Raw genomic sequence first — 72,089 nt, forward strand, 5'->3', positions numbered from 1 at the left:
TGTTTGAATGATTTTGTCAAAAGCATGACAAAAATCCGTGTGGCCAATGCAGTTTGTGTGACATCTAGTCTTTCCATCACATTCACCATCTCATTTTAAGAAGTTATCCCAAAATCAGATAAATCCAAGACTTAAGTAGGACACACCACATGAAATAGTGGGATAGAAAGCTTAAACAAAAAATAATCCCTGGGGCCCACCATTATATTTATATGCCATCCAACCCATTCATAAGACAATTGCCAGAAAGGTGAAGGAAAAACACAAATATTATGCAGTCCCAAAACTTCCATGGGCTTAAGCTAGGTTTCAATGGTGGGTGTTTCCATCCCCTTTATTTCTTATGGTGTGGCCTACTCGAGTTGTGTATCTCCTTGATTTTCTATATCACTTTCTAACCTGATATGGAGAAGGTGATGGATAGAGAAGATGTAATGTGTTGGGTGCCATAACTTTTTGTTGAATGCTCTAACTGTAATAAGAGTAATTTATACTCTCAGTGCATGACCTGTGATACACAAAGTCTATAGAAATGGCATAATTACCTTACTAACTGCAATTAAATAAATTTTCAAACTTACTATTACTAAGACATACTCAAAATATCTAATTGATTAAATAATCCTAACCTCTGATTAGTGGACACTCATTTCTTGAAATAAGAACTATTTACACTAGGCCTTATGTAGTCCAAATTAGCAAATGAGAAGCCACTAAATGTCGGCATACTCATACGAAAGATGGGAGAGAAACATACTCATACCAAGAGAGACTACTAGTGCATATATATCGAAAAAACATATTATGCTAAAAGAGTAGGATGCTCAGAGTTGTACGCATGACCAGGACTAAAAAAGGCAATCTCATCTCTCGTATGACACATGACCGATGGACGTAATGAAAGCACGATCCTTAACATGTACATAAAGATTCTCTAAAAGACTTGCCATTTTTAGATTCTTTGTAACCAGTGTACGAACAGCATGATCTTCCCAAATTACCCTAAAAGAAAATTTTTCCTAGAGAACATCCAAGATTTTATCAAAAGCTATAAGAAAATTAGAGTGAACAGAGAAAAGCCATATGAAAGTCGAAACAAATCTTTATGATAGAGTAACACGATAAGGACTTTAGATTCGTGAATAGGATACAATGCTACCCAATCAAAAGACTCATGCATTAGTCGCAAAAGTTTATGCACAACTACCACATCTTGGAAGCTTATAAAAACACACTCGAAGAAGAGCTTCAGGCCCTCGCCAATACAAATTGATCGATTCTCTTTTCTGCTCTATGTTGTTTAAGCCTTTTGTCCTCTATGGATACTTCTTAGTTTAGCTTATAAGCTTAGTTCGTCCACTTCTATCCAACCATGCTATAGCAAGTATGGAGCCATTAGTTCTTAGTATAGTCTTGCTACTAGCCAGCACCTTGTTGTAGTACTCATGTACTAGTTTAAATATCCATACCTAGATGTAGAATCCTTGTATTATTGAGTCCTTACTTAGTATATTTCAGATCACATCTTATGAACTTAACACCATGAATTTCTGGTATTTTCCATAGCCATTATCACTAGTACAAACCGTCGTACATAATATTTTTTGTTAATTTTCTTTTTTTAGCCGATTGCACTACTCAAATACTCTAATTAATAAAATTAATCACCCAAACTTTATTTTTAATTATTTTCTTTATTACTTTATTGAGAAATATGATTGAAGCTATCACCATTGAAAGAAAAGTCAATGTCTTTAAGGCAAAAAGATCTCATTCAGAAGGACTAAGCCTCCCCTTCTAAAATCGCATGATCGTTATAACAATTAGTGGCTGAACAGTCAGGCCAATGTTTACGAATTTGGTCCTAATCCAGCTAGTTTGACACCTGCTATCACAAATATTCAGTTTGTTTCAAGCTGAAAATGAAATTGGGTCGTTCATTATACTTATGGCCACGTGTTTGGATTGAACAACAACACTATTTTCTAGCACACAGCCATGCGACACAGTGTGCTAAATTGTAGTTTCTTAGTAAAAACTATATGTGTCATGCCCCAAACTCAGAAACCGGGCTTACAAAATTCTCGATCGCCTAATCCGGGGTCTCATCAGGGCGCCTCCCTAGCCATGTAGGGCAGTTGTCACAGCCTGGAGTATCTGTTGTAACTGTGCGGCACTCACGGGTACGGTCAGATCCGCATCAGTCTCTGGTAGAGGAGTGGCATCCTTAGGCAGGGGAAGAGGAATCTCTGGTGGAGTGGGAGTCACACGTGGTAGAGAGGGAGTCACTCGGGTCACTCTCTTGGCAGCATGTCTTACAGGAAGGAACAAGGGCCTATTATCCTTAAACACTCTTGAATATACACATGATGGGGAGCTCTATTAGAAAGTCTCTAAGTTATTTGAACTCGGGGACCTAATTATTCTAAGTTCTCAACAATCATAGAGTATAGGGTAGCTATTAGTAGAAATATGATGCTATACTTAGGTATTCCCAAGTTGTGCTTTGATACCAACTTCTATGATGCTTTGAGTAAAATGTTGAGTATGCAACTCCTGCTTAATAAGTCCATATATCAGTACCATACATCTCTGGGATCATCACAGGAGTCTAGTACACTCTACGTCAGCTTGCTACCCCATCAAGCGCACAACTGGGTAAGTGGAAGAGACCTCACTATCCACCGACCAATATCGGCCCAGCTCGTCGATAGTGAACCCATTTATGAGCTGGTCAAACTCAACCTAACATTGCCTACTCCCTTAGGCGGGTAAGGCCACACCCTACCCAACCGACCACGGCACAGTAGGAGACACGACTTACTTGTATATGGCCCTCATGCACTCATATATATCCACTTAGTCTCAACGTTGGGGCGTCCCCTAGCCTCGGAGGTTTAGGGATTTTCACCCATGGACATCTATCACGCCCGTATACTAGAACCAAACATTTTCGATGTCCCATCTGGCCATCCACGACATGCCTATAGAGGCCATGATCCTAATGTCACTAGGGCGTACGGTAGTCATATCAAAACATACGAGATGCATGAGTCATACCATCCAATCATGCATCAAACCTGCACATGCCGCGTGCTCATGTGGGGCAACTCCGTCTCTCAGGGAGTCCCATAATCAATCAGCTCAATGTCACATGCTATGTTCAATCACTTCTCATAACAAGCATGCGGATGATGTATATGGGCATGTATCATGAAGCATACTAAGCATGATTATAATCATATACATCATAGTGGGCTGGTATAAGATGGCCCATGGCTCGTATAGGTGAATGGGTGATGTGCAATAATCACCTACACATAGTGGGCCTCACACATACAATGGGCCTTACACATATAATGGTCTTCATACATTCGATAGGTCTCTTACATCATAATTGGGTTTCATACAATTATAATGAGTCTTATACAATCACAATGGGCCTCATACAATCACAACAGGCCTCATGCAATCACACAATGGGCCTCATATAATCACAATGAGTCTCGTGCAATCACACAATGGGCCTCATATAATCACAATGGCCTCATACAATCACAATTAACCTTACAATAACCTTATATAATCATAATGCTATACATACTTAGTGCGTATACTAATATAGTTGTAATCAATAATCGGCCTATATATGGCAGGGTTCATAGAAGGACAACAGATCTAATCCACAACATGAGGATCGGTCCTCAACAGTGGATATACCAGATCTAATACCACAGATTCTTCTACCTATGGCCCGAGGTGATGATGCATCCCCCTCATAATAAGGATGGGTTTAAATGGCCTACTCATGCGCCTAAGAGTGGGCTTCCAGGTTTGGGTACTTCTACTAGCATTAATGAGGACCCAAAGAATTGGGATAGCCCAATAAGGCGAGGTGGATCATACTAATAATAATAGGGGCCCATTAGTTTGGGTTAGCCTACTAAGGAGAAATGAGAATGAGCTTAATATAATCACAATGGGCCCCATACCATCTCAATGGTTTTTATCATGATGTTATACTAGCACGTACTCATAGTCAGCATCGATAATCGGCCTATACACAAGGCGGGGTCCATAGATGGACAACAGATCCATAACATGAGGGTCAATAGGTATTCCAAATCTGATAGCACTAATCCTTCCGTCTACGATAATGATGAACTCTCCTTATATCAAGGTTGGGCCTAGGTGGCCTACCTATACCTAAGGATTTGGAACGGGCTTCCTTTACAATACTATCATATGGCCCACTAGATGCCTTAGGGGGCCCAAATAAGTCCTAGATGGACTCCAAGATTAAAAAGAAATAATCCTACAAGCCACTAATGGGGGCCGAACATTATAGGTTAGCCCAATATGAATAGATGGGTCATGCAAACATCAATGAGGCCTAATGATTTGGGTTAACCCACTTAAGAATGATGAGAATGGGCCTAACAAAGGCCTAAGGGAAGGTCACAATGTGGACATTTAACCATCATTGCCCATCAATGTGGACATTTAACCAACATTGCTCCTAAGTAGTGGCCCACATAGAGCCAAATATATAGCACATAAGGGCCTAATACACATCATAATGGACCTCATCACGTGAGCCATATATACATTACATTGGGTCTCATCACTTGGGCCATATGTACATCACATTGGGCCTCACCGTCTGGGCCTCATATACATCACATTGGGCCTCACCATCTGGGCCTCATATACATCACCATGGGCCTCAAATATATCAAGTGCACCTGATGGGGCAGCTCACGGTTTAACAAAAACAGATGGACATCGTGCCTACTATACACTCATCAAGGTGGGCCTTATGCATCACAAAGTGGGCCCCACCAAATGAAGAGCATGGATGTACAACACCTACATCATGAGGGGTCACACGTCCCAGAAAATGGACGGATAGCGTGGTTAAAACATACATCACAAGTGGGTTCCCACCGTCTAGCTCGCTGGACGGTGCAGATAAATCACATGCGTTACTGTGGTCCCACGTGGTGGGCCACACGTGTCATCAAGGTGGACCCCAAGCTAGGGATGGACGGCTGGATGGAACAGATACGTCTTGGTGCACCCCACACTATAGAAACAGATGGACAATGTTGAGACAAAACGCATACATCAAGGTGGGTCCCACCCCCACGCGTGCCACACATGTGGTGTGGGCCCTGCCTAAAACAGACGGACGTCTTGCGTATAAAACACATACATCATGGTAGCCCACAGAGCTTGCTGACGACAACCAGCAGTGGGACCCACTGTCCTAACATTGGACAGTGCGGATTTTTAATTCATACATCAAGGTGGGCTCACCCCACACGTGTGACATGTGTGGGTGGGTTGTAACGCCCTGACTTTTCAGGACTCGCATATACGATCCATTTCCTAAAAACTCGAGTGTTAACTTATAAAGAGCCAAAGTCCACATATATTGTTTTTTTTCTTTTATCAGAGTAAGCAGATGAGTGTACTATGGATAAATCAGACATAAAGGAGAGTTGCATTATCATTTAAATATGCAAGAAACTGCCTATAATGACTTATACAAACCAATGTTCCCATTTTTACAATACAAAATGAAATAATATTACATATGAAATAAAGTAAATTACAACAATCTTGGGATGTGAATCCTTAAGTAACCCTGTGAACAGCATCGACTTACTCTACACCTGCATCAACTATTACGGTTTGATAGCATCAATGGTTATCGCAGTGAGGAGCACCCTCTAAGATTGCACACCCATCATTCATAATCCAATACAGATCAGAAGTCATGAGGATAGATATATTAAACAGGGCAATTCATAATTATGATCACATACTGAAAAATTAAGCCGATCAACATAACTTCATCATAAGCATAATACAATAGCAATCGCAATGTGAGGGAATATGTCCAGATAATCAAATAATCAACCTTACAAACTCCATAAAATGGTTAGAAAATCAAGCTTTAAACCTCTACTTCACCCGAAAATCAAATCGTATGTGAACACCACAAGATGGCTAGGAAATCGCTAAGCGAACACCCGCTCCACCCGAAAATCATGGTACGACTGAACACCACAAGATGAAGAGAGAACAACATACTGACGTCTACTTCACCCGGAAATCATATCATACGTGAACACCGCAAGATAGCTAGGAAATCGCTAAGCGAACACCCGCTCCACCCAAAAATCATGGTATGACTGAACACCGCAAGATGAAGAGACAAGCAACATACAAACTCTAGACCACCCAGAAATCAAATCGTACATGAACACTGCAAGCTGGCTAGAAAATCGCTAAGAGAATACCCGCTCCACCCAAAAATCATGGTACGACTAAACACCGTAAGATGACTAGAAAACCAACATATAAACTCTAGACCACCCAAAAATCGTATCGTATGTAAATACCGCAAGATGGCTAGGAAATCGCCAAGCGAACATCTGCCCCACTCGGAAATCACAATACGACCGAATAGTACAAGATGGCTAGGAAACAATAAGATATGCGAATATAACCATCAAGCCACAAAAGGGCACCAACAACCCATCAAAGCTACGAAGGGAAAATAAACGATCCAAGCCACGTAGGATAAATATGTGGTCCAAGACATGTAAGGATGCACGATCAAAGTCACGTAAGTCAAATATGGACCACAAGATGGTGAGTTCATGACGGGTCTCATTCATTACATAACTCGATCACAAACGACAGACATACAGTTAATTTACAATGTATGACTAAAGATAGCATGTTATAATTAAATAGAGATGTCTACCATCTAACACAACAATTTAGCTTATTCAATAGTAAGGTAAGTAATTCAATTAGAGGAATCATGCCATCATCTATATCCAGATTGATGAAATTAAGTGGGAAGCTCAAAGGGTGAGTCCTCACCTTACATGTCGAGTCGTCCATTAGTGTCGCTAGGAAATGCATGTGTCATTAGAACCAAATCCTACCATACATTGTAAAATCGTATGGTCAGATGCAAGTTTTATATATTATTTAGGGTTAAGGTCTTAACCTAAGGTTTGGATTACCTAGGTTTTAGGGTCTTATCTTAAAGTTTACTTCGATGCTTGGATTCTAGGATTTGAATACTAAATTATTATTAATATTATTATATTATTATTGTACCGTGAGCTAAAGACTATTCATAATAAGAGTTTTAATCCATTCATATTAATAATGATGGTTCATAAGTTGATATTTAGATATACCAACAATATTTACTGTCCTTATAATGACTAATAATCTCTTAAATAATATAAGTAATAATAATAAAAATTTTACTAACAATAATATAACAAGTAATAATATTAATAACTGTATTAACAAGAATTATACTAACCTCATAAGAAAAATGGTAATATAGTCATAATGATGAATCTAGAACTGATAATAGGTGATATGGTCACATCATTTATGTTTAAACTATAGGCCTAGGGTTTAGGTTACTTAGGTTTAAAATTTTATCTTAGAGTCTAGGTTTGGCTAGATTTTGTGTAGTTAATTTTTAGTGCTAACTTAATAATTATAGAATATTTATTAACATTAGTGTTATAGTTAATATTAGTTAATAATCATTATGATGACACCAATTAGCACAATCCACTATCAATCACAATTATTACATTATAATATTAATTAAAATTAATAGTTGATAGCATTAAAATAACCCTAATCGTTGTAACGGATAGGAATACTAACTATATTATTGATAACTATGGAAATTAATAATGAAGCTGATTGATGAAAAGAGATGAAAAATCTCACCATTGTTGACCCAGTTCTGAACCGAGTTGACTTGGTTCAACAAACCTTCCTCTCCTCTTCTTCCTTTCTCTTTCCTTCCTTCTCCCTTTTCTTTCTCTTTTCTTTCTCTTTCCCTGTGTGTGTGTGGGCTGGAACTCTAGCAATGAACAGCCCGGTCCAACTCAGGTGAGTCGAGTTGACTCGACAGCCATCTCTCCCCCTCTCTTTTCTTCTTCTCCTCTCCTTTCTTTTCTTCCCTTCTACTCTCCCTTTCTTCCCACATGATGGGTTCCCAAACCAGCTCTGAGCACGCTGGAACATGGGACAACAAGTGGCAGAACTCGGACAGATCCAAGCACAGCGGATTGGGCCCGGTTTCTGCCTGAGTCGCGAGCACAACTCGGCCCGAACTTGGCTCGATTCGGGTTGTGAAACAAAGCACCCACCTTCCCTTTCCTCTTAATTTCTCCTTCTTTCCTTCCTGCTTCTTCCCTAAGAACAGCCAGCGACTCACTGGTGGTTTAATCAGTCCAGCGAGCCGGTGCACCCCAGAACTCGACTCGGTTCGAGCCGCTGCCAAACAGGGAAGCCTCTCCCTCTCTCTGATTCTCCTCTTTCCTTCTGTTTCTTCTTCCATTTCTTTTCTTTTCCACCTGCTGAAGGTCCTGCTGAAATATCCAGACATCCCGCAAGATTCGACCCGAACTGCGACTCAGTTGAGGACGTGGCAGCGTCAGAGAAGAAAGGTGTCGTTAATGGCAGTCTCTCTCTTGCTGCTTCTTTCTTCATTCCGCGAGCATAGGGCAGTTCCTAGGGGTACATTGGATCTTTATGATGCGGGAAACCAAAGGTTTGAGGGTTCTTACTTGATGGGTTCAAAGGAGGGAAGAAATAGTCATTTTTTTTTGGAAAAACGGGGAGTTGGTGCGGTCTCTCTCTTTCTTTGCAAAGAACCCTAGCTTCGTGGGGCTAGGATTGCTCTATAACGGACGTCTGAGATGGAGAATCCCTCCTCTCACGCAGTTTGCTGAGCTGGAAGGAAACAGCTTCCATTTTTGGAATTTTTGTGTTTTTGGGGCTTGTTTACACCCAGAATCGTGTGCGTGTAAAAGTGCCAAATCACTTGATACTTGGGGATTTTAGTCAGGGCTGAAGAACTCACACGATGGACGGTTTGGATTGTCCATTTGAGCAGTGTAAGTGGGCCGTTGATCACAAACACGGACGTCCGTCCGTCCGCTGTTTTCAAACAGAAAGAGAGGGAACTCTCTGTTTATGGAAAAGTTTGGTCAACCCGCCTTGACCGGTTCTCTTTGGGTTGGTGCACAGCGGGTGCACATCCCTGCTGTGCACGCACACTTGCGGTGGGGTCCACCATGATGTTTGTGATAAATCCACTTTGCCCATTCTACTTTTGAGGCCCCAAGCAGCGTCCTTGATCGAATATCAAGCAGATCTAACGCCTAGGTGGGGCCCACAACTTGATTTGGGTCCCGTTTATGGATTTCCCATTGATCTGTTGGTCGGATCAGTTCGAAATTGAGTGTCAACGGTTAAAAGAGTCCAAGGGTCAATTTAAGGCTTTCATCATGTATTATTAACCAATACTAATATTAATATGGATTTACTTGTAATTAAAATAATTAAAAACTCATACATATATATAAATATAATTTCTAATATTAACATGCTACTATATACATGTTATTAGTCACATATTCATTAATATAAAATTCCTAATATACAATATCATATTACACATATGTATGGATTGAAAATTGTACAATATCTTGTTTAAAATCACATTGTTAAATAATATACCATCTTATTAAGATGTCTAATAATTTTTGTATACATGTTTAATACTACGTTAACATTTATAATTCAATTATATATTGTAAAATTATTATCCACTACGTTTAGTTAATATAATATTATTTTCATAATATTTTATATACCTTAAATACATACGTATCACTCTATTACAATGTATTTTCATACATTATTTATTTGATAAATAAATTATCAAAATACATCCATAATCTTTTGATCCATGTTTGTGTAAAATTTATAATATAATAAATAAATAAGATAATATACTTATTATATTTCATTTTACTATTGGGTGGTTTGATATGTGGATAGAGATCACCTTCGACAGTCAGATTTAAATAAGGATGCACGTGAATATTCACTAAGTTAGGTTTGCATCCTACTAAGTTAGTTTATATAGTAACACTCGAGTACGGAAAAGTACGGGGTGGTACATGAGTCTCACGTCCTAAAAGGATGGACGGTCTAGATATAACCATACCTCATGGTGAGACCACAGAACTTGTTGACATCAATAGCAGGCATGTGCTGCTGGCTGTCCAGCAGATGGACGGCCCAGATGTAACATATGCACGAGGTGGGTCCACACATGTGGGACCCACCAGCAACTTTGAACAAGTCTGATATTTGTTTTTTCTCTTCAACTGGGCCTGTCTAGACGGATAAGCAACAAGCCTGTCTGCTGGACAATCCAGCAAGGTGGGCCCACAAGCGAATGGCGTGGATCTAAAATACATACTTCATGGTGGGGTCCATTCGGGTGGGCCACATGGCCTCATCATCACCAAAAGAAATGAAAGAGAGAGAGAGGAAGAGAGACGGCGTAGTGGAGGGACCCTGCCACTATGGGCCCCTCTTTGTTTACAACACATACATCAAAATGGGTCCCATCACAAGTGGACCCTCAAATGAAAAATCAACGGTGGATATCCTAAAATCACCCACCAATTTTCACTTCTTCTAGGCTCCTTGATCTCCTGAGCTCCTACGCTTCAACTTTGATGGAGGATGATGGAGATTGAAGGGCTAGGATGAGAGATGAGAGGGGTAGGATCTGGGCCACACTTGGCTCTCTTGGAAGAGCTTGGACGTCCTCTCCTTGGGAGTTGCTTGGAATGGAGTGAGAAATGAGAGAGAGGAGTAGTGTGTAAGAGATATGACATGAAAGCATGGGTCTCATTAACTTTTAGGATGAGAGGAATGGGCTAAACATGGGTTGCTTTGACTAGTTGGTGGGAGAGGTATGGGTGAGTGATGGGTTGTACTTGACTCGTGATTGATTGATTGATGTGATGGATGATAGAGGTTCTCTTGGGATTCATAATGTGTGGCGTTTTTCTTAAAATAAATGTGGGTCTACAACTCCTAGCTCTGGTATCGCATCGGAGTGTGAGACGCGGCGTTAGAACCACGACAATGACGCGGTCGCAATAGTACAAGTCTTGGGTCAAGTCGACTCGGGTTGACAGGATGCAACTCAGGGTCTTGCGTAAAAGCTATCTACGTCGCGGGTCGCCGAAATTCTACCGGGGGGATCGTGGGATCCTAAGGAACGGTATGGACTATGTTACGGGCCTTATAATATGGTTAATAAATCAAGATTAAAGGCTAGTGATCCCCCTCAGACTATGGAAGAACCACAAGATGAGGGACAACAAGAAAAACCAGTCGTCGTGGAAGTTAAATATTCTTCCCAAGTCAATGGTATGTTGGACGATGTTCGACGACTTTATAGACCCTCTACAACTTGCGAGGGGCCATGCAGTGGATGACTATTGGTACTGAAAAATACCATAAAGGGAAAATCGTGATTTAAAAATATTTTCTATTAGCCTTTAATGTTTTAACATTGTTTCAATATAATAAGAATTATGAGTTATTTATATTTGTGGAAAACCTTCACATTTAAACATTCAAATTTTCAAACTATATGAGTGTAGGGGGGAAGGTATGCTTTCTTATTTACACAAAATTAACTCAAGTAAATGAAAAAGTACATAAGTTAATAATCTATATGAGTGTAGGATTTGGTTGGAAATCTAAGTATAAGGCCGACACAGCCAACATGAACTTAAGATAAGGATAGCGTGGCCAAAAAGACCAGTGGCATGGCATAAAGTAAGAAGGCATATCTCAATATACTATTATGTCAATAACGCAACCTTCTAAGCCGGTAGTGTGACCGAAGATACATGGTTGAGATAACATGGCCCATTTAGTGCCACCAAGGTAGCTCGACTCGGTTAGCGTGGCCTAATGTAATGTTAGCGCAACTTTAGAAGTCTATAAATATCCCTAAGGAACCCTCATTTAGGACTTAGCCTCAAATCATTCAAAGCTCCCCTTGTGAAGGTTAGAGCGACATTCGCTAGCTAAAACTTAGGGAAAAGTTATACTAATCCGTTTGAGGTTAAAGCGTCTTTTCTTTTGCAGAATTTGGGGAAAAGACACACAAACCCCAGACCTGGAGAGGAAAGGTCATGGTAACGCCTGTCAGAGTCACACAAGCCTCCTTTATATTCCTTTTGCAGCTATGATGCTACCCTGACTTCATAAAGATCATGCTGACCCCTGTCAGGGCTGTGTTAACCCTTTAAAGGCTTCTGTATGCATATTTTATAACATTAATTACTCGTTTGCTCATTCTACTATCATACCATGCAATCACACATCAATAACCACTATTACTATGGTGATCCAAATAAACTACAAAGGGGTAGACACTTCCCATTCTCTAATTCAGTATGGATTTGTGGACATCCTTCCACATCTTATACAATGCTCTGGCACTATCCCAATGCATAAATAACACTCTCTCCGAGATCACTCCTATACATTGTGATCACTCCTTGTCCAGAGATTAATACATGACAAGCGTACTATTCACAACCCTAAGTGTAGGGTCGCGATGTAGTAATAATCTTGGTGAGATCGAGGTCGAATCCATAGGGACTATTCTTGTGTGTATTCTGAAAGCAACTAAAATTAGAAGTAAAATAAGATCTAAAACTATATATGAAATATTAAAGAGAGTAACTGTGAAAACTATCAATTCAATTGAGCGACATTGTCTCGACCAATTGGCGCATGGAAGATGTCAATCCATCGTAGAAGAAGTTCGTGATGCACCACGTTTCAAAACCATGTTGTGGGCATGAACTAACAAGATCCTTGATCGCTCCCAACATTGGAATAATGTTTCATCTTCCTTTTAGGAGAAGTTCATGACCGACTTTCTAAGGGTGTTTGTCTTATGGTATGGAAAAAATTTCTTTATGAACTCCCTTATCATGTCATTCCATCTACCAATAGATCGAGGATGTAGAGAATGCAACCACATCTTAGCTTTCTCTTTCAAAGAAAAAGGAAAGAGTTTTAGCCTGACCATGTCATCAGACACATTTGGAAAGTATAGAGTGACTACAATCTCGTCAAAATCTTTCAAGTGTAGGTACGGATTTTCATATTCAAGCCCATGAAATTTTGGAAGGAGTTGTATCACCCCAGGCTTGATATTCATGTGTCCCGAATTTTCTGAAAAAACCATGCATGAGGGTGTACTCATCCTTGTCAATTGTAAATAGTCTCGCAAAGTATGAGGCTGGGGTACTTGATGCACCTCATTCTCATCCTGGTCTTCCTCAACTCGAGTTTGAGGTTATCTTCCTGGTTGATTGACCGATTGATTAGCAACCATCACTTCAATTAACTCTGAAGATATCAAGTAGTGTCTAATCCTGTGATGGATAGATAACTGCTCAACCAATCCTCCTTCACTCAAAAGATGTCAAGTGTTACAACGGACCCACTTGGGCATGAAATACTCTCAGCCCTCAATTTCAGATTCCAACTTAAACCTAAAGAAAGAAGAAAATAGAAATCTAGAAATAGAAAGGGAGAGAATTAGAAAGAAGTTACCAAATTAGAAATTCCTAAATTAAGATCTTGCAGAGCAAAACAAAATAAGTTAGTTTTTAAAAACAGAAATTCTAAAATTAGAAATTTTCTAAAAATAAAAATAAAAAGATGAGTTAATTTCTAAAAACAAATTAGGAAAGTAAAATAGTTTCTAAAAAGGAAAGTTTCTAAAAACAAAAAATAGAAAGTTTCTAGAAAGAGAAAAAGTTAGTTTCTGCAATTAAATTAGGAAAATTTCTAAACCTAAAATTAGAAAGCCAAGTTAGTTTCTAAAATAAAACAGAAAAACCCTAATCTTAAAACTAGGAAAAAGAAAAACACAAATCTTAACCTAATTCCAAAACTATCTAATCTCAGAAAAACGCAACCGTTAATCCCCAACAGCGGCACCAAAAACTTGTCTTACAGTTCATCTTTTCATTCATTGTCAATTTTTCAGCTTTTGATTTTTCCATTGATGACTTTCAGGCTATGCCAACCTTTTTAAAGATCATTAATAGGTAGCCGGTTTTTACGACAACTGTTTTTTTAAGCTGGGTATTACTTTTTTTTTTCATTTGAACATGATAGACAAATTCCCCAGGTTAGTTCCTTCCATGCTTAATAATCACTAAGTTAATACTTCAATATCAAATTGAAGCTCTAATGTGAAAGCTAGATGTGACATGTGAAATCATGACTTAATCAATGTTTAAAACTTCTAATCATGAATTAATAATTCGAACTTAATTTTGGGATCTCCCAAGTGACTAAAATCTAAGAGGCATAAAGAATCAACATTGAGCATCTTATAATTCTAATTCATGGATTAACTTCAAAATCACTTGAATTCACAGAATTTCTAGAATTTTTCAAAATTTTTTTCACAATTTTGCTCAAAGAGTAAGGAAATAACTGATTAGCCTGTCTAATCCACACCCGCTAACTTAAAATCTACACTCTCCTCAATGTAAAAGAGATAAGCATGCAATGGATATGAGGCAACGAAAAGAAAATGAGTAATGATGGAAAGGTAGTACCTGAAGAAGGAAGTTTGAGGCTTTGTTACGGATCTCAGCATAAAATGGGTTAGCACACAGACTAAACAACTAAAATAAATTATCCTAGTCCTAAATCCTATGAAAGCAGTAAACCTAACTACACCTCTATCAAACTAGGAGATCAATCCTGGTAGACAGGATCGGTCAAAGGTATGACATGTCCTCTGAATCAAATTTCTCAACAAATGACTTTAAACAGTGTCCATTCACTTTGAAAGCATCGCCATTTATTGGATTTACTATCTCGATGGCCCCATGAGGATAAATATTAGTGACAGTGAAAGGGCCGGTCCAACGAGATCGGAGTTTACTTGGAAAAAGGTGTAACCGAGAATTGTACAAAATGATTTTTTAACCAGTTAAGAATGATTTATGAAGGATTTTCTTATCATGGAACACCTTCATTTTGTCCTTACAAATTCTTGAATCTCCGTAGAACCCCATTCTCGGCTCCCGCCGCTCATACCCAGGTTCCGATCTGGGATGCTACAAGGAGGATTTTCAACATCGGTTTGATTCGTAATAAGCATAACCAAAGGCATAACCCACAAACAACAACCAAGCACTTCATGTGTTTTTGTCTATAATCATATTGTTTTTAAGTACTTTGTGCATAAGGGAAATACAATGAAGATAGACCAAAACTCCAAAAGAAGATCAGCCACGCGTCCAAGCCTCAGCGCTGCTGCGAACCAACGTCACCTGCACGCAACGGTCGTGCATAAGCTTATAGAAAGCTTAGAGGGTGGTGAAAGTGTATGCTCGAGGTGATAATGTAGTTATGCAGTATCAGAGTAATGCGGAACATGCTGATGAATGCTAAGAATCCCATTAGCCGTACCAAGGCCATGCGGTGCAAAGAATGATGTCGGCCATACCAAGGCCATGCAATGCAAAATGCAAGTCAAGCATACAAATCCTCATCTAAGTCCACATGTCAATACGGCTCAAATCTGGAATATCACCGGGGTCTAGTACACTCCAAGCCAGATTGCCGCCCCATCGCGCGCAATAAGGTGAGTGGAAAAGACCTCACTATCCGCCTGCCAATATCGGGCTCGGCTCGTCAATAGCGGACCCATTCCTCGAGCTGGTCAGACTCAGCCTAGCATTGCCCCCTACTCTCGGGCGGGTAAGGCCGCACCCCCTTCCAACCGACCACGACACAGTGGAAAGCGCAACCGTCTGGTAATCGGCACCCAGCGCTCATGCACCCACTCGGTCTAGACGTTGGAGCAACCTCCTGGTACCATAAGGGTTTAGGGACTTTCACCTAGGGATATCTATCGCACCCCATGTAGAACAGTATTTCCGGTATCCAATCCTGCCAACCACGATACGTCTGTGGAGGCTACGGCCCTGATGTCGCTAGGGCGTACAGTAACTATACCACACAATGCGAATGCATGAATCACACTATTCAGTCATGCAGCAAATCCTGCGCATATCGTGCGCTCATGTAGGGCAACACCCCCCTGTACGGGAGCCCCTAAACAATCTGCCCGAAGGCCATGCTATGATCAGTCATTTCTCATATCAAGCATACGTATGATGCATATGATCATGAATCATGGAATTAAATATGTTATATGGGGTGGATGATGTTCATAATGAAGATGGGCCTAGACGGCCTACACACTACACATATGGGAAGATGGGCCTAGACGGCCTATACACTACACATATGGGAAGATGGGCCTAGACGGCCTATACACTACACATATGGGCCTAACAGTGGACCCAAGGGAAAGTCATAATGCGGACATTTAACCACACTACACTTACAATGTGGACGTCAAACCAACATTGCTCCCAAGGCACGACTGCCACAAATATCAGTTCATAAGCTATTTTGGGATCACACATTGCAATGGACCTTAGGTACATCCATTGGGCCCTTAAATACATCAAATTAGCCAAGTCATATGGGCCTTATATTCATTAAGTGAGCCACACCAATGGGCCTTATGTACATTGCACTGGGCTCTCACCCGGGGCTTCAGAACCTATCAAATAGGCCTAAGCTTATGGGCCTTACACGTGTCAAATGGGCCTCGACAGTTGGGCTCTATATGTACATCAAATGGGTCTACTCACCTGGGCCTTATATGTATCAAATGGGCCTCACCAATTGGGCCCCATGTGCACATCAAATGGGCCTCAACTCATTGGCCCCATTACATCAAATGGGCCTCGACCCATGGGCCCCTAATACATTGAATGGGCCTCGACCCATGGGCCTTTTATATACATCAAAGTGGGCCTCAACCATGGGTCACAAGTACTGAGGTGGGCCTCAATCACGGGCCTCAACATTAGTAAAAAAAAATATACATATAATATAGTATATAATATGTATATAGTATATAATATATATACATAATACATGTATATAATATTATATGAAATATAATATTATATATATATATATATCTATATATATACACACACACACACATCACAGTGGGCCCACACACTCATCACAGTGGGCCCACACACATCAAAGTGGCTCCACGTCCACCGTCCAGGCGGACGGTGGGAATGAAACACATACATCAATGTGGGCTCCATGTGGGGCCCACCATAGTGTTTATATCCCATCCGGACCGTTGATAAGGTCCAGCAGACCTAGATGAAGGGTGATAAAAAGTTTCACCTTGATCCAAGATTTCTGTGGGCTCAAAAAGGCTTCAAATAAGGCTACTATTTCCTGTTGGGTCTGGCAACCCCGTCTTGGTACTCGATCAAACTATCAATCATGCCATGTCTCCAAAGGTCATGTGCAAAACAACGGCCTTTATACATTGCTTCCTATTCCAGTCGTACCATGGGTGAAGATTTTTATGGACTTCATTTAGAGTCTTCCTAAGACTCATAAGGGAGCAGCTTCGATTTTATTTTATTTTATTGTGGTGGACCATGTTTCGAAGCTGGCTTACTTCATTCCATAAAAAAGGATGATGGACGCTATGCATATCGCCAACATATTTTTCATAGAAATTGTGTGACTTCACGAGGTTTCTAACCATGATTCGAAGTTTGTGGGTCACTTCTAATGTACTTTATGGAAGCAGTTGGAGACTAAGCTGCAATTCTCTGATGCTTATCATCGTCAAACAAGACAACCAAACCTAAGAACAAGAGCCTTGATAACTTCTTGAGGAGTAAAAGATATTTATGTTTTCCCATTTAAACGTCCAGCGTCCAGGGACGCTGGACGGTCTTTGCAATTTGAGGTGGGCCTGTTCAGGTGGGCCACCACTGATGAACGGCGTGGGTATTATACTTATAAGGTGGGCCCCACTCAAATAAAATGCTTACTACATGGTGGGGTCCATTCAAGTAGCCATACAACCTTACCATCATACAACAAAATAAAAAAAATAAAAATAAAATAAAATAAAAATAAAATAAAAAGGGAGAGGGATAGAGAGTGAGACCGTGTGATGGAGGGACCCCGGCACTATGGGCCCTCCCTTGCACTAAATCATACATCAAGTGGATCCCATTACATGTGGGGTCCATGGAATTGAAATCCAACGGTGGAGATCCTTTCTCCACTAAAACAAATGGTCTAGATGACCTTAAATATGCAAGAAAGTAGACATCATGATGGGGTCCATGGAGAATGGCCCCATCATGGAATGATCATGATGATCCAAGTGGGCCATTGGCCACATCATAGGGTCCAAAGCGAGATCCAAACCATTGATCGGTTGGCCTCACTTGGCCCATCTTAAAAACATCAAAAACTATCCTATCCAAACACCCACCGCTTGATCTTCTTGCTCCCTTGGCTTCCTTAGCTCCTTGTGCTACCCTTTGATGGAGGAAGATGGGAAATGGATGGTTGAGATGAGAGATGAAGGGGTGGGAAAGGTGGACCTCACAAATGAAGTTTTCTCACCATGGGGAACTCATGGTGCTCTCTCTTGGATTTGGATTTTTTTTTTTGAAAAAAAGAATAAGAGAGATAGTTGTAAAGGGAGGGAGAGAGAGAGAAAGAGATGGGTGATGGAGTGATGGGGGATGGTTTGGGTTGAAAATGGTAAAAAGAGGTATGGTTGTTGTTGAAATTTGGAAAAGAGGAGTGGTGAGGTGGAAAGAATGGTGGACTTTTGAAAAAGGTGGGGATGGGTTGATGTACTTGAGGTATGGGATGCTTTAATGGTTGATTGATGAGACTAATTGTAGAGATTCCCTCGAAATCCGCAACGCGCGGTGTTTCTTCGGAATAAACGCTGATCGGCATCTTCTTGCCTGGGTATCGGTTCGGTGCGCAAGTCACGGCGTTGGAACCGTGGCGACGACGCGGTCGCTATGATATAACTTTCGGACCAAGCCGACGTCGGTGCGCGGGACCTGGCTTAGGATCGTGCGCAAACACCGAATACGGTGCGAAGGTTGCCGGAATTTGACCGGAAGGACCGCGGAAGCCTACGGAACGGTACGGTCTAGGATACGGGACTTACAACCATACTCTGCAAGCCAGTCCATATCATGGAACACCTTCATCTTGTCCTTGTAAATTCTCAAATTCTTGTAAGCATAGCATCATTCCAAATTTCCTCAAGTTCATTTAACTCAAGTTTGCGTAACGAGCCAGCATTGTCCATATTAAAGTTCAGATTTTTGATAGCCTAGTAGGCTTTATGTTCCAACTCCATAGGTAAGTGACAATCTTTCCCATAAATGAGTCTAAAGGAAGACATTCCAATAGGGGTCTTAAAGGCAGTATGGTAAGCCCATAAAGCATCGGTCAAGCGAATTGACCAATCTTTATGGTCGAGATTAACCATTTTCTCTAGAATGTGTTTAATTTTCATGTTGAAATTTTTAGCTTGCCCACTTGTCTGTGGATGGTATGGAGTGCTCACTTTGTGAGAAATGCCATATTTCTTAATTAAATTCTCAAATGGCCTATTACAAAAGTGTAAACCTCCATCACTAATGATGGTTTGAGGCATTCCAAACTGGAAAAAGATGTTTTCTTTTAAAAATCTAATGACTGTTCAATGGTCATTGTTCCGGCACGGGACCGCTTCAGCCCATTTAGTGACATAGTCTACTGCTAGTAGAATGTATAACTTCCCAAAGGATTGGGGGAATGGTCCCATGAAATTGATGCCCCAGCAATCAAATGCTTTAATGATTAGGCATCATATTTTGATGGGACAATGCTCCCAATTTCTGACAACGCTCACAATCTTTGTAAAACTCATGAATATCTCTAAACATAGTGAGCCGGTAAAAGCCGCACTACAGAATTTTGGTCGTGATCTTTTTAGTAGGAAAGTAAATACCACAGGCCTGAGAGTGACAGAAAGATATGACACTTTAATGTTCATTGTCAGGCACACATCTCCTTAGAATTTGGTTTGAGCAATATTTAAACAAGTATGGATCGTCCCAGAAGAACTTATGTATCTCGGTGAAGAACTTTTTCGTATCTTGTGCAGTCTAATGTGTCGGTGTGAAACCTGTGGCAAGATAATTAGCAATATCAGCAAACCAAGGTAATTGGGAGAGTTTAAACAATTGTTCATCAAGGAACATGTCATTTGTGGGTGCCGTCTTAAGGGAATTAGGAAGATGAAGCCTCGAAAGATGGTCAACCAATATGTTCAACACCCCGTTTTTATCTTTTATTTCTAAATCAAATTCTTAGAGTAGAAGGATCTATCTTATCAAGCAGGGTTTGTGGTCATTCTTATAAAGAATATACTTTAATGTCGCATGATCAATGTAGATTATGATCTTGGATTCAATCAAGTAGGACCTAAATTTGTCCAAAGCGAATACTACCGTTAAGAGTTCCTTCTTTGTAGTAGAATAGTTCACTTGGGCAGAATTTAGAGTTCTACTTGCATAGTGAATAACGTAAGGCTTCTTTTCTTTTCTTTGACCTAACACCACCCAAGAGTATAGTCGGATGCGTCACACATGATTTCAAAAGGGATCTGCCAATCGGGTAGCTGCATGATAAGTGTAGTTGTTAACATGCCCTTGAGCTTAGTGAACAATTATTGGCATTGCTCAGTCCACTCGTATGATACATCTTTTTGAAGTAAATTGCATAAAGGATGAGAGAGGTGACTAAAGTCCTTTATGAATTGTTTGTAAAAACCAGCGTGTCCTAAGAAGGATCATATGTCACATATGCTCTTGGGTGGAGGTAGGTTGGAGATAAGATCGATTTTAGCCTTATCTACCTCAATTCCCTTGGACAAAATTATAAGTCCAACAACTATTCCCTTAGGAACCATGAAATGACACTTCTTCCAATTCAGTACCAAAATCTTTTCCTCACATCGCTTCAGCACATTTTTCAAATTATCTAAGCATTCGCTGAAGGATGGACCAAAAACTGAGAAATCATCCATGAAGACCTCTAAATATTGCCCCACCATATCAGAAAAAATACTCAACATATATCGTTGAAAGTTGGTGGGGGCATTACACAATCTAAATGTTATCCTTTGGTAAGCAAATGTGCCAAAAGGACATGTGAAGCTATCTCAATCTAATTGTAGCCCGAATATCTGTTAAGGAAATGGTAATAGGAATGACCAGCTAGCCTTTCCAAAATTTGATCAATGAAGGGAAAAGGAAAGTGGTCCTTCCTCGTAATAGTATTCAACTTTCTATAGTCAATGCACATTCTCCAACCAATAGTGACTCTAATTGGCACGAGTTCATTGTCAGCATTAGCTACGATGGTGATTTAGAAATCACCTGAGTTGGACTCACCCATTGACTATCGGATATAGGGTATATAATACCCATATCCAATAGCTTAAAAACCTCAACCTTAACCACTTTCTTCATGTTTAAATTTAATCTATATTGTGGTTGCCTAGAGGTCTTCGTATTATCCTTTAGATAAATGCGATAAGTACAAATCGAAAGATCAATTCCCTTGAGGTCCGTAATCGACTATCTAAGGGCTCTCTTATGCTCAATAAGAGTAGAAATGAGCATACTCTCTTATTCTTAATCAAGGTAGGAAGAAATCACCACCGGGTATATCTTATCTTGACCTAAGTAGACATATTTGAAATCAAAGGGCGAAAGTTTTAGGTCAAGCTTCGGTGTCTTGAGGTTAGACGGTAGAGACACTACATTAGTTTGGGACAATTTTTCGAATTGTGGCCTACACCGGTTAACTTCAAGTACCGACACAGTATCTAGCATAGTCCCCATCTCCCTAATCATGTCATCATCAAAATCATGAGAGTGTACCATACACATCTCTAGAGGGTCAGAGGATAAGGTCAAGAGTGTTCTATCTTCCACGAAAGAGTCAATGAAGTTAATATCGTGGAGATCATCATCATCCTCTAACTATTTGCTTGTATTGAAAAAGATATTCAACTTAAATGTCATATTTTCGAAAGACAAACTCATGAATTCCTGCAATTAATGATCACATTTGATGTGATAAGGAATGGGAGACCAAGAATGACAGGTATTTGAGTGCTCATGTCCATGATAGATTGAGTATCCAGGACGATAAAATCTACTGGATAGTAGAATTTGTCAACCTGGACCAACACATCCTCAATTATCCCTCTCGGTACTTGAACTAAGCGATCGAAAAGTTTTAACGTGGTCCGGGTGGGTTTTAATTCACATAGACCCAGTTGCTCGTAGACCGAGTATGTGATCTGATTCACGCTCGCTCCTAAGTCGAGAAGTGCGTGCTCAATCTGGTAGTTCCCAATTATTCAAGTGATGGTTGGGCTACCGAGATCTTTCTACTTTTGTGGCACATCTTGCTTCAGGATGACACTCACTTTTTTCAGTTAAAAAGATCTTCTTTTAAATATTCTGTCATCTTTTGGTCGTGCATAAGTCTTTTAAAAATTTAGCATATGAAGGTATTTGCTTCACAGCATCTAGTAGAGGAATATTGACCTTCACTTGCTTAAGCACCTTTAGAATGTCCTGAGAGTTAGATAAAGGTTGTGGTGCTATAAACCGTTGGGGAAATGGGGCAATCGGTTTCCCTTGAGGTTTCGATTCTAATTCTTGTGGGACATGGCTAGATTTATCATTGTTATCCTCTTTCGAGTTTTTAGGCTTTTTAGCCCTAACCGGAATGGTTTTGTCAATGGTCTTCCTACTCCTAAGAGTGGTGATAGATTTAGCTTGCTCCATCTGATTTAAAGAGCTCGGGTCACTAACTTTATATTGCAGTTTTGGATTGAGAAGAGTTTGAGGTGGAAGGCTCCCCTTGTTCCTAATCGCACTTTTAATCTCAAGTCCTTGTATGGCCTTTGTGAGGTCATGAAAGACTTGTAGCATACCCTGATTGAAAAGCTCTTGATTTTGAAAATGCTTTAAAATCAGATCCTCTTGAGGTTTCCCTTGATGTGGAATTTGATTAGGGAATACTTGAGGTGTAGCAGTTTTTCTATTTCTTCAACTAAAGTTTGGATGATTTCTCTAGCTGAGATTGTACGTATTGGAGGTGGGCCCACTGAAAGGTCTTTTATAATTATTCACGGCATTGGATTACTCATTCAGTACCTCTCGAAAGGTGGGTATTGTTGGACAATTTTCAGTTGTGTGAATGTTGTAAGCAAAAATACCGCAAACAATTTCCTTAGCCTTATCCTTCTTTAATTTCATGGCCTCAAGTTTTCTAGTGAGATTAGGCACTTTAGCATTAATATAATCATCCTCTTTCAGGAGATACATTCCTCCTCTCTCCTTCAATTGAGTCGGCCTGGACATGGTGCTTGATTTTGGAGAGATGTCCCATGATTGTGTGTTTTCAACAAGCTTATCAAAGTAGTCCCACACATTATTGACAATTTTATTCATGAATTCCCCATTGCACATTGTCTCGACTAATTGGCACATGGAAGATGTCAGTCCATCTTAGAAGAAGTTCGTGATGTGCCACGTTTCAAAACCGTGTTGTGGGCATGAACTGACAAGATCCTTGAACCGCTCCCAACGTTAGAAGAATGTTTCATCTTCCTTTTGGGCGAAGTTCATGATCGACTTTCTAAGGGTGTTCGTCTTATCGTATGAGAAAATTTTCTTTATGAACTCCCTTGTCATGCCATTCCATCTACCAATAGATTGAGGATGCAGTGAATGTGACCACATCTTAGCTTTCTCTTTCAAAGAAAAAGGAAAGAGTTTCAGCCTGACCGTGTCATTCGGACACGTTTGGAAAGTATATAGTGGCTATAATCTTGTCAAACTCTTTTAAGTGTATGTACAGATTTTCGAATTCAAGCCCATAAAATTTTAGAAGGAGTTGGATTACCCCTGGCTTGATATCCATGTGTCCTATATTTTCTGGAAAAACCATGCATGAGGGTGTACTCACCCCCGCCGGTTGTAAATAGTCTCGCAAAGTATGAGGCGGGGGTGCTTGATGCACCTGATTCTCATCCTTGACTTCCTCAACCCGAGGTTGAGGTTGTCTTCTCGGTTGATTGGCAGCCATCAGTTCAATTGACTATGAGGATCTCGAGTGGTGTTTAATCCTGTGATGGATAGATAACCCCTCAACCAATCCTCCTTCACTCAAAAGATGTCAAGTGTTGTCACGGATCCACTTGGGCATTAAACACTCTCACCCTCAATTTCAGATCCAACCTAAACCTAAAGAAAGAACAAAATAAAAATTTAGAAATTGAAAGGGAGAGAATTAGAAAGAAGTTGCCAAATTAGAAATTCCTAAATTAAGATCCTGCAGAACAAAACAAAACAAGTCAATTTCTAAAAATAGAAATTCTAAAATTAGAAAGTTTCTAAAAACAAAAATAGAAAGATGAGTTAGTTTCTAAAAACAAATTAGAAAAGTAAACTTTCTAAAAAAGAAAGTTTCTAAAAATAGAAAATAGAAAGTTTCTAGAAAGAGAAAAAGTTAGTTTTTAAAATCAAATTAGTAAAATTTTTAAACCTAGAATTAGAAAGTTAAGTTAGTTTCTAAAATAAAACAAAAAAATCCTAATTATAAAACTAGAAAATAGAAAAACACAAATCTTAACCTAATTCCAAAATTAGCTAATCTCTAAAAAATGCAATTGTTAATCCCCGGCAACAACGCCAAAAACAAGTTCACAACCCCAAGTGTAGGGCCGCGATGTAATAATAATCTCGGTGACATCGATGTCGAATCCACAGGGACTATTCTTGCCTGTATTATGAAAGCAACTAAAATTAAAAGTAGAATAAGATCTAAAACTAAATCTGAAAGATTAAATACAGTAATTGTGAGTGATTGTGAAAATTATCAATTCAAAGTGGGAACTAGGGTGCCAAGGATCCACTTATAGGTACTCAGGATGCTACCTTGCTTGATTCAAGGATCACAATTGGAATTGGAGTCCTATCCTATCCAATTGGAAAAGAGAGATAATCAAATCTCTAAACATCTTATGAATCTAGTCTCAACGGATGAGAGTTATGAGGTTTAGAAGTGATTCCATTACCTAACCATGCCCAGGAGACAATGATAAACAATAGGATATACCAATCTCACAATCAAACATAAGAGAATTGGGAAGATTAGGAATGATTCCATCACTCGACCATGCCCATGGGACAATGGTGAACAACAGGATTTCCTAACTTCTCAATCTCAAAACAGGAAAAGGAGATACTCAAAGCTATCGCAGATCCATTATAATTTAAGTCACAATAAACCATTAAAACTAAAAGTATTCCTTAATAAAGAACTAGAATCCATGAGGTTCAATAAAAACATGAATCAAAGCAAAGAAAATATCTCAATCACGCTACAAGCTTCACCCTTTAGCCCTAGGTAAAGGATTTAGCCAGCCATAGACATGATTGGAATCAAAACCCTAAAAGAAAGCATTAAAAACAAACTAGGAAAGGAGAAAAACTATTGAAAGGCTTTTCCACCCCTTAGCTCAGCTCCTTGAAACCCTTGTTATCATAAAAATCGCATGGAAACCCCTATTTATAGCCTTTCATCCGCAAAATCGCAAAACTGCTTCAAATTTACGCACTCCGTGTAAAATCTGCATAACCCTCGACTGGTCGAGGGTCACATTCGACTAGTTGTAGAGTACCTTTGACTGGTCAACATAAATCAAATTTTTTTTTTCAGCTCTATGTTGTTTATCCATTTTGTCCTCCATGTATACTTATTAGTTTGGCTTCATAGCATAGCTCATCCACGTCTCTCCCTCATGAGGCATTAGTTCTTAGCTTAGTTTCAATATGGTGTAGCGTATTGCTGTAGTACGCACATAAAAGTAGTTTAAATATGTACGACGTAGTCGTCAGATCCCCAGATTATTGAGTCTTTACTTGGTACATCTCTGATCACATCTTGTAAATCTCATTTCACAATCATCTGGTATTTTTCACGGCCATTCTCACTAGCACAGACTGTCATAAGTAATTTTTTCTGCTTATTTTCATTCTGCTGATTGTACTACTCCAGTACTCTAATTAATAAAATCGTGACTCAGCCTTTACTTTTAATTTTTCTTTTTTATATTGCTTTATTAAGAAACATGATCTAAACTATCACCGTTGAATGCAAAATCTTTGTCTTCAAGGTAAAAGGATTTCACTAAGGACTAATCCTCCCCTTTTAAAAAATGCCCAATTACTATAATAATAGGTGGTTGAACGGTCAAGCTAATTTTCACAGATATGGTCATAATTGGACTAGTTTGCCATAAGGTCACAAACATTTAATTTGATTTGAATCACATACAACTCTGGCACACTCAATAACTAATCTAATCACATACGTTTAACTGAAATCTGGCCGTTCTTCATATGTGTCGTCATGTGTCCAAATTGAACACACAACAGGAACATTGGATATCTTTGAATTTTAACCGTCAAATAAATGTCCACGAATCAGATGTTCAGATGATGAAGTAGGAGAATTTTTGGTTCATGGTACATCTAATTTTGAAAACATAATTTTAATTGTTCAATTTGAACTAATTACATGCCACGTATATAAATTTTAAGTAATGTTTGAGTGGTCCGTGTCTCATCCATCACAGTGCCGAGTATCAAAATTTTTTCAAAGGAGCTTGAATGAGAAGAGGAGAGATTTGCTAATTCCACAAGGGGTAGCCAAACACACCCACACAAGTCCCACGTGAAAATATGAAGCACGTTTTTGAGATCTGAGCTTTCCAAGGTTGGAATTAATGCTTAGAAAATCACACAATTTTCACTCTTTGGGTGGGCAATAACGTGCGGCGGTTGTTAATTTTATTTATAGCCATTCAATAGTTTTGATATTCCTTGGCTCACCGGAGTTGTTGAGTGGACTGATTTTTACGTCAAAGATCTAAACGGTACAGCTCACCTAATGGAAAGCTAAGATCTCACACATGTCGTGTTGCGGCCACATGGCCCCATGCACGTGTCTGGAATTAACAAACTCAGAATGCTTATGGCATATTTGTCGGCATGACAGCAGCTCAGCTCCATCCGACGGATGGTATTTCACCCGCCTTTCGAATACAGTAGGGCCATCTACATGGAGTTCTTGCCTCGAGAGGAAGCAGATTGCATGGTGACCAAATGCCACGTCGGACGTGCGGGCGTTTGATTCGGCGACAAGAGTGGCTCCACACAAAACATGTTTTAAAGGGGGATCAGATTAGCTGTTACCCGGGTAAAAGCTTAGTAGGTTTACCCTTACCGTGTCGGGCCCACCTTGATGAATGTTTCATATCCATACATCAATGCTGTCCATCCGTTTTTTCAGCCCATTTAAGGATGGACGACGTTATCCCAAAACTTATGTATATCCAAATCTCTAGTGGAACACACGATTGGAAAAGGTGGTGAATAACCATTAAAAGCTTTTTTAGTCCACAAAAGTTTTGCATCAAGCTAATCTATTATTTTCCATTCTTCTAGTTTTGTTTGACTTTATCAATAGGTTGGATGGAAAATAAACATTATGGATGTACTTACACTGGTGCTGGAAAGTTTTTAATGGTGAGCATAGTGAGGGTTCAATCATCACTGTTTCTTGTGGTGTGGTCCACCTGAGATTTGGATATACTTAATTTTTGGGACTATCCTAAAATGTGATGGAAAATTGGATGGATGGAAGATATACAACATATCCTCAAAGTGTGCCCTATGGTAACGGTAACACCCACTAACCGGTTACCCGCGTAACATTCAATTCGTGCTTGCTTGAAAGGACGCGCTGACATAGCTAGACGATGCTCTGAGTCCCAACCATTATATATATAGTCCCAGTGTCCTGCGCACGGTACCACATGAGAGAGAGGAACGCTGACCTAAGCATCTTCTTATTTGAGTGCCTTTGCACCGTGTGATGGGCATAGAATCTAAACTTTTCACATGATGTGGCACCCCTTGAAACTCTATAGGCCCAATTATCTACCTGATCCAAAATTCTAGTGAGCCATATCAAAGAGAAATACAAGTCAAGGGAGGAAAATATTTTCTTTTTCGATGGCCCACCAGAGTTTTGTATCAAGCTTAAAGTTGGGCTCGTGAGGTTTCAAGGGGTGCTGCATCACGTTGATCGCTCCTATTTATATTCATTAACTTTGATAAATCCCTAATTACTAAGCTCGTAGGAAAACAGGTCTAGACTTGAAATTCTCTCTCTCTCTCTCTCTCTCTCTCTCTCTCTCTCTCTCTCTCTCTCTCTCTCTTGCTATATATGTGTGTGTGTGTGTGGTCCATCCATTTTGGCAACTTATGTTAGGGCATGAGTCAAAATGAGATAATCCCATACCACACAACAGGAAAATGATTGAAAGCCCATCATTAAAAACTTTCTACAACCCACTATAATCATTTTCTATCCAACTTGTTGATTAGGTCTCACAAACTGGATGAAAGGAGAACACAAATATTAGCTTAACTCAAAACTTTTGTAGCCCAATAGAAGATTTTAATAGTGGGTGCTCAATCACCACGTACGGTTTATGTGTAATCCACCTGAGATTTATACCTGCCTCATTTTAGGCTCATGCCCTAAAATGAGCTAGCAAAATGGACAAAGGGTGTGGATAAAACATACATATCATGGTGGAGCCCATGTCGCCAATGCAGTGGATTAGGCTTAGCCCATCTCTTTAATGATTGTCAGTCAGGTCGATGGCTGCAAGGCCTGACAGTGTTAAGATGTGAAGCCACATCTGGGGGTCGCACGACTGGTTGTGGCCCCTGTTCGACCAGTCGTAGGGTCTAACTCGACCGGTCGTGGACCGGCTCGACTCAAAGTCCAGCGAGCACTGTTTTTTATCCGGAGGTGTTCGACCGGTTGTGGGGTCCTCTTGACTGATCGTGCAAGCTACACGACCAGTCGAGGTTACGCAGATTCGTTCCGCGATTTTAGTCGGCTTTCGTAGAAGTGCGAAAGGGAAGTTGCCTAAACTATAAATAGGTGTCCCTAGGGCTTTTCTAGGGTATGAGAAATAATTCTAAGGTGTGGGCAAAGGGTTTTCTCTGTACTTCCAAGGGAGAGGTTAGTATATTGCCTTGTAATCTTCATTTTTCTTCATAGTGGAAGTTTGCATCCATGGTTTTTTACCCTAGTTTGGAGTTTTTCCACGTATATCTTGTCTTGTGGTTTGTTTGGATTAATTTGATCAATTTTTAGTCTATATTGCTTCTTATTTATCGTTTATGGGTGAGACCGGAGATTGGATCTCAGTTCACTGCATTGTTGGCGTGTTGCGCAACAACTGGTATGAGAGCTATTGGTTTAGTTCTATTGGGAGCGATGACAGAAGAAGGGAAGACTAGAATTGAAAAGTTTGATGGTTCAAACTTTGCCTTCTGGAAGATGCAGATGGAGGATTATCTGTATCAGAAGGACCTCTATATTCCTCTAGGAGGAAAAGGGAAGAACATGAAAAGATGACAGATGATGAATGGTTTTTATTAGATCAGAAGGCTTTAGGAACGATCCGGCTCTCTTTGTCTAAGAGCGTCGCCTTCAACATATCCAAGATGAAAATCACAAAAGAATTAATAGAATCCCTAGCCACCATGTATGAAAAATCCCTAGCATCCAACAAAATTCATCTTATGAAGCAGCTATTCAATATGAAGATGTTAGATGGTGAGAGCGTGGCTGAATATCTAAATGAGTTCAATACAGTCACGAGCCAGTTGGAATCCATTGGCATTATTTTTAAGGATGAGGTCAGGGCGTTATTGATCTTGTCCAGCTTGCCAGATAGTTGGGATGGTTTGGTGATTGCTGTGAGCAATTCCTCAGGGTCGACAAAGCTGAAATTTGATGATGTGACCGGTCTAATTCTCAGCGAATAATTCAAAAGAAAGGCATTCGGAGTTTCAAGGGATTCAAGGAATGCTCTAAACGTTGAAGGAAGAGGCAGATCACTAAATAAAGGAGGCAATAAATATGGGCATTCTAAGTCGAGAAAGAAGTCCAAGGGATAAAAAACAAAGACGGGTGTTAGCATTATGGCAAGAAGGGGCACATGAAACGTGATTGTAGGGCGCTCAAGAAACAAGAAGAAAGCTCTTAAGGCAGGTAGGATTCAGTGAATCTATCTAAGGAGAGTGATACAGAGGCGTTTATGTTGTCTCTTGATGTGAAGAATGAGTCTTAGGTTATAGACTCGGGTACTTCGTTTCATGCCACTTCATGTAAGGAAGTTCTACGTAAATATGTATTAGGTGACTTCGGGAGAGTCTACCTGGGTGATGATGAGCTGTGTAGTATTGTTGGAAAGGGAGACGTTCAAATAAATCAGAAAGATGAAATGGTTTTGAAATTGAAGGATGTCAGACACGTATCGAGTTTGAAACGTAACTTAATCTCAGTGGGGCAGTTAGCCGATACCGGTTATGTGACGACATTTACTAGTGATTCCTAGAAGATCACAAAAGGTGCCTTGGTGATATCTCGAGCCAAGAAGGAAGGTACTTTGTACGTGTCACGCCCGAACTTGGAAACCGGGCTCACAAAATTCCCGATCGCCGAATCCGCGCGACAGCCTCCGTAGAACCCCATTTTCGGATCCCGGCACCCATTCACCAGGTTCCGATCCTGGGATACTACAAGGAGGATTTCAAGTCATCGGTCGATTCATAATGAGCATAACAAAAGCATAACCCACAAACAATAACCACAAGAACACCACCACAAAATCCACTATGATCAAAAACTTTTGAGTATAATGCGGCAGAAAGGGGAAATACAATGCAATAAAAGAAACAAAACTCCAGAAGCTCGGCTGCACGCTCCAACTATGGCGATAGGGTCGCGATCGCGTGGCGTCACCGCACGCATCAATCGTGCATAAGCTTATGGAAAGCTTAGAGGGTGGTGTAAGTGTGTGCGCAATATAAACGTGCTCAAAATGCAAGGTCGAGTAATGCGGAATCATGATGATGAGCATATGAATGCAATCAGCCAGGGCTATGCGGTGCAAGATATGAATGCTATCGGCCATAACACACCATGCAATGTGAGATGCAACTCAAGCATGCCAATCCTCATCATGTATCGGTGGTTCTCATTCTCGATAATCACCGGGTTCAATACACTCCAAATGGCACTGCCGCTCTCCTAGCCGCATACCCAAGTGAGCGTAAGAAACCTCACTATCCGCCCGGCCAATAGTCCGCCAATACCTATCCGGCACGTCGATAGCGGAAGCTGGTCAAACTCAGCATAGTATTGCCCCTACCCTCGGGCGAGTAAGGCCACACCCCTTTCCAACCGACCACGACACGGTGGGAGACGCGGCCTCCGGTATTCGGCCCTCATGCGCTCGTATATCCACTCGGTCTCGACGTTGGAGTCATCCTCCGGTACCATCGGGTTTAGGGATTTTCACCCAGAGATATCTATGGCGCCCGTATGCTAAAACTAAATATTTTCAGTATCCAATCCTGTCATCCACGATGTGTGTGTGGAGGCTATGGCCCTGATGTCGCTAGGGCATACAGAACTACAATCACACAAATGCAAGTGCATGAATCATACTATCACTCATGCAGTCTGTATATACCATGCACTTATATGAGGCAACTCCGCCTATCAGGGAGCCCATAAACAGTCTATCCAAAGGTATATGCTATGATCGGTCATTCCTCACATCAGGCATACATATGGTGCGAATGATCATGAATCATGCATCTATACTAAACATGTAATAAGAGATGGGTTCTAGGTATAATGGAGATGGGCCTAGACGGCCTACTTACCACAAGTTTGGGCCTATCAGTGGGCCTTAGGGAGAGCTATAATGCGGACATTTAACCAACATTATCAATGTGGACGTCAAACCAACATCGCTCCCAAGGAATGGCCTTCCATGAATCACATATTGTAATGGACCTATTTACATCTTATTGGGCCTCGTCCCAACGGCCTTAGGTTCATTAAGTGGGCTGCCTCATATGGGCCTTATATAAGTCAAGTGGGCCGCATCAATGGCCTCATGTACATTGCAATGGGTCATACTCCATGGGCCTTTGAAAACATCACAATGGGTCTCGTAACATGGGCCTTATATATATCAGAGTGGGCCTCGACAACGGGCCACCAATACGTCGAATGGGCCTAACCTTATGAAGGTGGGCCTCCCCAACGGCCAGTAATACATCAATATGGCTCCATCACATGGGCCTAGGGCTCACCATAATATTTATTTGAAATCCAACCTATTCATAAGGTCACTTGGACCTTGGGTAAGGCCCACTGAAATGTTTATTTGAAATCCAACTTATTCATAAGGTCACGGGACCAGGGGGCCCACCAGGATGTTTATTTGCCATGCAACCCGTGGATAGGGTCACGTGGGCCTAGCCCACGGTAATATTTATTTGCCAGCCAACCTGTTTGTAAGGTCACGTGGACCTGGGGGTCCACTGTAATGTGATTTGCAAATCTAGTCCACCCATCATGTGTGTCCCACCTGGTTGACCATCCAAACCAAGTTTCAACCGCATCCAAATTTCAGGTCGGCCCCACCAAATAATTTTATATGTTTTAGGCATATATTCACATGATTTTTGGATGGTGTGGCCCACTTGAGATCAGTATACGGCCGATTTTTTTTTTGGGACAGACCATAATCAAAGGGGACCCATCAAATGCTCGGTGTTGATGATCGAAACTCATCACCGTGGGCCCACATGAGCCGTGAGGCCCCGCCGATCGTCCGCTCGTCATCGCAGCACTGCGGCTACTTTAAAACTTTTATTATTATTATTATATATATTTTTGTTTTGGGGCCCACCGAGATGTGATTCACAATCCAAACCCACCCATTATGTGTATCCCACTGTTCTACCCGTCCGGAACTAGTTCACTTGCATCCAAACTTCAGGTGAGTCCCATCGAGTACTTTTATGATCCGGCATGTCTTTACATAGTTTTAGATGGTATGGCCCACCCGATGATCAGATCGCCTTAAAATTTTGGCTCAACGCCTAAAGAAGACTAGAGAATAGAATGGACGGTGTGGATCACATACATACATCAAGGTGGGGCCCGCATGAGCGATCCACTAAAAAGTAACTTTTTCTTCCTTTTTTTTTGTTAGCCATGCCGTACGCCTACGTCCAGCGTCTCTGGACGCTGGAAGGTTTGGATAAACACTGCCTCATGGTGGGTCCCACGCGTGAGTGGCCCATGTTCATCAAGGTAGGTCCCACATGATCATGGCCTACCATATATATAAATATTAATAAAATATTATAATATATCATTTACTCTAAATAGGGGGGTGGATCTCTCCTAAAATGAGGTGGGCCACCCTATTTGATGGATGGAGTAGATTTAATATATTGGTGGGGCCCACTTCATTCTAAGGAAGAGAGAAAGAGAGGGAAAGAGAGAGAAATAGAGAGAGATACACGGTGAGATAGAGGAGGGACCCCGCCACTATGGGCCCTCCATTTCATACATGCATACATCAAACGGGTCCCACCACATGTGGCCCAAAAAAAAAAAGGAGAAATGACGGTGGATCACCCACCTTATCTTCCTTCTCCTTGCTCCCTTGGCTTCAAATGCACCTTGCCTATGCCTTGGATGGTGGATGATGGGGGATTAATGGTGTGGATGAGAGATGGGAGGGTGTAGATGGATGATGGAAGGTGGACCACACTTGAGAGGGAGATGGGAGCTTGGACGTATGAGGCTTGGGGTTGAGTTGCTTGGAGATTTGAGAAATGAGAGAGAGAGAGAGGAGATATGGATGGGTGAGGTGTGATGGGTGATGGTTTGGGTTGAAAAGTTGAAAAAGGGGTATGGTGGATGTTGAAAATAGGAAAAAGAGGAGTGGTGAGTGGAAAGAGGGTAGATTCTTTGAAAAAGGAGGGGATGGGGTGATGTACTTGATGTATGGGATGCATTAAATGTTGATTGATGGGACTTATTGCGTAGAGATTCCCTCGAAATCCGCAACGCGCGGTGTTTCTTCGGAATAAACGCTGATCGGCATCTTCTTGCTGGTATCGGTTCGGTGCGCAAGTCACGGCGTTGGAATCGCGGCGACGACGCGGTTGCTATGATACAACTTTCGGATCAAGCCGACGTCGGCGCGCGGGACCTGGCTAAGATCGTGCGCAAACACCGGATATGGTGCGAAGGTTGTCGGAATTTGACCTGAAGGACCGCAACGGAACAGGACGGATTAGGACACGGGTCTTACAAAGACGTGACTTTAGGATCGTATAGTTCACTTGCAATCGCATCAACTGGAGTGAATGGGCGGTTATGGCATCCAGAGGTTGGGACATATGAGTGAGAAAGGGATGAAAGTACTATTATCAAAAGGGAAGCAGGGGTGAAGTCTATTGACTTGAAATTTCATAAGGACTGCGTATGACAAGCAGAAGAGGGTAAACTTCAAGAAGACGGACGTGCTCCAAAGACACATCTTTTAGAGCTTGTACACACCGATGTGTGAGGACCGACATAGGTATTATCTCTTGGTGGCTCTCGTTATTTTATTTCCTTTATTGATGATGCTAGTAGAAAACCGTGGGTTTATTTCTTAAAACATAAATCGATGTATTTGATATATTTAAGAAGTGGAAAGTTATGGTAGAAAATGAGATAGGTAAAACCGTAAAATGTCTTAGATCAAATAATGGGGGAGAATTCTGTGATAAGAGATTTGAGGAGTATTGTGTAGCAAATGAATCAAACATAAGAAAATAATTCCAGGGACATTACAACAGAACGGTGTGGCTGAGCACATTAACAGGACAATCCTTAAGTGCGCCAGGAGCAAGAGGTTACATGCAGGGTTGCTCAAAACCTTTTGGGTAGATGTTGTGAATATTGTCGTATATCTCATCAATAGAAGTCCCTCAGCACCATTGGATGGTGGGCTACCAGAAGAAACGTGGACTGGGAAAGAAGTGAACCTTACACATCTCAGAGTGTTCAGTTGCACTTCATACGCTCACATTGATGCAGAGCACATAAACAAGCTATATGCGAAGTTCAGAAGGTGCACATTTATAAGCTACGGGCAGCATGATTTTGGCTACAAGTTTTGGGATGTAGAAAACAGAAAAATCATTAGAAGCAAGGACGTAGTCTTCAATGAAAAAGTGATGCATAAGGACAATGTGCAGGAAAATAAGGCCGAGGAGAAAGAATTCGTAGAGTTGGAAGAGTTACCGGACACGGGTGTTACAGCGCCACAGGATGATCATGCACAGGAGCATTATGAGGCAGAGCCACAGACACCGGTTGTGAGGAGGTCTACTCGGGAGAGGAGACCCACGATCCGATACTCACCCTCCTTACATTATCTACTGCTGACAGATAATGGTGAACCAGAGTATTTTGAAGAGGCATTACAGTCAGATACACGGGTTAAGTGGGAGCAGGCCATGGATGATGAGATGGACTCTCTTGAGTCTAATTGTACATGGGAGCTAGTCACTCAACCTAAGAAAAAGAAAACTCTTCATAACAAGTGAGTTTATAGATTGAAGGAAGAGCACGATGGTTTGAAATAGTACAAGGTCAGATTGGTTGTGAAAGGGTTTTAACAAAAGGCATGTATCGGCTTCACTGAAATATTTGCACCAGTGGTGAAAATGTCGACAATTTGCATGGTCTTGAGTATAATGGCTACAGAAGACTTACATCTAGAGCAGTTAGATGTTAAGACAACATTTCTTCATGGAAACTTTGAAGCAGAGGTATATATATATATATATCAGCCGAGGATACGTGGCACTAAGAAAGGAGAACAAGGTGTGCAGACTGAAGAAGAGCTTATATGGCCTAAAGCAGCCTCGAGGTAGTGGTACAAGAAGTTCGACAGTTTCATGTCGGGAAACAGTTTTAGGAAATGTCATGCATACCACTGTTGTTATTTGAAGAAGTTTGATACGTCGTCCATCATCCTTCTTCTCGTATGTTGATGATATGCTTATGGCCGATTCAAGCATGAAGGATATCTCAGATCTCAAAAGACAATTGTCTAGAGAATTTGCCATTAAGGATTTAGGAGTGCAAAACAAATCCTAGGCATGAGAATAAAACGTGACAGGAAAACAAGAAACTGGATTTGTCACGGGCGTCAGTAAATAGCCAAGGTACTTGATCGATTCAATATGAGAGGTGCTAAGCCGTTTACACTTCATTAGCCAACAACTTCAAGCTATCTAAGGAGCAAGGAGTAAAGACGTAGGAGGAACGGGACTACATGGCTAAAGTCCTATACGCGTCGCTATTGGAAGTCTCATGTATGCTATGGTGAGTACGAGGCCGGACATTGCTCAAGCAGTGGGAGTTGTTAGCAAGTTCATGAACAACCCTGGAAGGAACATTGGGAAGTCATCAAATGGATTCCTTAGATATCTGGTAAGTACTAAGGATGTAGGGTTGTGCTATGGTGGATAGGAAATCAAGTTACAAGTGGATTCAGATTTAGCATGAGACATCGACAGCAGAAGAAGCACTACAGTTATGTCTTTATTCTAGGTCGTGCTATAGTCGATTGGGTCTCTTAGTTACGAGAAGATAGTATCTATCGATGATGTAGTAGAATATATTGTTGCTACGTAAACGTGCAAGGAGATGGTATAGATGCAAGGTTTCATGGAAGAGTTGGGTAAGAAGCAAGTAGATTACAAGTTGTACAGGACAGTCACAGTGCAATACACTTGGCTAAAAATTCAACCTTCCATTCAAGGACCAAGCATATTGCTATCAGATATCACTTCATACGTTCATTATTGGAAGATGGATCGATTGCTCTAGAGAAGATTAATACAAGTGAGAATCCTGCGGATATTTTGACCAAGGCGGGAGGTGGTGCACTTCGGATATAGAAGACGAAGGTTTATGGCGATGTGTCGTGGCCCCTTCTTGACCGGTCGTAGGGTCTGCTCGACCAATCGTGAGAAGTCGTGGACTGGCTCGACTCAAAGTCCAGTGAGCATCAATTTTTGGGGTCCGAGGTGCTCAACCAGTCGTGGGCCATACTCAACCGGTCGTGGGGTCCTCTCGACCGGTCGTGCAACCTGCACGGCTAGTCGAGGTTACGCAGTTTCATTTTCGGATTTGATCTGGACTACGGATTTTAAAGTCGGCTTTCACAAGGGTGCGAAAGGGAAATTACCTAAACTATATATATGTGTCCCTAGGGCTTTTCTAGGGTATGAGAAATAATTCTAAGGTGTGGGCAAAGGGTTTTCTATATTCTTCCAAGGGAGAGGTTAGTTTATTGCCTTGTAATCTTCATTTTTCTTCATAGTGGAAGTTTGCATCCGTGGTTTTTTACCTTAGTTTAGGGTTTTTCTACGTATATATTGTCTTGTGGTTTGTTTGGATTGCTTTGATCTATTTCTAGTCTATATTGCTTCTTGTTTATCGTTTGTGGGTGAGACCGGAGATTGGATCTCGGTTCACTGTGTTGTTGGCGTGCTGCGCAACAAACAACTGCTTAATAAAAGCCTGCCACATCCTAACACCACTCGAGCTATATGTTATTTCGGCCAGCAAGCAATCAAAGTCCCCACTAGAGGCACCAATTCCTTTCCCAAGAAATGTCACTGGATGAGTGATATATTGCATGTATTCATTTACAGATTTCATTGCACTTTTTTTTAGTTCGACTCATTATATGGTAGAAAGCTCTTTTTTATTTTTTAGATGATGAAAACTATTATTAGATTTGCCTATTAGATAGTGCATTTATTCATCTTTGAAATTTTGGTGAGAAATACATCCAATGATATTATTGCAATATCACGACAATTATTTCAAAATCTTTGTAAATTTTAAAATATGGCATTTTTATGGTGATATTAACATGAAAGCAGTAAAAATTTTAAGCAAATATAATTAATATTTTAATTTTAATTTTAATTAATGATTTATAATAAATATTTATATTTTTCGTGAGACTTTTCGTATGAGAAAAACTTCAAAATCCGGCAATCTCCTGAGAAATTTTTGGGCCGAGAAGATTTGGCATTAATGACTAAAATGTACTATGGAATTCAAACAACAGGCACTTGTTGAGCTTATCTTGACTAAGTTGATTCACTTACAGGTGCCCAATATTGAAAATCCTTGTTTTCCCTACACAAATGGAAGAAGAAGTGGAGGAACATATTCCACGTTTCATAAGCAAGTGGAAGGAGCTCCAGTGGCTGTGCATGGAAAGTACACCATCTTCTTTCAATGAAATGCTCATGGAAATCAACACTCATTGCAAGGACTTTATGGGGCTTGTGACACGTGGCTGGATTAGTGATGAAGAGGCTCTGGAGATAGTTAAATTCCTTCCTACGATTAAGTTCTTGTATCTAAGAGGGTCTTTCATGTCCAAGGAAACTCTGATAAAGATAATCGAAGGGTGTAGAGAACTCAAGCTTTTAGATGTGAAGGATTGCTTGGGTTTGGAGATTGACGACGAGACATTGAAGAAAGCTTCCGGGATAGAAACCTTTGTGTATGGGGGCTCGCTCTTAGAACAGAATGACTACGATGACGGTGACGACGATGAAGACAATGACGGCGGCTCTAATGATATTATCATATTTTACGATGAAGACTAGAAAATCAAGATGGATCGAATTCCTACTTAATTAATCTAGACCATGCAATTTGTGTGCTATAGATGTGTACATTAATCCAGAACATGCAATCTGTGGGCCACGTTGTTAATGAAGTATAAGCCTGCAATCATACTGATGAGATAACCCTAACCATAAAACTGGGGACCATGAAAAGCAGAAGGGGACAGTTAAAAAGAATGGTCAGAATCCCAAGTATAATGGCTGTTAGCAGATGGTTGAAATTGTGTTATTAGTCTTATTTCCGGGCCACGCTTCCTCTAAAATGGGCTATGAATGGGACTGCTCCAAGCATTTTGGGAGTAGGAGGTACCTGAACTTTAGTTATGTATCCATCCACATATCATCTCCACTAATCTGATGCTTGTTTGATTATGTTAGCATGTGCTTGTTTGTGTGTTGTTTGGAATCTAAAACAGATATTTCTTGAACATGAATTTAAATGTGATTTGGGAATATGGCATTATTTTGCGGAATGGTTCTTAATTTCAATTACAGTTTAGGAAGTGATTCTTATTGACGAGTGTCTTCAATTTATTACTAAACAAGATTTTCAATTCCATCGAAATATTCTACAAAAATCATGTTTGCTCACGGGACGTTTTTGGACATTGTCAATTTGATCGACAATTGTGTTAATTCGATCGATGGTCTGTCGAGTCCCGCCAATTCGATCGACAGTTTGATCAACAGTGCATGCAAGTTTTGTACAAGTGCGGATTTTATTTCTAATTATGTACAAAAGTGTACAAAGTGCTTTGTAATACACAGTTTGGGTTAAGAAAACGAGTGTCACTACAAGAAATCTCACTTTTAAGTTCTTCCATCTCTTATAATTTTCTGATTACCATGGATTGTTCATCGCTTTGTGACGTGATTTTTTTTCCGAAAGGGTTTTCCATGTAAAATTTGTGTGTTCTTTATGATTGCTTGAATTTTCTTTCTCTATTACATTATTTGATTTTATCTGAGGTTGCTTCCGCACATAAAAAGTCGTGTTAGAGCTTGTTACATTCCTAACAAGCAATATCAGAGTGTACATTGGGTTTTCAGATTGAATATGTAAACATGACATCGAGGGGATTGAATGTGAAGTTCAAGATAGCGAAATTCATAGGTAAAAATAATTTTGAATTATGGAGGTTATAGATACAAGCCCTCTTAATTCAGCAAGCGATATAGCATGAATTCCTTAGGAAAGCAAAACATCCTAAAATGGATGAAAGAACAGGATTGAGATGAACTTTATTAGATGGCGATTAACAATTCAATTGTGTTTGGCCGATGAAATTTTATACATTGTCATTGATGAGACGACTACCGTAAGATTGTGGGCGAAATTAGAGAGCATATACATGACAAATTCACTCTCTAATTGCCTATATCTGAAGAGATAATTTTATAATATGAAGATATAGGAATGCTAGGATCTCTCTGAGCATATCAACGTCTTTAACAAATTGATTTGCAAACTAACATACTCGGACGTGAAGATCGATGAAGAAGGCAATGACTTAAACAAACTAATTTACAAACTAACATGTTTGGAGGTGAAGATCGATGAAGAAGACAATGCCCTAATTTTATTGATGTCCTTTCCAGATTCCTACGAGTATCTGGTAGATACTCTGTGTTATGGTAGGGATACCTTGGACCTTGATACCGTTATCTTATGCCTTTAGGCGAAGGAGTTGAGAAGGAATAATGGAGAGAAAGGTACTTATACGGGTGCACATTTTGCTTGGGGAAGATCATCTAAGCAAGAGAGCAAGAAGTCACAATTGAGGTCCAAGTCAAATAGTAAAGGAAAGTTGAAGTGTTGAAACTATCACTATATGGGACGTATGAACAATTACTGTAAAATCCCAAAACCCAAGATGAGAAATCAGATGATTCGCCGATGAAAGCCAATTCAACATAATATAGTGAAGGGACAAGTGGTTGTGACGTGTTGTCAGTGTCCAAGCTTAGTCACTTATACAATGAGTGGATTTTGGATATTGGGGCATCATACCATATGTGTCCTCATCGGAGTTGGTTGACTACATATAGTGAATATATATGATGGTGGATTGGTTCTTATGGGCAATCATCATTCCTGGAAGTTGATAGAAATTGGTTTGGTTGGGATCATGATGTTTGATGTGGTGGAGCGTACTCTAAACGATGTGATGCACGTTCAATTTAAAGAAGAATCTAATAGCTTTAAGAGCTACAGAGGCAATCAGATGCAAATTGGTGGTTACAAAGGTGTCTTGAAAGTTTTTAAAGGGGCACTAATTATTATGAAGGCACAACGGAGTGAAAACCTTTACAGGTTGATCGAGAATACTGTATCATGTAGACATGAAATGTCTATAGTAGATTCCACATTGGCACATTAATTTGTAGCAAATGCACCTAGGCCACATGAACGAGCACGTAAGAATGTACTTCTTGATCATCAGTTAATTTCTTGTTTTAAATTTTTTATTTAAATTTATGTGAGCACTATTTATATGAAAAATAATCAAAGTTGGGTTTTAAAATCAAGAAATGTGTTAGTAAAGGACAACTTGACTATGTGTATTCGGATGTGTGAGGGCCTTCACCTATTGTTTCTAAAGGAGGGTCGTTATTTTTTATCACATTCATTGACGACTTCCATAAAAAGGTTTGAGTTTATTTAATGAAACATAAATTTAATGGTTTTACCCATTTCAATGCATGAAAGGCAATGGTTGAAAAGCAAACAGGGCGAAAGTTTAAAATTTTAAGGATAAATAACAATGGAAAAATTACTTTTAAGGAGTTTAATCAATATTGCAAGGATGAGGGGATCTGACGCACAATAAAGTGAGGCATACACCAAAGCAGAATAGTGTGGCTAAATGTATGAATCAAAGTCTTTTGGAAAGAGCTCGAAGTATGTTCAATAATGTTGGGTTAACGTGGGCAAGGAGCTATGGGCTGAGGCTATAAACATAACTTACTATTTAGTGAATCGATCTTTCTTTATACTGATTGATTATAAAATCCCAGAGAAAATATGGAGTAGTTAAGAACTTGATTCTCAGGGTTACAGATATTTGATTATAATATTTACTCTTATATATAGTCAGTTGAGAGAAATAAGATAGACCAAATGGTTAAAAATTGTACTTTTGTCGACTATGACAATTGAGTGAAAGGAAACTGACTATATGGATCGATTTCACACAAGATCACATTTAGTAGGGACATTAATTATGTTCGATGAGGGTTCCTTTTTTCAAAAAGATGAGTACAAGGAATCAAAAAAATTAGTGATTAATATTGAAATAGATAAAGTTAAAACACTCGAAAAAGTTAAGCCACAAATAGAGGTACAGGAAGAGGTGGTTACACCACCTGTTAAGAGAAATCACCAAGGGATCACAAAGTACCATTATGATATAGGGATAACTCAAATACTATGTTTGCTCTCATTACAGATGAAGGGGATCCATCTATCTTCTAAGAAGCATTAGAAGACAGATGTAGAGAAGTAGATGTTAACAATGCATGTTGAGATGGATTCTCCATACAAGAATAAAATATGAGAGCTGGTAGGGCTACCCGTTAGGCACGAAGCGATCAGGTGCAAGTGAATTTTTCTAAAGAAACTGTATAAGTACAAGGCTAGATTGGTAGTGAAGGGTTATGCTTAGAAAGAATGTGTTGACTTTAGTGAGATATTATGTTTATGATTAAGTATCTATCAGATTCGTATTGGCATTGGTTTCCAATACAATCTATAATTGGAATAGTTAGATATGAAGATTGTGTTTCTATACGAGAATCTATAAGAGAAAATCTACATGAAGCAACCAAATGGGTGCAGGAAAAAGAGAATATGGTTTGCAAGTTAAAGATGTCATTGTATGGCCTGAAATAGTTGCCTAGGCAGTGGTACAAAAGTTTGATTCTTTCATGATGATTCAACGGTTTATCATAAGAGAATTCGATCATTGTGTCTATTTCAGACCATTGAGTGACAGGGAATTCATTATTCTGGTATTATATGTCAATGATATGCTTATCGCTAGCCATAACATGAGTTATGGGAAAATATAGTCTGACCACTTTCAAGGATAGCTCGGCCCGACGAATGTTTCTTCCCGAAACACTTCGCCTAAGAAAATTGGCATAAAGCCAACATCCGCTCCCACGAACATACCCCTCAGCAGGATGTGGTCCCAAGTTCCTATTCACTCACACTCACTAGAAACTGGATAACCTAACAGGGCTAAGGGGCCATCCAGAACAGCTAGATCTGACGAGAGATCAGGACTGATCCATAGTTTGAACTGATTTAGTCGTGATTGGATCAGCTTAGGTCATCTTTGACCGAACAATAGAGCTCGACACTAATAAGCTCAGTTCGAGTTGTTCTTAGCCGCTCGACAGAGCTCGGCTCAGATGAGCTTGGCTCAGATCGTCTTCGGTTGACCAAGGGAGCTTGACCAGATTAGCTTGGTGCAAGACCCCCTCCCAGTAACGCACGATGAAAGTACCCGCCCGACGCACAATTCTAGGGTAACTGCCAACATTCACCACCAGTGCACATCTCGCCTAACGGCTAAGATAGTGCCTGAAATCATGGGCCATGCAGCCTTACGAACATTATAAATACAAGAATCACTGATAAGGACAGGTATGCAAAATCTCCTACCCAAAATCCCTAGAACACGACTAAGACGGTGAGCTAAGTCCTAAAGGGGGAGGGGTGAATAAGACTATGCCAAATAAAAACTTAAAGTACTAAAATAATAAATAAATTAGAATAAATCACAAATCTTAAGAGCACTAGTATTGAAAATTTGATTCAAACTTAGTTCGCAGGACAACTTTACACCAAAAGCAAAGTTTTAGGTAGGACAACCTAATTTCACAAACTTTTGTAAGGATCAAGGCTTCAAACCAAGCAAAAGATAATAAACCTACTTATTATAATAATTCACCAATGCAGAAATAAAGTTACAATCATTTACCAAAAAGTACAAAAATTAAACATTCACCACAACACCAAGAGATATAGTGGTTCGGTGTGTACATCAACTGTTCTCAAACAGCCACACCTACTCTACTCCCAATAATCACAACCCACGTGATATTGACATTCACTAAAAATAAGGTTTTCCGAGGTTCACCTTAAAACCTATACAATTGTGATTTTAGAAGGGCTATCACAAGCAAAAACCCCACATTGAGATTTTCTGGCTATCTCAGTCAAAACCAATACATAAGATTTTCTGGTTATCTTAAAAGAGACCAAAATACAAAGAAATAGAATTGTACTTATCTTCTCTTATAAGACGTTCTTGATATAGCCTATAGAACCACTTCGCTTGAAGTATGTTCAATGTCCAGTAACACAAACAAGGGTCTAGGTTCTAAATTAATTTTAAATTAATTCAAACTATAGGCTACTTGTTTAAATTCCTCACATCTCAAAAGAATAGTGATTACTCTCTTTAAAAAATAAGATTCATGAAAAGACATCAAGGAATTAAAACAAAAAAGCTATATAAACAAAATATTAAAATACCATGCAATAGCTTCAAATTAATGGGGACCTCTCTCTCTCTCTCTCTCTCTCTCTCTCTCTTGGTGAAGGCTTTTCTTAGCTTAAATGAGTAATTTCAGAATGAGAGAAGGCCTTTATTTATAGTTAGAAATGTTGTTGCTTCGACTCGTCTAAGGTCTCTTTCAACTTGTTTAAGATCTAACAAAATTTTAAATTTTGGGTGCGATCAGATAAAACTGTTTTTCGACTAGTCAAAAGCCCTGCTAGACTAGTCGAGGGTGCTTGATTTTAGTTGCTAGACTTTGAGTCAAGCAACCCTCTACTGGTCGAAGGTCCCTCTTCGACTGGTCAAGTAGTCTGCTTCACTGGTCGAGAAACCACCAGAAATATCTGTTTTTTACATTTCAAACTTCCACTGGTTGAAGATTATCTTAGACTGGTTGAGGCACAACTTAGACTAGTCAAACTTTAACTTAACCAAAGTAAAACCCATATAAATTATCTTTTGAAAGCACCTAAGTCTAAGGTCTTTCTAGTGTTTATTATACCTGAGAAGACTGGACATTGAAGTGTAAAGCTTGAATCTTCTTCTTGGATCTTCAATAGTTGATCTTATACTTAAAATGTAGTTGAAGGTGGAGCTTAATCTTTTATTATAAGTGTAGTAGAAATTGAACTCATTTCAGCTTTGAAGTTTCCAACTTAGGACTTGTACTTAAGCTAGCACTTTCCAACTTCATGATTCACTTGAAGGTGAACTTTCCATCTTCTTGATTCACTTGAAGGTGAACTTTCCCATAAGTTGTTTTGTCTCATCGAAATTTGATAATAAAAAAAAGTGTGCTTTATAGATTATAGCACTTACACGATTAAACCTAGATTCCAAGCCTGACGTTAGCATTGGAGGGTCCCCTACTATAGGCGGGGTCTCCTTTATTTCTTTCTTGTGCAGGTGCTCAAAGGTCAGAAGAGGGCAGCCGAGATTTATGCATCAATATTTTGGTACCGTTTGTGGGAAACGATGTGAAAGTCATTCCTGCTTCACCAAGAGAAAGCAATGGCAAAAGGAAGAAAGAAGAAGCTCCCCACCACTGTCGCCACCAGCCCTGAGCCCGCTGGACAGCATAATGATCAAAATTCGTCTTCTCAGCCTCAAGCTAAGTTGGCTCCAACGAGAGAAATACTATCAGAACTGGGAGGTCGTTACCTTTCCTTACAGAACCAGGTCGAAATGTTGGCCAATGAGCTCGGTCAAATGAAACAACTGTAAAAAAGGTAACTCCCCCTCCCTAATTAAGAGGCAATGGCCCCAGTAGCTGTCGAAGATTCTATGCCTGTTGGCTCTCGGAGAGAAGCATCCCAGGCATGTCTGCCCAAGCGCCATCCCACGTTTCCGAGACCTCGGTGCCAGTGCCTTCGACTTAAGTCATGAACTGGAAAAAAGGAAGCGTGGGAAAGCATATAGGAAGATCTGGCCCTCGAAATCGTCACCGAAAATAGAGATCCTTGGGAGGTTCAGCTTAGAGCTGCGAGGCCAGATCGGCATCATGCGTCAAGCCTACCAGGAGTAAGCTCTGACTATAATAAATGCGATGATGGAGGAGACAGAGCCGTCATTCACGAATGAGATTATGAGCTTGACCTTACCGTCGAGGTTCCGGATGCCACCCATCACCCCGTACTCAGGATCCAGGGATCTAACCAAACACCTCGAGTCCTATAAAGCTTAGATGGAGCTCCAACCAACATCCAGATCGATCATGTGTCATGCCTTCTCCCTGACCCTGGTGGGAACTATATGAAGCTGGTATAAGCAACTAAAGTCGAGGTCGATCAGCTTGTTCACCGACCTCAGTAAGGCATTCCTAACATAATTCATTTTTGGGAAAGAGTGACTAAAATCGTCTACTCATCTTCTCACTATCAAGCAAAGGGAAGGTGAGACCCTGAAGGATTACATCATGCGATTCAACAGGGAGGCGGTACAAGTCAAAGACTATTCGAATAAGATCGCGTTGAGTGCCATGATTGCCGACCTTAGGGAAGGAAGGTTCCTCTTCTCGATTGGGAAGAACCCTCCAACCACCCTGGGAGAGCTCATAAATCGAGCTCAAAAGTATTCTAACGCTAAACACCTCTTCAGTTCCCGGAAGTCCACATGAAATACCAAAAGCTTAACAAAAGATAGGAAGCGAAGATAAGAAGCACTGCCCCGGACGACCTCCAACAAGAAGAGATCGAACAAGGACACTGTGCATGGTTAACGATTGAGCAAACGCCTAGAGAGTTGGTTCAACACATACATTCGGCTCACTGCTTCACTAGAGTAAGTCCTTCTGGAAGTCCGAGACAAACAGTTGCTTAAATGGCCAAGCTATATGAAAACCAGTGTGGATCAGTTGGATAAGCGAAAATATTGCTGCTTCCACTACAATCAAGGCCACAACACCAGTGATTATGTCGACCTTAAGGAAGAAATCAAAACCCTCATCCATAGTGGACACCTACGAGAGTATGTCAAGGAGGGGCGACTAATTCGAAAAGATGAATAGCCAAGCAAAACTACTGAGACTAGCATCCAAATTCCTACCATCTACGAGGGGCTTGCAGGTTACGGAGATTCAAACAGGGCTCGGAAGGCTCATGCTTGGAGCATTGACCCGAGTCATTACGTTCATTTAGCCGATAGGCCGTGCAAAGAGCAGCAAATGCACCAGTGCAGCTTAACGTTATCTGAGGAGGATGCTGTTGAGTGTTAAATATTTCATATTCTTCTCTATTTATATCTTGGTTTTAAGAACATGATACTGCTTAATGGTATATTTTATATATGTTTATGTTGTAAGGTGAATCTGAGAGCTTGGATTGAAAAGAATGCAAAAAACATGGATTTGATTCTCAAGAATTACCTCGGTAAAGGAAGGATCTTAAGGGACTAAGAGTGAAGAAATTGCATCTCAAAGATCCAAGGAAACCAAGTACAAAATTTGAAGAAAGGACTTGAAAGATCGCAGAATCAGTCACAGAAAATAGATAGGTTTGGTCTGACCGAACTTACACAAAACAGTCCATCGACAAACGATGAAATTCAAAAGCTAATTCGGTTTGAGCGAAACTCAATTCGGTCCGATCAAAGGGAGGATTCGGTGTGACCGAAAGTACACAAAAAGCTCCTACGCTGAAAGGAGTTAATTCGATTTGACTGAAGATTAATTGGTCTGACCGACAACTTAAGGTCGGTCTGACCGAACTCAGCTCAGTCTGACTGAAATCGAGAAACTGCTGAAATAGAATCCTTTTTAAATTCGAACTTAACTTCAGATTCCACTTTAGTCCGACCAAAGGTGACTTTGGTCTGACCAATGCGTAGTGCGGCTGCATAAATTGAGGCGATTTCGCGATCAGTTTGCGAAAATTCCAAGTCGATGCCTAAGGTGGAGCTTCACAAGAATAAATAAGAGTCCCTAAGACATTCATAAGTATCTTCTAGGGTTTATTAAGTGGAGCAAAGAGAGCCGCCACTAAGAGTTTTTCTTCTTTTTCCTTAGTTTTTTTAATGTTTTATTTAAGAGTTCTTAGTTCAATCATGTCTATGGTTGGTTAAATCTCTTAGCTAGGGCTAAGAGGTGAAGCTTGTAGCGTGGTTGGGATGTTTACTTTACTTTGATTCATGTCTATGTTGAATTTCATTGATTTTTAGTTGATTTTAAGGAATATTTTCAGTTTTCAATGGTTTATTGTGACTCAAATTATAATAGAGCTTATGATAGCTTTGAGTATCTTCTTTTCTTCTTTGAGATTATTGGATTGGTAAATCCTGTTGTTTGTCATAGTCTCCTAGGCATAGTTGGGTGATGGAATCCCTCCAAACTCCACAATCCTCTTCCATTGAGGCTATATCAATGAGAAGTTCAGACATTCAATCATCTCTCATTCCAATTAGATAACATAGGACTCTGATTCCAATTGGACCTCTTAAATCAAGTAAGGTAGCATCCCAATTGCTACAAGTGGATCCTCAGCACTCTAGTTCTCACCTTTAAATTCATAAGTTTCAATTACATCCTTCACAATTACTCTTTAAAAATTATTCAAATATAGTTTTAGATCTTCTTCTTCTTCTAAATTCCAGTTACTTTCAGAAACGTACGAGTTTAGTCCATGTGAATTCGACCTCGGTCTTATTGATATTATTACTACATCGCAACCCTACACTTGGGGTTATGAACAAGTTTTTGGCAGCATTACCGGGGACTAGGTTGCACTTTTCTGAATTTAATTAGCTTTAGAATTAGGGTAAGATTAGGATTAATTTTTTATTTGATTTGTAGGTTAGGGATTTTTCTGTTTTGTTTTTAGAAACTAATTTTGTTCTATGTTTTGTAGGATCCTAACCTAACATCTCCTTTCTGGTAACATCGTTCTAACTCTCTCTCTCTCTCCTACTTATTTGCTATAGTTTTCAATTCTTAGATTTTAAGTTAAATTCTGTACTTGAAAGCTAAGAGTGTTTCATGCCCTAGTGGGTTCATGACAACACTCTATGTATTTTGTGTGAAAGCGGATTAGTCGAAGGGTTGCCTATCTGTCATATGACTAGACATCATTTGAGATCCTCAGAGTCAATAGAAGTAATGGCTACTAATCAACTTGCAAATCAACCTCTACTTGAGGAAGCCCAAGACGATAACAATGTTTGTGTGCAACCCCAAGTCACATCCTATAGATCTATGTTAGCTCAACTCGAAACCCTTACCTTAGCGACCGTGCCGTCGTTGTGGTTCTGACACCGTGTCTTACGCACCGATGCGATACCCAAGCCAGAAGATGTGGACCCGCATTTAATTCGAGGAAACACCATGCATTGCAAATTCTGAGAGAATCTCTACAACTCATCCTATCAATTAATTAAGTCTAGTCAAGTACTCAACCCATCACACTCATACCTCACATGTCACCTCTCTTACATAACCCATACCACTCTTACCCAAGCTACCTCCAAAGTCAATATTTCTTTTACACAACCCATACCTCTCTTACACAACCATCCCTCTCATCCCATCCTTCTTACACACATCACTCCTCTCTCATTTCACTCCATCCCATCTCATTCTCTACCATTTTCCAAGCAACTAAGGAGAGAAAATCCTAAGGAGAGAAAGAACCCAAGATCAAGGCCCACTTCGTACCCCCAAATCTCTCATCCGATCCCTTCAATCCTCATCATCTTCCATCAAAGAGAGAGCCAAGGAGTTTGGCATTCCATAGAACCAAGAAGATCTAACGGTGGAAGTTTTATAGGCTTAGATTTATGTTTTGATGATGGGCTAAGTGGGGCCTACCGATTGATGGTATGGACCTCACTTTGGACCTTAGGTGTGGTTGATGGTCCACCATGATTCATATGATCATCCCATGATGGGGCCATTCTCCATGGACCCCATCATGATATTTATTTTCCTAGTGTGAAAGGGTCATCTAGACCTTGCATTTTGGTGGAGAAGGGATCTCCACCATTGATTTTGATTGGTGGGCCCACATATAACGGCATCCACTTGATGTATGTTTATAATGCATGGAAGGGAGGGCTCATAGTGGTGGAGCTCTCTCTTTCTCTATCTCTCTCTCTCTCTCTCTCTATTTCCCTGTTTGAATGTCGACCTTAAAGAATGGATTAGATCTACACCACGGACGGTGGAAATCCCACCGTGATGTATGTACTTTGTATCCACACCGTCCGTGAGATCATGGACAGTGGGTCTTGCTGCATGTGTGGCAATCCACACCGTCCAGTCCACTGGACATGGACCCCACGCATGATGTATGTATTCCATTCCATGTCGTCTATTTATTTTTTCATCTGTACCATCCATCCGTGGACCTCACTTGATGATGCCGTGTCCAGGCTGTCTAGCTCGCTGGATGCTGGACGTGAAAAAAAATAAAATAATAATAATAAAATGAATAGATATATATAACTTTATATAACATAATATAATATAATATAATATATATATATACATATAGATGTATATCTGGTGGGCCCCACGTGGGACCCACCTACCGTGGAAATGGATTGGCTGGTCTACCACATACCAACTTTATAACTAATGTATGACGTTAATAAATTCTATGGGGCCCACACATGATATATGTATTTTATCCATGCTACATGCCCAGTAGTGTGGGCCCCACACACGTGGGATCCACTGTGATATATTTATTACATCTACACCGTCCATCGGTGTGGACCCCACCTAACGTATGTGCTTTATCCTTGCCATCCAACATATGGACGGTGGGATTCCACCATGATGTATGGGTTTTAATCTGCTCCATCTGTCGACGTGGGACCCACCTTGAGTGTATATATTGTATATCCAGACCGTCTGTCTGCTGCTAGCAGCAGATAGCTGTTGTCTGATGTTAGCAGGTTTGTGGACCCGATAATGAGATATGTGTTAAATCTAAACCATCTATCAGGCGGACCACACTGCAAAAATTAGCGGAGGATTAAACGCCTATCATTAAAACTTGTTTGGCATTCCAGAAGTTTTGGATCAATATGAAATTTGTTTTCCTCTTAATTTCGGTCTTCGAGACCTTATGAACAGATTGGATGGAAAATCAATGTTATGGTGGGCCCTGTGATTACTAGCAATGAAAATCATTACCTCCACTGCTAGTTGTAGTATGATCCAAATGATCTTTCAATATGATTCATTTTTTGGGAATGTATGAGGCCCATGTGATGCAGCTCACTTGATGTATATGAGGCCCACGTGATGCAGCCCACTGGATGTATTGGAGGCCCACGAGTGAGGCCCAATGCGACATATATGAGGCCCATGAGTGAGGCCTAATGCGACGTATGTGAGGCCCATGAGTGAGGCCCAATGTGATGTATGAGGCCCTTTGAGCGAGGCCCATAGAGATGTATGTGAGACCCTTGTACGAGGCCTAATATGATGTACATGAGGCCCATTGTGTGCGATGAGGTCCACCCATGATGTATGTGTTATATATACATGCTATCCATCCTTTTCCTAGATAATTAGAGGGCCGAGGCCTCGTCATGATTCCAATTTTGATTTCTAAACGGACCGCACCTTAGGACAATGGTGGTTAAATGTCCACCATTGTAAGCTTTCCTAAGGCCCATTGTTAAGCCCATTTCCACCCTTACCCGTTGGGCTAACCCAAACCGTTGGGCCCCCATTGATGATGATACCTTCCACTATCCTTGCAGGGGAACCCCACCTTAAGATATATGATATGCTAGTACATTGATGTAAGTTATAATATTCTAACATGGATCATTCCATATAGACTACTATATGATTAGTGGGGCATATCGTTCAACCCCATCATCGCCTGCTATATCTTATAATCATGCTAGTGTACTTAGTCTAGTAGGACACACTGAGAACATGTTTAGTATTGTATCATGATACATGCCCATACGCATCATTTGTTTGCCTGTTATGAGGAGTGTTTGATCATAGCATACGCCGTTGGGCTAAGACATTTACAGGACTCCTTATGAGACGGAGTGCCCCACATGATCGCGCGGTATGCGCAGGACTAATGCATGACTAGATGGTATGACTCATGCATCTCACATTTGTTTGACATTATCACTGTACACCCTAGTGACATCAGGGCGGTGGCCTCCACAGGCACATCATGGATGGTCGGATTTAATACCGGAAATATTGGCTCTAACACTGTGGGCACATAGGCTGTTCTTGGGTGAGAGTCCCAGAACTTTTTTGGTACCAGGAGATGCTCCAACGTCTAGACCAAGTGGATACATGAGTAGATGAGCACCAAATACCAGTAGGCTATGTCTCTCACTGTGTCGTGGTCGGTTGTGAGGGGGTGTGGCCTTATCCACCCTAGTGAGGGGGTTGTAAGCTAAGCTGACTTTGACCAGCTCGTAAATGGGTCCACTATTGACAAGCTGGGTAGGTATTGGCAGACTACTCGTCAGGCGGATAATGTGGTCTCTTCCACTCACCGGCTATGCGGCTAGGTGGGTGATGATCGGTGTAGAGAGGAACTATACTGATATATGTACTTGATGAGGACTGGCATGCTTGCATTGCATCTCGCATATGACATTCGGCTACGTACGCCTCGCATCGCATGGCCTTAATATGGCCAATAGCATTCATGTCTTGCATCGCATAGCCTTGGCACGGCTGATGATACTCATGGACTTACCAGCATTTTTCCACATTACTCTGATACTACATACTTGGCACTTGCCTTATGCATACACACTACCCTCTAAGCTTTTGTAAGCTTATGCATGACCGTTATGTGTAGGTAACGTTGGATCACAGCAGCGCTAAGGTAGGAGCGCGTATCAAATCATTTTGGAGCCTTTTGATCATCTTGTATTTCCCTTTTCGCTTTGTGCTCAAAGTTTTTGGTATAATGGATATGTGGTGATGTTGTTTTGTGACTTGGTTATGCTCCATTACAAAAAATAATCATATTAAAAATACTCCTTGTAGGATCCCAGGATTGTAATCTCGCATATGGGTGCCGGGAGCCGAGAATGGGGCACTACGGGCGCCGGATTCGGCGATCGAGAATTTTGTCAGCCTGGTCTTCGAGTTTAGGGCGTGACAGAAGTTGGTATCAGAGCATAACTTGGGAATACCTGAGAATCACATCACATATCTGATATGAACTTAGAATGAATAAGTCCCGAGTCCGAATAACTTAGTGATTTTCTGATATAGACCCTTAACATCTTTGCCTTCGAGAGTCCTTAAGGCTGATAGGCCCCTTGTTCCTTCTTGTATGATATGCCGCCTTGGAGAGTGACATGAGCAACTCCCGCTCCCCCGTCTGAGTCTGGCACAGCCCCAACAGTGCTCGTGAGTGCAGATCAGTACAGCAGATGCTACAAGCGATGAACAGTATCCTTCAGGGGCAGGGCAAGCATCTCGCTGTTACGCTAGCCCAAGCGGAGTAGGAGCATGCGAGCACCCTTCTTCGAGACTTCTGACAGCATGATCCCTCACGCTATCAGGGCGAGCAAGACCAGATTGTTGCAAAGTGATGGCACTCCAAGGATGAGGCTGAGTACTGGTGGGCATCAGTTGCCCGAGTAGTAGCGGCCGATTTCGAGTGGACCTGGGAGGACTTCGTAGACTGGTTCGACTGGAAGTTCTTTCCCAAGTATGTTCGACAGCAACGCGCATTAGAGTTTGAGACTTTAGTCTAGGGGGACATGTCTGTGTTGCAATATGAGGCACATTTTGTTGTGTTATCGAGGTTCACAATATATCTTGTTGATACTAAGGGACGGAAGGCCCGCCGTTTCGAGAACGGCTTACGCTCTGGGCTTAGGAGCCGTGTTGTCGGACATATGCTCCCAACATTTGAGTAGGTAGTGTAGAAGACACATGTTTATGGGGCAAATTGGGCTGATTCACAGAGGGTTCGTGACCATAGAGGAGGAAAGCACCCTCCGATAGCTCCTAAAAGCAGCATCGTCATCCACAGCAGCGACACACGACCCATCCAGCATTTCAAGCACCAGTGACACCCCCAGTACCACCTCTGGGACCGTTCTCAGGTGCTTGCTTTGGATGCAGTAGGAAAAGACATCGTAGGCACGAGTGTCCCTATCCGCAGCAGCAGTAGGCAAGGGCACTGTAGTAGCCTCCACAATAGCAGCAGTGACCGCTGCACCATCCTCTGGAACCTCCATCGTAGCAGCGGCAGTTGCCGTAGCCGCAATAGTAGAAACCGCGACCTCAAAGGGGATAAACACCTCCCCAGCTGGCCCATGGCAGATTTTATGCCACCCAGTAAGACCCTCAGTCATTAAGAGGGGTCGTCGAGGGTACTCTCCCTGTTTCTACATGCATTACATATATGTTGTTTGACTCTGGTGCATTGGATTCCTTTGTGACTGAGGATTTCTGTCGATTGACTGGTTTGCCATTAGAGTCTGCTCGTAATGGTTATCAGTATCGACTCCCTTGGGGAAGACTACGGTGTTGGGCCGATTTTGCTCATCTTGCCCCATTCTGGTTGGTTATATCTTTTTACTTGCTGATCTATTTGTGTTGTCAATGTCTGAGTTTGATGTCATCTTGGGCATGGATTGCCTCACCGAGTATCACACCACATTGGACTACTCCACGAGGACAGTCACATTCTGTATAACCAGCGTGCTGCAGTTCCAGTTTGTTGCTGAGCCCAGAGGAGAGCAGCTTTCCTGCTTATTGTCGTGTGCCGTTGAGGAGCTCGTTGCTTTGAGTATCGACCAACTTATGGTCGTTTGTGGTTTTCCCTATGTGTTTGAGTTAATTCCGGGGTTACCACCTCATTGGCACACGGAGTTTCAGATTGATCTCATGCCCGGTCTCGCATCTATTTCAAAGGCCCCATATCATATGACACCGTTAGAGTTGCGGGAACTGCAGAAGCAGTTGGACGAGTTGCGCGAGCTGGGCTTTATCCATCCAAACAGTTCGCCGTGGGGAGCGCTGGTACTCTTGGTGAAGAAGAAGGATGGCTTGTTGAGGCTTTGCATGGATTACCGCGAGTTCAACAATGTCACGATCAAGAACAAGTACTCGCTCTCAAGGATCGATGATTTGTTTGATCAGCTGCAGGAGGCGCAGTTCTTTTCGAAGATAGACTTGCGGTACGGTTATCATCAGGTTCGGGTCTGAAGGAGGATATCCCAAAGACAGCATTCAGGACGCGCTATGGTCATTTTGAGTTCCAAGTCATGTCCTTCGGATCGACCAATTCGCCTGTGGTATTTATGTAATTGATGAACGAGGTCTTCCATCCGTATCTCGATCAGTTTGTTGTGGTATTTATCGATGGCATTTTGATATATTCGAGGACCCGTGAGGAGCATGAGCGGCATCTGTAAATTACCTTACAGACCCTCCATGCACACCAGCTTTATGTGAAGCTGGAGAAGTGCGAGTTCTGACAGGAGGATGTGAAGTTCCTTGATCACATGGTGATGAGGCAAGGCGTCGCAGTGGACCCCTCGAAAATTGATGATGTGCGTCAGTGGGGCCAGCCCACGAACGCACCTGAGATTCGTAGTTTCCGTAGTTTGGCGGGCTACTACCAACGTTTCATTGAGGGATTCTCTCATATTGCAGCCCCGTTGACCAGGTTGGCCTGGAAGGACGCCAAATTCGTTTGGAGCGACGCATGTGAGCAGGCATTCGCAAAACTGAAGGACCACCTCATGTCTGCTCCTGTCCTCACTCTTCCCTCTAGGAGTGATGGATTTATTGTATTTACCGATGCCTCACGAGTTGGCTTGGTGCTATCCTGATGTAGCACAGGAAGCCGATGGCTTATGCATCTTGCCAGCTCAAGGTCCATGAACTGAACTACCCCACGCATGATTTGGAGCTGGCAGCAGTTGTCTTCACACTGAAGGTGTGAAGGCACTATCTCTATGTGATTAGGTTCGAGCTCTTCTCCAACAATAAGAGCTTGAAGTTTCTATTCTCTCAGTCCGAGCTGAACATGAGGCAGAGGCGTTGGATGGAGCTCCTGAAGGACTATGATTTTGATTTTCAATACCACCCGAGCAAGGCGAATGTGGTGGTGGATGCCCTTAGCTGTCAGCCACGAGGCCTGGTGGTGCACATGATGATTCAGGAGTGGAAGATGTTTGAGGATGTATCAACATTCGACTTCGAGATCATCTTGCAGTCTTCTATTATGCAGTTATCGAGCCTGTCGATTCAACCCTCTCTTATTGTAAGGGTTATCAAGGCTCAGCAGGCAAATGAGTCGGTGCAAAGTTATCAGGTAGAGGCAGCATCTGAGAGTCAGACAGATTAACAGATTGGTTCTGATGTGGACTTCGCTTCAGAGGCCGATTATGTGTCCCGAATATTCCTGAGTTACACAGAGATCTTCTGACCGAGGCACATCGATCGTGGTTTTCTATCCACCCTAGCTTGACGAAGATGTATCGTGATATGAGGTGTCAGTATTTTTTGACGAAGATGAAGCACCAGATTTTTAGTTTTGTGGCCGAGTGTGACACATACCAGCGTGTCAAGGCAAATCATTAGAGACCCCCAGGTCCATTGCAGCCGTTAAGCATCTCGTTGTGGAAGTAGGAGCACATATCCACTGATTTTATCATAGGTTTCGAGGACTCAGCGTGGTCACGATACCATCTGGGTTATCGTCGATCGTCTGATGAAGTCGGTACATTTTTTTTGCAGTTTGTATGACCTAGCATTTGGACCAGCTTGTGAGGTTATTCATATAGGAGATTGTGAGACTGTACGGCATTCCAGTTTCGATCATTTCTGACTGAGACCCAAGGTTCACGTCTCAGTTTTGAAGAAGCTTCCACACGACAATGGGGTCTATTTTGCAGCTCAGCACTGCGTATTATCTACAGACCGATGGGTAGACCAAGAGGGTCAACCAGATCCTTGAGGATATGCTTCGGGCTTACGTGATTGACTTTTTGGGTATATGGGACAAGCATCCGCGATTAGCTGAGTTCATGTACAACAACAGCTATCAAGCGACCATTGGTATAGCTCCTTTTGAGGCATTATACGGCAGACCGTGCAGATATCCGAGTTGTTGGACCGAGATTGGTGAGTGGTGTCTCCTAGATCTGGAGCTTGTGCAGTAAACATCAGAGGTCATCGACATCATCAGGCAGAGGATGCACACAGCTGAGAGCTAGTAGAAGAATTTTGTTGATCGTCGGCGTCGTCCCTTGGAGTTGCCGTTGAAGACCATGTGTATCTCAAGATCTCACCCATGAAGGGTGTGGTTCATTTTGGAGTGAAAGGCAAGCTTGCCCCAGATTCATAGGACCTTTTAAGATCACAGGGCTTGTTGGGGCCGTGGCCTATCGGCTTGTCTTGCCATCTCAGTTGTCTGGCGTCCACAATATTTTCTATGTCTCTATGTTATGGAAGTGTGGATCAGACATCGTTCCCATTATTAATTGACAGCCATTAAAGGTTCGTGAGGATGCTTCTTACATTGAGTAGTCAGTTCGTATCCTTGATCGGAATGAGCAGGTCCTCCGGACTAAGGTCATTCCCTTGGTGAAGGTGCAATGGTGTCATTATAGCGTAGACAAGGCATCTTAGGAGCGCGAGGTTGAGATTCGCGAGCGTTATCCCCATCTTTTTGATGAATGACTGTATTTTATATTGTCTCTAATTATATATGATGTCATGATTTCTCTCCTTCTATGAGTTATGTGTAGTTGTGATGATAATGTAAATTGTGAGGATGAAATTTTTATTAGGAGGGGAGAGATGTAAGCCCCGTATCCTAGTTCGTACCATTCCGTAAACTATCGCGATCCTCCCCGTCGAATTCTTACAACTCTCGACTTGTAATCAATATTTGCGTGCAACCCTAAGTCACATCCCATAAATGTAAGTCGACTCAACTCGAGACTTGTACCTTAGCGACCACGTCATTGCCGCGGTTCCAACGCCGCGTCTTGCGTACCAATGCGATACCCAGGCCAGGAGTTGCGGGCCCCTATTTATCTTAAAGAAACGCCACGCATTTATAAATCCCGAGAGAATCTCTATAACCCATCCCATCAATCAATCAAGTCTAGTCAAGTACTCAACCCATCACACTCATACCTCACATGTCACCTCTCTTACACAACCCATACGACTCTTACCGAAGCTACCTCCAAAGTCAACATTTCTCTTACACAACCCATACCTCTCTTACACAACCATCCCTCTCATCCCATCCTTCTTACACACATCACTCCTCTCTCATTTCACTCCATCCCATCTCATTCTCTACCATTTTCCAAGCAACTACGTCTAAGCATTCCAAGGAGAGAAAGAGCTTTGTGTGTGGCCCACTTCCTACCCCCAAATCTCTCATCCAAGCCCTTTAATCCTCATCATCTTCCATCAAAGAGAGAGCCAAGGAGTTTGGCATTTCATAGAACTAAGGAGATCCAACGGTGGGTGTTTTATAGGCTTAGATTTATGTTTTGATGATACGCCAAGAGGGGCCTATTGATTGATGGTATGGACCTCACTGTGGCTGATGGCCCACTATGATTCATGTGATCATCCCATGACGTGGCCATTCTCCATGGACCCCATCATGATGTTTACTTTCCTAGTGTGAAAGGGTCCTCTAGACCTTGCATTTTGGTGGAGAAGGGATCTCCACTGTTGATTTTGATTGGTGGGCCCACATGTAATGGGACCCACTTGTGTATGTTTGTAATGCACGGAAGGGAGGGCTCATAGTGGTGGAGCCCTCCATCACTTGTTCTCTTTCTCTCTCTCTCTCTCTCTCCCCCTGTTTGATGGCCCACCTTGAAGAATGGATTAGATCTACACCGTGGATGGTGGAAATCCCACCGTGATGTATGTACTTTGTATTCACACCGTTTGTGGGATCATAGATGGTGGGCCTGCTGCATGTGTGGCAGTCCACACCGTCCAGTCCACTGGACATGGACCCCACGCATGATGTATGTATTCCATTCCATGTCGTCCATTTATTTTTTTCATCTGTGTCGTCCATCCTGGACCCCACTTGATGATGACGTGTCCAGGCCGTCCAGCTCGCTGGACCCTGGACGTAAAAAAAATAATAATAATAATAGAATGAATAGATATATATATATATAATATAATATAATATAATATATATGATATACATATACAGATGTATATCTGGTGGGCCCCACGTGGGACCCACCTACTGTGGAAATGGATTGGCTGGTCTACCACATACCACCTATATAACTGATGTATGACGTCAGCAAATTTTGTGGGGCCCACACATGATATATGTATTTTATCCATGCTGCATGCCCAGCAGTGTGGGCCCCACACACGTGGGATCCACCATGATATATGTATTACATCTACACCATCCATCGGTGTGGACCCCACCTAACGTATATGCTTTATCCTCACCGTCTAGCATCTGGATGGTGGGAGTCCACCATGATGTATGGGTTTTAATCCGCTTCGTCCATCGACATGGGACCCACCTTGAGTGTATATATTATATATCCAAACCGTCCATCTGCTGCCAGCAGCAGATAGTTGTTGTCTAATGTCAGAAGGTTTGTGGACCCGATCATGATATATGTGTTAAATCCAAACCGTCTATCAGGTGGACCACACTACAAATATCAATGGAGGAATGAACCCCTACCATTGAAACCCGTTTGGGGTTCCAGAAGTTTTGGATCAATATCAAATTTGTTTTCCTCTTAATTGAGGTCTTTAAGACCTTATGAACAGATTGAATGGAAAATCAATGTTATGGTGGGCCCACTTGATGTATATGAGGCCCATGTATATGAGGGCCACTTGATGTATATGAGGCCCATGTGATGAGACCCACTTGATGTATATGAGGCCCATGTGATATAGCCCACTTGATGAATTGGAGGCCCACGAGTGAGGCCAAATATGATGTATATGAGGCCCATGAGTGAGGCCTAATGCGACGTATGTGAGGCCCATGAGTGAGGCACAATGTGATGTATGAGGCCCTTTGAGCGAGGCCCTTGGAGATGTATGTGCCCATTATGAGGGATAAGGCCCACCCATGATGTATGTGTTATATACATGCACTATCCATCCTTTTTCTAGATAATTGGAGGGCTGAGAGCCTCATTATGATTCCGATTCTGATTTCCAAATGGACCGCACCTTAGGACAATGGTGGTTAATGTCCACTGTTGTAAGTTTTCTTATGGCCCATTGTTAAGCCCATTTTTACCCTTACCCATTAGGCTAACCCAAACCGTTGGGCCCCCATTGATGATGATACCTTCAACCGTCCTTGCAGGGGACCCCGTCTTAATATATATCATATACTAGTACATTGATGTAAGTTATGATAGTCTAACATGGACCATTCCATATAGACTTCTATATGATTAGTGGGGCATATCATTGAGCCCGTACTCTTGTAAGTAACATACCAGTTAAGACCGATCATCACCTGCTATATCTAATAATCATGCTAGTGTACTTAGTCTAGTAGGACACACTGAGAACATGTTTAGTATTACATCATGATACATGCCCATACATGCCCATTCTCTCTAAAAGAAATGGCCAAATCATGGTTTCAATCATTAAGGCCTAGATCCATTGTCACATGGGCAAAGATGAGCCAGGAGTTTCTCAAAAAAATCTTCCCGGCTCATAAAACTAATGCTCTTAGACTAGAAATAATGAACTTCTCCGAAAAATATAATGAGACCTTCTTTGAATGTTGGGAACAGTTCAAAGAAATCTATCGATTTAGACCAACACATCTTCTATCATCCCTCTTGGTAATCTAGTTAAGTGGTCAGCAAGTTATAATGTTGTTTTGGTGGGTTTCAACTCACCGATGCCTAATTGTTCATATACCGAGTATGGTATCAGATTGACAATTGCCCCAAGGTTTAGAAGTGCTCCATCAACCCTGAAGTTTCTAATCACACGTGAGATTGTAGGACTTCCAGGATCCTTAGACTTCATCATTCTGGACACACACTCAGTTTCAAATATGGGCACTCAAATTCCGATCATATTAGGCCAGCCATTCCTAGCCACTGCCAATGCTATCATAAATTGCCGGAATGAAGTAATGAAAATATCTTATGGGAATATGACAGTAAAATTCAATGTATTTCATTTGCACAAACCACAAGAGGATGTAGGCCTTGCATTGCATAGCCTTGGTATGGCTAATAATATTCATGGACTTATCGACATTTCCATTTACTTTGATATTGTATACTTGGTACATGCATTACGCACACACGCACACACTCTCTAAGCTTTTGTAAGCTTATGCATGACCGTTATGTGTAGGTAACGTTGGATCACAGCAGCGCTAAGGCAGGAGCGCGTATCAAATCATTTTGGAGCCTTTTGATCATCTTGTATTTCCCTTTCCGCTTTGTGCTCAAAGTTTTTGGTATAATGGATATGTGGTGATGTTGTTTTGTGACTTGGTTATGCTTGTGGTTATGCTCCATTACAAAAAAATCATACTAAAAATCCTTCTTGTAGGATCCTAGGATCAGAATCTGGCAAATGGATGCCGGAAGCCGAGAATAGGGCACAACGGAGGCTTTTAGCATCGGATTCAGCGATCAAAAATTTTGTGAGCCCGTTTTCTAAGTTTGGGGCATGATAGAAGTTGGTATTAGAGCATAACTTGGCAATACCTAAGGATCACATCACATATTTACTATGAACTTAGAATAAATAGATCCGAGTCTGAATAACTTATGATCCAACTCCCAAAATTTCATAGGCTTAAATATGAAAATCCATATCTACACTTGAAAGAGTTTAATGAGATCATAACCACATTATACTTTCCTAATGTGTCTGAGGACACGATCAGGCTAAAACTCTTTCCTTTCTCCTTAAAAGAAAAGGCTAAGACATGGTTGCATTCACTACATCTACGATCTATTAGCAGATGGAATTGCATGATAAGGGAGTTCATAAAGAAATTCTTCCCATATCATAATATGAACACCATTAGAAAGTCGATTATGAACTTCGCCCACAAGGAAGATGAAACATTCTTCCAATGTTGGGAGCGGTTCAAGGATTTTGTTAGTTCATGCTCACAATACGGTTTTGAAACGTGGCACATAACAAATTTCTTCCATGAAGGACTGACATCTTACATGCGTCAATTCGTCGAGACGATATGCAATGGGGAATTCATGAACAAAGATGTCGATTATGTGTGGGATTACTTTGAAAAACTCGCTGAAACCGCACAATCATGGGACATCTCCCCAAGACCTAAAACCACTTCTAAGCCTACTCAATCAAAGGACAAAGGCGGAATATATCTTTTGAAAGAAGAAGACAATATAAATGTTAAAGTAGCCAGTCTCACAAGGAACTCGAGGCCATGGAACTTAAGGAGAAGGCTAAGGAAGTTTTTTACGGTATTTGTGCTTGTAACGTTCATACAACTGAGAATTGTCTAACAATACCTGCTTTTTAAGAAATATTAAATGAGCAATCAAATGCTGGGAACAACTACCAAAGGCCTTTCAAAGAACTAACTTTAAACACATACAATTCAAGTTAGAGAAATCATCTAAACTTCAACTAGAGAAATGGACAAACTGCTATTCCTCAAGGAATCCCTAACCAATTCTTGAATCAAGGGAAACCTCAAGAGGAATCGGTTCAAAATCCCACACAATCTCAAAAGCTTATTTAGAAAAGTACTCTCCAATCCTTATAAGAACTTACAAAGGCTATACAAACGATAAACTCACATGTTGCGATTATGGAGAAAGGGATCCTCCCAGCTCACCCTATCCCCAATCCTGAACCGCAATATGGAGTTAGTGAACCAAGCTCTTCAATCCCAATGGAGCAAGCCAAGTCTATCACCACTCTTAGTAGTGGAAAAACAATTGACGAATCTATTCCGATAAGGGCTGAAAGGTCTAAGGACCCGAAAGAAGATACAAATGATAGACTTAGCACTACTCCACATGGATTAGAACCGGAACCTTTAAGCAAGCCGATTACTCCATTCCCCCAATGGTTGGTTGCACCAAAACCTCTAACCAACTCACAGGATATTTTAGAGGTGTTGAAATAAGTGAAGTCAACATCCCTCTTTTGGATGTTGTGAAACAAATTCCTTCAAATGCCAAATTTCTAAAAGACCTATGCATAACCAAGAGGTAGCAAAGTATCAAAAAGAAAATTTTCCTAACAGAAAAAGTGAGTGTCATCGTCAAGCAAGATGTGCCACAAAAATATAAAGATCCAAGTAGCCCAACTATCACTTATATAATTTGGAATCACCAAATTGAGAACGCACTTCTTAACTTGGGGGCAAAATTTGATCCCTTATTCAATCTACAAACAACTACGTCTAGGTGAATTAAAACCCACCCAGACCACATTACAACTTGTCGATCGCTCAGTTCATGTACCGAGGGGAAAATTGAGGATGTGTTGTATAGGTTGACAAATTCTACTATCTAGTAGATTTTATCGTCCTAGATACTTAGCCCATCGCAGATATGAGCACTCAAATCCCTTTCATACTAGGCCGTCCATTCCTTGCTATATCCAATGTTATCATCAATTATAGGAATGGGGTTATGAATGTCTTTTAGAAATATGACATTGGAGCTCAATATCTTTTTTAACATGAGCAGACAGGCAGAGGATGATGACGAGGCCCACAACATTAATGTGATAGACTCTTTCGCGGAAGATAAAACTCTGATGACCTTATCCTCTGACCCTCTAAAGATGTGCTTGACCCACGCCCTTGATTTGGATGATGACACGATTAGGGAGATGGATGTCATGCTTGATATTACGCCAATACTTGAAGTTAACGGGTAGAGGCCACAATTTAAAGAATTACCTCGAACTGATGCAATGCCTTTACTGTCTAGCCTCAAAGCACCAAAGCTTGACATAAAACCTTTGCCCTCTGATCTCAAATATATCTAATTAGGTTAAGATGAGACATAACTGATGGTGATTTCTACCCACCTTGAGCAAGAATAGGAGAGTATGCTTATTTCTACTCTCGTTGAGCACAAAGGAGCCCTTAGACGATCGATTGCGGACCTCAAGGAGATCGACGCTTTGATTTGTACTCACCACATTCATCTCGAGGATAATGCGAAGAACTCATAGCAACCACGACGTATATTAAATCCAAACATGAAAGAAGTTGTTAAGGCCGAGGTACTCAAGTTATTGGATGTGGGTATTATATACCCCATATCCGATAGCTAATGGGTGAGTCCAACTCAAGTGGTTCCTTAAAAGTCCAGAATCACCATCATAGCTAATGCCAACAATGAACTTGTGCCAACTAGAGCTACTACTGGTTGGAGAGTGTGAATTGACTACAAGAAACTGAATACTGTCACGAGGAAGGAGCACTTTCCTTTCCCCTTCATTGATCAAATTTTAGAAAGGCTAGCTGGTCAGTCTTACTATTACTTCCTTGACAGATATTCCAGCTACAATTAGATAGAGATAACCCTTGAAGATCAAGAGAAGATAACGTTCACATGTCCTTATGGCACCTTTTCTTACCAAAGGATGTCATTCGGACTGTGTAATGCCTCTGCCACATTTCAGCGATGCATGTTGTGTATTTTTTCAAACATGGTAGGGCAATATTTAAAGGTCTTCAAGGATGACTTCTCCGTCTTTGGTCTATCCTTCAGCGAATGTTTGAATAATCTAAAAAATGTGCTTAAGCGATGTGAGGAAAAGAACTTAGTACTAAATTGGAAAAAGTGTCATTTCATGGTTCGTAAGGGAATTATTCTTAGATATATCATCTCGTCCAAGGGAATTGAGGTAGATAAGGCTAAAATTAATCTTATCTCTAACCTACCTACACCCAAGAGCATACGAGATGTGCGATCCTTCTTAGGACATGACGGATTTTACAGACGATTCATAAAGGACTTTAGTTACCTCTCTCGTCCTTTATGTAATCTACTTTAAAAGGATGTATTATACGAGTGGACTGAGCAATGTCATGAAGCTTTTTCTAAACTCAAAGGCATGTTGACCACTGCACCTATCATGTGTTGTTTTGATTGATTTATTATTTTACAACTATGCTTACCTAATGCGGCGATGTGTAATCTTGAGGGGAATTCACATTGAGTTGGCTATTCATCCATAAATTGCGAAATTTAAACAAATATAAATAAATATATTACTAAACAATCTCACCTAAAGTAATGTGAAACAACCTCAAGTGTACAAGTATTAAGAGGTTCATATAGATGTTGTTCTAAGAACAAACTTACACAAAAAACCAATGGCTTATGGTAGGACAACCTGATTCCTATAACAGTCTATGTATCAAAATCTCAAACCGATATAGAGGAATAAAGAAATAAATAACAAAGGAAATAACTAAGCTATTACAACATTCCCATACTTGCATAAAAGAAATTACAATATTCCCCACAAATGCATAAAGGGAAATTACAACATCCACAAAATGAAATATTCAATCAATCACCACAAGACCAAAAATTATAGTGGTTCACTTGTGTGTACACCAACTGTTTAGAAAAATAGCCACACAACTACTCCACTCCTAATATCCTCACACAGTGGATATTAGCGTTCACTATGAAAATCAGATTTTCAAGGTTCACCTAAAACCCTCACAATTGTGTCTTTCAAGTGGGCTTACACAATTCAAAAACCCTACAATTTGAGTTTTCTGGATCACCTCAGACAACCAAAAGAATGAGATTTTTCTGGCACAATCTCAATGAAACCAAAATAATGAATTTACAAAACTGTAAAATACTTATCTGAATATTCTCCTTTTGATGCAGCCTGGAAGAACCAATTCGGAGTAGAAGTTCAACGTAGATGTTCAATGTTCACACTCACTTATGAAAAGGTTCTAAGTTCTAAATTGATTTTAAATTAAATCACCTTAGGCTAGCTTGATTTGATTTTGATTCTAAGAAATGGGAATACTTCAATTCCTCTTTCAAATAAAATTGGACCGCAAAATACAAAATTAAATGCAAAAAGCTAATTAAAGAGAATATGAAATAAGTAGCTTAATAATATTAACTAACTTATCTCTCAGAGCGGCGTTTTGAATTAGATCTCGAACTCTGAAATTCGTGTTTTATTTATAAGTGCAGAAATCACACTCTTGACTGGTCCTGAGGTCAGCTCGACTAGTCAAAGGACCAACAAACTTTTAAAAATTTGGGCATGATATGATAAAACCGTTCCACGACTGGTCGAAGGGCCTGCTCGACCGGTCGAGTCCTGTCCACGACTGGTCATGTGGAACTCAATTTAATTGCTGGACTTTGAGTCGAGATTGGTCGAGCACTGTTCACAATAAGGGAAGAAGCATCTGGAAGAATAAGCTGCAACAAAAATCTAAAAATAAGTAACAAACTTAGACTGGTCAAGGATTTCTTGGACTAGTCGAACTTAGTCTAAGACTAGTCGAAAAATAGACTATGCACTTATAAAATGACCCAATTTAAATTATGTATTCAAAATGACCTACCCTACGGTCAATCTAGGGTCATTCATACCTTATACATGATGTATGAACATTAAATCTTCTTTTCCTTCAGTTGATAGTTGTTCTTTGAAGTTCACGAAGCTTGAGATGATGAAGCTTAAACTTGAGACTTTTGAAGCTTGAATATGACTAACATTGAAGCTTGAGCTTGAAGTTCAAAGTAAAGAACTTTGTCTTGACTTGGATGAAGCTTTAAAAACTTGAACTATTGAAGCTTGAAAGATTAAATTCACACTTGGTGTTGTACTTGAACATGAACATGTAATCTAGCACTTGAAGTTCTTGAGGTAAAGACCTTTGTTCTTCTACATAAGAAGCACAGTCTTGAATATGTAGATGCGCTATACAAGACACAGATTCCAAGAGGTTTTGGCACTACAAAATTTGACAATCATAGGAGCTAAAAAACATAGCACTTACAATCTCCCCTTTTGTTAAATTAGTGATAAAACACACTTCATAAAAAATAAGCATAATATACACAATAAAGAATCATGCATCAGTTATCAATATAAACCAGTTACAACGGATTTAATCCGTAGCTATAGCCTAAGTGCTCTGTAGCTGAAGGGTACCTCCCCACCTAAAACATATTAAATATAGATGGTGCTTAAGGGGATCCATGAGGTCCATTGGAATATATGTGTTTGATCTAAGCCGTCCAAAAATTTTGATATATAATTTTAGTGCATGAGCCCAAAAATTATGTAGATTAAATGTCTAAGTGGACCACACCATAAGAAATAATATAAATTAAATTTCTACTGTTAATATGTTGTGTGGTCTCCTTACAGATTCGATCTAACTCATTTTTTTATCAGCACTTAAAATAATAATTTAAAATTAATGGATGGAGTGGATATATGAAATACATCATAGTGGGCCCCACGGTCCTAAAACCATAAAATGTCCAGGGAGCTGTCCGTCACGCGCCCCTCCAAAACCCCAAACCCCTCCAAAAACAAAAAACCCGGTCCACCATTTTCTCCCGCTCGCTAACGAACCCATCTCCCCATCTCTCTCACACTCAGTCTCTCTCTTTCCCTTGCCCTCTCTCGATCTTCCGATCTCCCTCATCCTCTCTCCTTGTCTCAAGGCCGCATTCCCCTCTCTATTTTCAAAAATCCATTTCGCTGCAAGAAGGAGAAGAAGGAGAAGGAGAAGAAGACGGAGCACGTACAGTTAGTTTCTTTCTTTCTCCCTCTTTATCTCTTTCTCAAATTTTTCAATCCTTCAATCCGCATTCCCCTCTCTCTGTTTCTGAAATCTAAGGGCCCGTTTGGCCGGTCGGATCGGAATGGATTGGATGTTATTGGAAGTTAAATCCTGGGATTGGCCGGGTGTACCAAACAGAGTCGGTGATTTGATCCCAATCCCTGAGACGTGTTTGGCTTGAGGGATTGGAAGGGATGGGAAGGTTTAATCCTGGTATTGGTCGGGCGTGCCAAACAAGCTGGATATATCAATCCAGGGATATAGCAATCCCATGTATCTGAAGACAATCCACTGACAACACCATCAATACCTAGAAATCCAGGCCATCCACCCTAATACCATTCAATCCCTTTCAATCCACCCGGCCAAACGGGCCCTAAAAATGCTTTGTGGGCTCCACCATAATATGTGTATGCAGCCCAATTCGTTTTTCTAGCTCATTTTAGGGCCAAATCTCGTGGACCACACCATAGGAAAGCTGTGGTGATTGAACACCCACCATTAGGAACTGTTTGGCTGGGCATATTGGATGGAATTGGATGGTATTAGAGTGGATTCCATAGATTTCAAGGTAATGATAGTGCGTCGGTGGATTGGTGCAAGATCTATGGGATTGCTATATCCGGGATTGCTATTTCGGTCTATTTGGGACGCCACCAATCCCAGGATTAAACATTCCAATCCCTTTTAATCCCTTGAACCAAACACGTCCCAAGCAATTTGAAGGGATTAGGGTGGATTGGATGGGATTTAAAGGTAATGATGGTGATGTCGGTGGATTGTCTTAAGATCCATGGGATTGCTATATCATGAGATCAGGATCCTGCGTCAGTCCGGTTACACGGTTCCAATGGTTAAATGTGCACCCCTATTCATATACATTGAAAAATATGATTGAAGTGCTAGACTAGCATGTGCATTTACACCATTTTTTAAATGTTGGTGACTCATCCACCACACGTGTCATAAAACATGTTAATCCACTGCATTGCATTCATCAGGAACCAAGCAGTGGTATGGAGCTACTGAGATGCATCTGACTTTATTGCACACCACTACAATGGTTAGTTATAGTGTTTGCAAATATACACACACACACACACACACACACACACACACACACACACACACACATATATATATATAAAATCTTGAAGGGAATTTCAGAAAATTTGTTGGTTTGTCTGTTTGCGAGATCAATTTGAATGTCTTTTAATTTGGTGTAATGTCTGTTATGTTACTAGAACAAGCATTCATATACATTCCAAAATGTGATTGAAGAGCTAAACTAAGTCACTAAGATGTGCAATTCCACCATTTCTTAAATGGTGGTGGCTTATCCACCACACATGTACCATAACACATGTTAATTCACCTCACTGCATTTGTCAGGTATCAAGTAGTGGCATGAAGCTATTAAGATGTGCATTTCCACCATTTCTTAAAAAGTTTGCAAACTCCTTAATACATTGTATTTGGTATATAATATCTGCTCGGGTCTAATCATCTGATAGCACTTCCTTCATTTCCAACTTTGAGGAGGATGGTGCATTAGGCTAATTTCTAACTTTAATTTTTGGTAAGGTGCAGGTTGAAAATGGACCCCTTGGTTAATCAAGATTCGACTGTAATGAATAGGGAGTGGATGACACTAAGTTTCCCAGACCCACGTTTTATTTCTGAAATAAGAAGTTTTTCAAAGTTTGTAGAAGAAAACCTTCCTGGTAGAGAATCCGTTCCTTGTCCATGCACCACCTGTAGATGTGCATATTTTCCGATTTCTTATGATGATATGGAAAACTAGATGAGCTTTATAGTAGCAATCATGCTTCTAGGATGACCGGCATGGATGATGCCCTTACAGAGGTACTAATAAAATTTAAAAATTACTTAAGTTTTATGGTAATTATGAATATCCTAATAACTTGATTTACAATGTTTTACAGTTGGTTGGTTTTGACAATAGAGGGCGAATGCACGGTCTAGGTTGCTCAATAAGCAAGCTAAGACTGAAGAAGTTAGCCCCTGCTTGTTCAAAGGTAGAGAATGTGACAAAAGAAAAAGAGAGCGTAACTCAAGAGTTATTTCAGGTGAAGAAAAAATTAGATAATATGACTGAAGATATAGTTGAGATGAAGAAAACATTGGTGGATATGCAGAAAGAGAGACAGTATACTCAAAATCTCTCATCACCAACAGTCGCTAAATCTACTCAGGCATCGTTGGTATGTAAGTATAAATTTTTTACTGTATTGAGCTTACAATTATATTATAAACGCTAACAATACCAATGCCATTTTATGTGTAAATGTAGCCGGATATTATATATATCGGTAAGAGATGCGACTTCCTTGGTTTTGGAAAATGTGGTGTAGTTGCTCGTGGTGAAGTACACGAAGTTAATCCAAATGCAACTGTCCATTGCTAACCGTTGGATGATGGAGCTTTTGTTGTTATCCTCACTGAGGTTATACAACCTCAAGCTCCTTTGTGGAAAGAAGATGGGTTCACATCTACACTTGGAGAGGCCGGTCCGGGATCATTTGTGCAATGGGGGAAAGAGGCTTTGAGAATTCAATAATTTGAACAAATTTGGTACTCTATAATTGAACATGTGTAGTGTGCATTTTGAACTAATTTTGAACGTGTAGTGTGCATTTTGAACTAATTTTGAACTAATTTGGCACTTTTTAAAAAAAATAATGAATGAATTTTGTACTCTATATTTGAACGTATTTGTAGTCTTAGGCTTTATTTGGTCATCACATTAGTATTTATGAAAACATTTCTTTTGAAAACCAAATGGATCTTAAGCCCTTTTTTAACTCCGCCAATGCAACTCCTTGCATCACCGGTCCCAAGCTCGGGTAAAGGAGGAGGGAGAAGGGCTTTAGAATAAGACCGTTAACTATGGAGGAGATCCTGAAAATGCAGTGAGTATCTTTGGTTTTATGATTTTACTTCTACATTCCTGTATTGATTACTTAAGCATGACAGTTATGCGCATTCTTTCAGGTGGATGTTGCATGTAGGAGGATTGGAGCTGCATATTTCAGATTCAAGCATCTGGTACGTTTCTTGTCAAGAATGCACATGTGTAGTTCATCAAATAATACATTATGTGATATCATGTGCATGATATCTATATTGTAATTACAGTTATTTATAATAATAATAATTTGTTCATTATAGTGCATTCACAATAGTTATCATTGTGGTTACAGTTATTCATTACGTAACAGGTTTTCAGGTGAGATAAACGAGTTTCAAAACAAAACAGTCTACGGTTTTGAGAAGCGATTCCTAGGATGTATGTGTGTTTCAGGGGCCATCTGCACCTTGGAAGCATACAATGGAAGGTAAGGAAAACTCTCGAGTTCCCTAAATCCCATGCATTGGCAATATTAGGCATACTCATGAGCAAGACATGCATAATTCCGTACAAATTGATGGAGCAGACCCAGAAGTGCGTCGGAGCTATCCCGATGTTGAGCGGGTGTCCCTAGAAGGTGGGAACCGATGTTATGACCATGATGAAGCTGTCCATTTTCTATGGATAGCATTGGAGTGGCCTGGCCATTTGGAGAGGCCGTGTTTATGTATTAGCTCGAAATTGTTGGAGCAAACCCTAGTATAACCCTAAACCTAAACCTACACCTAAAACTAAACATCATGGTCATGATGAAGCTATCCATTTCCTATGGATAACATTGAAAGGGCTTGGCCAATTGGAGCAGCCATTTTTATATCTATATTTGCCGGGGACCACACCCTTAACCTATAACATAAACCTATTCTCAAATCCCAAAACCTATAACTATAACCTAAACCTTAACCTAAACCTATAACCTATAACCTAAACCTATAACCTAAACTCAATTCCCTAAACTTTAACCTACAACCTAACCTAAACCTATACTTATAACCTAAACCTATTCTCAAATCCCAAAACCTATAACCTAAACCTTAACCTAAACCTATAACCTATAACCTATAACCTGAACCTATAACCTAAACTCAATTCCCTAAACCTTAACCTATAACCTAACCTAAACCTATACTTATAACCTAAACCTATAACCTACAACATTAACCTTAACCTATAACCTAAACCTATACTTATAACCTAAACCTAAACTTCTAACCTTAACCTAAACCTATTCTCAAATCCCAAAACCTATACTTATAACCTAAACCTAAACCTTAACTTATAATCTTAACCTAAACTTATAACCTTAACCTAAACTTATAACCTTAACCTATAACCTATAACCTAAACCTATACTTATAACCTTAACCTAAACTTCTAACCTTAACCTAAACCTATTCTCAAATCCCAAAACCTATAACCTAAACCGAAAATTAACCTATAACCTATAACCTAAACTCAATTCCTTAAACCTTAACCTATAACCTAAATGCAATTCCCTATACCATAACCCATAACCTAAACCTTAACCTAAACCTATAACCTTAACCTAAAACTTAAAACCTAAACCTAAACCTAAAAAAAAAAATGTATTCTCAAATCCCTAAACCTAAACCTACAACTAATCCTAATCTTATCTAACCTAAACCTAAACCTAAAATTGAAAACCCAAACCTAAACCCGATCCTGAACCCGATTTCCTAAA

The 72,089-nt window shown here is 40.7% G+C and overlaps 1 protein-coding gene, 1 long non-coding RNA gene and 1 other non-coding gene across 3 annotated transcripts; all 3 read left to right on the forward strand.

Moving 5' to 3' along the window:
* Positions 1-23,469: 23,469 nt before the first annotated feature.
* On the forward strand, positions 23,470-23,576 carry LOC131222484 (small nucleolar RNA R71). The gene has a single exon (XR_009160064.1). It is a non-coding gene; the product is annotated as a small nucleolar RNA R71 (small nucleolar RNA).
* Positions 23,577-38,123: 14,547 nt separating this feature from the next.
* LOC131245548 (uncharacterized) lies at positions 38,124-38,594 on the forward strand. Its single transcript, XM_058245083.1, has one exon. The coding sequence runs from the start codon at positions 38,124-38,126 to the stop codon at positions 38,592-38,594; it is 471 nt and encodes a 156-aa protein (XP_058101066.1).
* Positions 38,595-69,446: 30,852 nt separating this feature from the next.
* Positions 69,447-70,190, forward strand: LOC131240710 (uncharacterized). The gene is made up of 2 exons (XR_009168856.1): positions 69,447-69,680; positions 69,770-70,190. It is a non-coding gene; the product is annotated as an uncharacterized LOC131240710 (long non-coding RNA).
* Positions 70,191-72,089: the final 1,899 nt, after the last annotated feature.

The sequence above is a fragment of the Magnolia sinica genome, chromosome 1, assembly GCF_029962835.1.
Source record: "Magnolia sinica isolate HGM2019 chromosome 1, MsV1, whole genome shotgun sequence".
NCBI classification, from domain to species: Eukaryota; Viridiplantae; Streptophyta; class Magnoliopsida; order Magnoliales; family Magnoliaceae; genus Magnolia; species Magnolia sinica.

Bases quoted from the DNA above. Each gene is read 5' to 3' on its own strand.
- LOC131245548 (XM_058245083.1), top strand. From the start codon at position 38,124: ATGGAAGAAGAAGTGGAGGAACATATTCCACGTTTCATAAGCAAGTGG.